Raw genomic sequence first — 71,516 nt, forward strand, 5'->3', positions numbered from 1 at the left:
AAGCACATGCAATAACCTCCTGAAACAAATGGCAGAATCCTTTCTGGAATTTCCCTAACTAGCGAAACATACAGGATTGAGTCTCGGTGCATGGAGTGGGTTTGCAGTTTAACTTAACAGGTAAAAGGTGACTCAAAGCGACTTGGGAACACGACACTGCTATCCCTGCTACTTATTTACCTTCTTCCCAGCCTATAAACCCTTCCTACACACAGAGACAAACCCCCCTGCAGCATGTCCAGTGACAACCAGGGTTTTCACAAAGGTTTTTACAAGGGAGGCTCCTGCTCCCCATCAGGCAGAACAGAAACTGGGATTTGAGTCTCCCTTCTTTTGTAAGACACCCCAGCTATTATTTGCCTATCCCTGGGAGGTACTTCAGGCACATTTTGATCAGAAATTCTGTAACTAGAAGTTGTTTTCCTTTTCAATCCGTTTTTCCCCAGCACATCTGTGGTTTGGACATTGCATGTCAGGCAGAGGCACAAAAACCCCATCAAACACTGTAACAGAATCAAGACAATAATTCGAGATGATCAGAGCTAGAGAGAAAGGATGAAGCTTTTCCATATCAATTCCATATAAACTGAAGAGCAAGCAAAGCAGACAACAAAAAAAGTCACCTTAAAACTACGTCAGAGGAGCCAGACTCAGCCCCTGACTCAGGCAAATGTCCCAGCAGGGATGTCTGTCCTTCCAACCAATAAATGGAACATTTCTTTGTGGAGATGTAAAAGATAAAGTACTCAACACTTCTCTGCTTAGAATAGAATCTATTTTTATTCAACACAGGATGATGAATGGATAAAATTCACAATAATCAGCATTAAAAAACAACAAACCAACCCCGCAGTTCCATTTAAATTTGGCTGTACCTACTGGTCACTCACATTTTTACATACAAAATTTTGTCAGTCTTGCCCAATTCCAGATTAATGGATACAGACACCTGATACTAACAAAACACACAGTTTATTCACTATCTGGGGGACCTTTAGGGTTTCTAAAAGAAGAAAACCAAATCTTTAACCTTTTTGTCCAACAAATTTGTAACTGGGAGGAACTGAAATGCAATCTGTCATTACCCCATACCCGAGTCACTGCAGTGCAAAAGCTATTCAAATAAATAAATAAATAACAGCAGCAGCCCCAACAAGTAAAACCCAAAACACAGTTAAATATCTTTAGAAATACAACCAAAAGCTTTTTAACCTCAGACTTCAGCCAACAGGGAACAACTTCTCAAAATCTGAGCACAGCAGAGTTTGAACTGTTTCAATAAACTAGTATAAGCTCTGTATGTATTTTTGGGGAAAGGGATTGGAATCTTCAGCTAATGTAGTCCTCCATCCATCCCTTCCTCCCCACAGATACACTGAAGTTGTGCCAGGACTGCTGTTTTGGGGTTGCAATGTCATTTTTGCCCCCTGAGGCTGTTTCAGCCTGGCTGAACGAGGAGCAGTTTGACATTCCAGGAGCAGTTTCCCATTCCAGGAGGATGGAAGTCCTTTCAAGTAACATTGCTGCACAATTCTGTCACATATAACCACAGCCCAAGCACAGCACAGATTTTTGAGCTCACTCATATGTTGAGTATCCCCCCTGGTTTACCCAAAATGTGAGGTCAACCTTCCATCCAGCTAAGTGCAGGGACAGGACCCTCCTAGAGCTCCCTGCAAGGATCTGGCACCTTGCCTGAGTCCCTGTGGGTCTGAGGTCATCCCTGCAGCTCTGCTCAGCAAAACAGTTAAAAATGAGCCCGTTCTGACACTGCTCCAGTCAAGCACAAAGCATGTGCTGGATCAAACCAGTGAAGCAACCCAAAGACTGAGCAGGTACAAAACAGCCCTGGAAATTAAGTGTTGTGCCAGCACGTGGAACACAACACCAGCAGCTAATGGGACATTCCTGAATATTTTGCAGGGCTTTTAGAGTGTTTTGCTAATCAAAGTGTAAAGACTACTGCACTGTCTCACAAAACTTAAGAGCAAGACAAAGGCCTAGAGCTTTAATAAATACAGTTAAGGACAACACACAGTTTAAATTACCTAATCTTTGTGATCTAAGTATAAACATCCCATACAAAAGAAGATTTCTTTTCACTTTGTACATCTTAAAAAAAAAAAAAAATCACAGAAACATTCTGTTTGCAAAGCAGACAGCTGTACAAAGAAATGATATGTTCCGAAGACATTAAACCATCTATTTTGCTGGGTAGCACTAGTTACTCAAATGTTCTCTTCTAAACTACCACCCACACAGGTAATTTTTCTTCTCTGATATTTTGGCTCCAAATGTGAAACCCAGAGCCACTTGAAAGTAGCCACTAGAGAGAGATTTCTGGATATTAAGGCCCAGATCTGACGGTGACTTCTATGTGCACACACCAGCACTGAAAGCCAACAGAGATCCCCGAGCCAGTGGGCACCAACGCAGCTCCATGTGCTCAGTCCTGTGGTGCTGAAGCACAGGACAGTTCACAGCTCTCTGCCACCCTGAAGAAACCACCTCTCATGTCAGCCCAGCCTAGCAGAGCAGCACAATTCCGTGACGTTTGCACCACCAGTTTATAATGCCCTGAAAAATCATTAGAGCCCCCACTGGAAATTCTGACTCATGAACTGCTTTTTGTTGCTTAGGACTCCTTTTCTTCTGCACAGTCCTAATGGAGGACTAACATCCATCCAGAGAATCTGTGAAAACTGCTAACTGCAGCACACAGCAAGAGTAAATTCTATTTTATAACCTACCAAAAGGCCAGATGCTGTCCTTGGGAAGTAGTGCTGTAGCTAAAATCTAATAATACAGAGGGGAGATTATTGTCTGAGCAGCTTCAAATACTAATAGCAGCACATCTTAATAACCAGCTGATATTGTCCTCTAGAAAGTGATGCTCTCAGTGTACACAAGATGACATAAAAGACACATCCTTTGCTCACTGACACTGGGACAGTCACTTGCAGACTGTTAAAATTTCAACTTCCTCCTGCTCTAGCTTTCCCTTAATTTTTGGCAAATACACAGTCCACAGTTTTAATTAAAAACATCCTATCAAAAGAAATAAAAAAGGCACTTGGTATTTCTCTTTGGCTCAGTTGAGGTGTGCTGCTGAAACCTTCCCAAAGTCCCCATCTCTTCATCTGATGAACAGGTGCCATCCTGAGGTACTTATTCATGTGCAAAAATCAGAGCTTCAGGGATTTACCAGCTGCATGTCTCACACTGCTCCCAGCAAACGTACAAAGCTCTTCACCACACAGAAACTCAAATACAGGATAAGGTGTCCCATGGAATTTGGTTTTCAGGGAAGAGCTCCAGCCACTGGCACACTCCTTATCCCAGCTCTGGTCTTGTAGCTCAGTGCTCTTTAAACCTGGGGAAGAACAGCAACCAGGCAGGAAAAGCTGAGGTGTGACACCAAAAGGCAGGATCCAGCCCCTGCCACGCATTTTTATATTCTCTCCATTTTACTCCTCTGAAATTCTACAACCAAGGGGCTCAATTTAGATTTTGTGTATTGATTCTGTGGATGTTTTTTGGTTTTTTTTTCACTACAAAACACTGTAAATTCAGAGTCACCCTTTTCTTTAAGGAGAACTTTTGGAAAAAGTTACATTTTGAACCATTATTAAAGACAGGGCAGGCAATTCCCCACCTGCACGATGAAACTGATGCCTTGTTGGGGCTGAGTGAAAACAGAGGCTAGCCAGAATTAAGAGGATAAAAGCAGGTATTCATTGAAGGGCCTTCACTGAGGTACACTATGGGTACAGAGCCCTAGGGCTACACCCAAAATGGACCACTGGTCACCAGTTTTTCATACTTTTTTAAGTTTGGTCCATTTGCATACCAGGGTTAATCTTCCAAATGCAATTTCAGGCAATGATGTCATTACCCCAAATTTGTTCCCCCTTTTTAGAGGCTTAGTTTACATATTTCAGGGCCTGGGACAACAGGGTGTCCTTGAGTCCCAGGCCTAGAGAGGATTTGTTATGTCTAACCAGGATGGGAGAACAGTAGCTAGCAGGCTATGGAGTTTTAGAGTTACATTCTAAAGCAGTACAGGATCTGAAAAATATAAAAGCCAAAATCCTAAGGCATCCAAACCCGTGAGGGTCAAATATTTGGGAAAAAAAACCCACACGAACAAGAGATTGTGACAGAGTTGTGTTTTCAGGTATTTTTTCAAAAGAAGGGAAGTGTCCATGGTTTGAAAACATCAAACTGAGGTTACTCTTTTGAAGCAGAATTAAAACAGACAGAAATGGATATACACAAACCTTAACATATCCAGTCTACATCTAGGTGTTATGGGGCAAAGGTTGGAATTGATCTTGGAGGTCTTCTCCAGCCTTAATGATCACATATGATTATAAATGGAAGGCTTACTAAAGAGCAGCAGCCATGCAAAACACTTACAGGCTGTGATCTGCATGACACTGAAGTTCCTTCTGGATAAGACGGAGTAAGAGCTGCAAAAACAATCACAGAATCTCTGTTAGTATCACACAGATAAACAAGGTAAAAGCCAGAATTATTCATTGTTATTTGGAGTGTTTTTCATTTGAAACATAACCCTGTAATGCTGAACTCAGTTTTAAAAAAAATAAAGATTTACAGATGCTCAGTAATGTTTGGAAGAGAAGCTTTCAAAATAGACAGGCAAGAGGAAAATAATTTCCTTTCTGCATCTGAGAGGTCAATTTCTTCATAAAAACCAGAATGGTTTTCTGGTTATTTTACCAGCAGATGTGTAAAGAAACCAGCAGAGGGACCCCGAGGCTGCAAGAAAACGTGTCAGAAAGGAATTTTGGAGCATAGGAGTATTTTAGCTGCTATGTGCAAGAACAACTGTGTGTGTGAAAAGCTTTAATACCACAATTAGTCAGGGTGAGTACAGACAGTCACGTTTGCTTGTCTGTGCAGCACCAGGGCTTCCAAGTGCACTTTAAAAGGATTACTGAGAGAGTAGCAGGAAAGTGATTTTACAAATATGATTTGATGGTTCTCATGTACGTGAAAGACAGAATTGGAGCTTTCAGGGCTCCTCACTGTTTCAGGTTATGTTATCCTCAGAATCTCACTATTATAAATGTAAGTTTGTTCACTGTTTTAAGTATGAATGTTTTAAGAAGTTAAACCTTATTTTTCAGAGGCACAGAAATGGCCAAGAGTGAGAGAACTGAACACCACGTAAGAGGCTACACCCCTCCAGGTATCCTTGGAGAAATAACATTTGAACACAGGCATCCATATGCTGCACTGCAAAAACCAGGACAAGCAGAACAGTTATGCAAAAAAGGATTTATTACAACTGCAGAGTCAAACCTCTCAAAACCAGAGCTTTGCAAAGGCGTTTTAATTGATTCTGCAAAGAAATGTGGCGTTTTTTCATTTTAATCAATAACTGTAAGAGAAAAACAATGAGAACTTTATCTAGGAAAAATATGACAGCCTCCCAGCCCTCACTCTGCAGCATGAAATACCAAACACTGAAACCAGCACAAACCAGGATTTATAAAGCAGCTGGCTACCAGTGGCAACACACTTCAGCTATTAACTTATCTAATGTATTTATTTAATTTCCAGAGATTAACTCTTAAAACGTGAAAAAATTACATTTGGGGTTCAATTTGAATTTAGAAAAAAAACCCTCCATTGTAACTCAGAGGGTTTCTGATTTTCTTGTGTCAGGAAGGGAATGACACTCAGCTCCTCTGCACGAGCCCAGTGCTCAGTGCTTTGCACCAAGCCACCACCTGTGTGCTCTTTTTTTCCCAAACATCTGCTCCTGGTTACTGTCAAAAGCCAGGATTGCCATTTCTTCATCTAACTTAGTACAGCACTTTCAGGGCCCATCTGGAAAATGTGATGTATTAACTTTCAAAAGCTTCATTATCAGGGTGATTTTGTTGACACAGCAATGTAGGAAAACATTTGTTACAGCTTTGCTAGACTGGCTTTAAAGAAACCAGAAGTGATTCTTCCGTGAGTGGAATCTGAGACAACTTCTAGGTCTAAATATGAAACTTTACTTGCAATTATGCCTGCTCTAAGCTGCTCAGCCAGCAATTAATAGCTGGGTATTTGCTCAGGAATTGAAGTGCAGCAGAACTGATCTGCACTTTTGATTAAAATTAGATGAGAATTTCAAAACAAGCAAATTTGCTGTTAAGACTGAAATCCTCCTACACCACTGGAAGTCTAATACAACACAGAATACTGAAGTGGCAAAAGGACAATTTGCATTTTGGGATCATTTGGCACAAAGGAAATACACAGCAACCAAATAGTGTTTTTACACTTACTAGCAAGGCACATGCATCTGCCACCATGAGCATGTAAAACACGTTGTTCCAACCAGATGGGGAAATAAGGCCAGCCAAGAGAGGCCCCAAAGCTGCACCTAAAATATAATATTGGTATTATATTTTGGTATTTTATATAATATACTGTCAGAACTGTGTAAGATTTACTGTACTGAAATGTAGTTATTCTGAATTAGAGTATCTGGTTTTCCACTATGTTAACTCAGTATTACCTGATGTATTAAAAAGTCCTGGGAAGTGCAAAACATTACTGCTACAGATGGGAAGCCAGTGGGAAACCTAACACAGGGAATCTGGAAAACTGGATGTGTGATAAACATCTGCCTTTGGCTCAACAAAATGCCCATCCAGTACTGAGCTGAATTTTATACTGTTTTCCCTTCCACATGGAGGGCATAAATAAAATATCCCTGATCCCAGAACAGTCCAGTGGCATCTCCTTTTGCTGTCTGTGCCCAGTATCAGTGATCCTCCCTCTTCCTCCCACCCTCAGGTGTGGGACCACTGGAGGTTTCAGGCTAAATTTGTGCTATTCCTCATTTCCCAAACTGTTCTGAGTCCTGGTAAAATGTGACCTGAAGAGCCTAGTTTCTCAAAAATGCTTTGTTTTAACCTGTCACAGGTGAGGCAGGTGGCCTTGGCTTACCCACAGATCCCGTCCCGTCGATGATCGCCGTCACTGTGGACAAGGCTCTGGCGTTCCCTTTCAGGCTTTTATGGGTACCCTGGAGGGACAGAGATGGCTTGGACCCATGCTGAGCTGAGCTCTGAAAAAGCCCTGATAACATCATCTATCTCACACCCCTCCACATCAGATCTGTGTTGCAGAGATGCCCTAAGCACCTTGCAGTGCCAGCCCCTTCAACAAGGCCAAGGATGAAATGGGCATTGCCTGGTGGTCACCTTGGTCTTGCCAACACCTCCAGGCCAAGGACAGGGCTCCAGAGGATGTCTGGAGATTTCTGCCAGATACTCCTTTTCCTGTACTTAGCACATTTGTTAGAGGGCTTTTGCATCTTGCTTAGTGCCTTAAGGAACCAACACATTACAAAGCAAACTTCCAAAGTCTCCCTCATGAGCAGTGTTAATGTTTCCATGTGGCATTTGTTACTTGGCTGAGCTGATCCTGCTGGGCTTTTTATTTTCACATACCTTTACTTCTGTAAAGGTCTGTGCCAGGTACAGCTTTTGCACTGATGGGAATTAAATCACCAGCTCATCTCTCACACAGGTACAGCTCCTCCAATCATTTAAAAATGCAAAGTATAAAAGGGGCAAGGCACCTGTACAGAGGCCTGGCTTTGCTGCAACCTTCAGATTCACTCTGGGCTGTCACCCACAAGATTTGGTCTGTCTTGTGGGTGGTCAAGAATAATTTAGAAGCCTCTCACAGGCATGGCACTCATTCACACTAGAACCACCTCAGTGGCTGAGTTCAGCACTGCCTTTCCAGCTCCTTATTCCTTTGCTTTGGTACAATGCAACCCCTTCCCTGGTGACCCTGAAGATGTCCAAGGGCTCTCTCTGGAGGCCAAATGTCACAGGGGAAGCCAAACTCACCAAGTCAGCAGAGACAGCAGTGGTGATCAGGGCATAAGGGCCATTCACCAGGGCACCACTGATAAGTAGCATCACTGTTCCAAGTTAAAAAAAAAAGGAAAATGTGAGTTGCATGAACAACTGTTTGCTGTAACAACAGGAGACATCACAGCCTATGGTTCCCAAATGGCTTAATCCTTCCTTGGCTCCCCTGACCCAATACAGAATTGGGAAAGGAAGAAAACCAACATCCACTTCTCTCTCTTTTCAATGCTCACTCCATGATGTGAATTCTCAAACATACCAGAAGATGGGGCTAAGACAAAAAGCACTTCCCAGGGTCTTTATCGATCCTGGTAGGTCAGAGAATGGGGAATATTTGACCAAACTGACCATGAGGGCAGGGGTTGCTCACAAGATGCACCCATAAATCCCTTCTCTGCTTACAGAGCACCCTAAAAGCAAACAAGGCCTTTAGGAGGTGAGACATCACTGCCAGCACTTGTGTTTCCATTTCTGGTGTGAGGTAACAGAAAGCCACAGGTGAATTCAGCCTATTCAAGTAAAGTTAACACTGCTGTCAGAAGTACTACAGGCAATCTTTAAACACCTCTGGTATTGGGCACAAGGGATATAAAAAAGTCTGTGCTGACACAAAAAGCTCCATAAAGACTAAGGATATTAACTAAATCTGTTTTCTTGCCACCCCTGACTCATTTCCTACCTCCCCCCTTTACCCTGTAAAAAGCCTGCAAGACCAAATCTAAGGAATTTGATGCCATAGTTCCTCCTCTAAGGGAAAAGATGAAATAGAAAAAAAAACCAAAAAAACAAGGAAGGGGCATCGAAGATCATAAATGCAAAGTTCACAGAAAGCTAGGCAGAATAATTTAAAAATACTCACCTACAGTAGCCTCAAGGCCCATTTTACTGACTGCAGAGAACATGTATAGCTGTAAAGATAATAAATAAGCACTCAGAATACCAACATATGGACTAATCCCGGGTTCCTCATGTTAACTACATGCTATCTTAGCTGGTATTACATGAAAGTTCCAGGTTTTACTAAACCATTTTAGACCACAGCAGAATGATTGTTTGATTGGACACAGGAGGGAGATAAGGGGTAGGATCCCATTCCCCTATGCCCTTTCAGAAGGGTTGTGTTATGAGGCCACTCAGTTTTAAACTCTCCAACTGCAGCTTCAACACAGAACACAGATCATAAAAAGATCAAATAAAAATGTATCTCCCATGTCCATCTGCTGGTTTTCCAACAGTTACAGCTCAGAAATTTTACCCTTTGAGCAGCTAAAATTCTAACAACTGAACATCAAATTTTACAAGGGAGTGAAACTTTCCAAACATTCTGTAAACAAAAATACATTAGACTTGCTTGCTTGTTTAGTAGACAAGCTTGTTAGCTTGTTTAGCCCCAATATCTATACTTGCTCAACTTTTCATGCCAGTTTTTAAACTGGCCTGGACTCTTTACATCCAGGTTAGGAGATGCTGCCTGAAGAACTGTCCAGGGAATGGCATCACAGCCTCAGCCATGGCTGTGAGAGAGGGGCAGGCTCTTACTGTGGGTGCCGCAAGCAGCAACATCATTCCGCAGGTTGATGCCCTCTTCTCCAGCCTGTCTGAAATGAGACCTGCCAAAATCCCACCTGAAAAAACACACAGGGGAGTGAGGAAAACATTCAGTGCGTGCTTTGCACAAAAGACATCAGTTTTATTTAATGAGACACAACCCAATGACTTTTACAGCACAGTTACACATAATTCACACAGCAACATCCTCATTAACCCAACCAGTTTTGACCTGAAGGTAGCAGAAGCAGACAGTTGTTCCTCCTCATTGTTTATTCCAACCAAATGTCCAAAGCAAAAAGCCTTTTCCCAGGTGCCACATGGCCCCACTGCTGCAGCTCTGGAATCCACTCACTGGTCTCTTAAAACCTCACATGCAACAGAAAACTTGGTTCTCTGTCCCTGTCATACTACAACCAGGGGAAATGGGCTATTTTAGATCTTGGGGCAAATGAAATCCTTGGTTTTCTCTCCAGGTACTTAACCCAGGCTCTTGAATTTCCCTCTGCTTCTTGTGTTTTCCAACAACAGAAGAACTGATCTGAGGGTGTGGCTGGAGGGGACTGAAAGGGCTGAGGGAAGGCTCTGTCAAGACTGTATTAAGGGAACTTGCACAAGGAGAAGGAAAGAAAACTCTCTGGATTCTCCAGATTCCTAAATACTGCTGGGCCTGCCCCTCCCTTCCCAGCTGCCCATCTCCAAATTGCTCCCATCCTACTTGAATTTAAATATAAACACCAGACATCCAAGCAGCACTGACACACTGTTCAGCCTGTATTCACAGCAGAATAAGATGCTGCTGGAAGATGTCACCCACCTCTCCAAGGTACTGCTGAGTCTGGCTTTGAGCTCTCTGGGATGAAATAAGCAGAAGTCACACCCAGGAAAAAACAGAACAGTAACTGCAACACACCCTGACACCAACACCTTGAGCTACACAGCTCTTGATCCAGGGAAACGTCTCCATCATGAGCCTTATTTTCCAAAGGACTGATACAGGGCTTATTTCCATAAGGGAAATGGGGGAAGTGGAGAGGGGATGTGTGGTTGGGGTAAGTCAGCTGTGCTTCAGGATGATGATGTTTGCTTTATTATGAGTTCAGCTGTCTGCACTGCATCCAAATTTATTCAATGGTCACCTTACAAATGAGAAAGGAATAGCCTGGTCCTTATTATGATCTCCCAATTTTATCAAGAAAAAAAACCAAACCAAGACACCTGTGGCCATTCACCTTTGTGCCCACAAAGCCCACACAACTGTACAAACTGGGACAGTTCTCTTAAGTTAGAGTGACAAAAGGAAGATATTTTGATGGGTGGTGACCAAGACTCATGGGCCAGAGCTGATGGAGCTGAAAGATTCTGTAATTTGACTCTTCCCATCTGCACTGGACAGTATCACTGGCTGTAAAGATATTTTACTAGATTTTCACTTTTCAACACTGCTCTCAGCTCAGTACCTTTACTGCCACTCTTCTTCAGTGGAAATAATACATACGAACTATAAAATATGTAAGCTGTGTGTACCAGAGCCTTTCATGATTAAGAGTGTGAAATAATATTAAAACTTACCAAAAATCCCACCCACATCAAACAGTGTGGAAAGGTCCCCAGCTCTTTTGGCATCAAGATGCTCTGGTGAGAGAAACAAAACACTTGTTTCATTTCTAGACTATAAAATATGGAAATCTCAGCAGTCTTGTAATGCCAGGGCAAAGGCACCTTACAGCAGAGTTGTTTATTCACCAGAATAAGCCACAGTAAGGTGACACTGTGTAAAAGAAATAAGAACATAAGTAGGCATTCAGCAATGCAGACTTTTGAATGCAATTACTCTCACTGCAAGAGACATTTTACCAGTTTTATAATCACACAATTACAGAATGGTCTGGGTTGGAAGGGATCTTTAAAGGTCATCCAGTCCAACCTGCCATGAGCAGGGACATCTTCAACTAGATCAGGCTGCTCAGAGCTCCATCCAACCTAAGCTTGAATGTTGCCATGAATGGGGCATCCACAGCTTCTCTGGGCAACCTGCTGCAGCATTTCACCACCCTCATTGTGAAAAATTTCTTCTTTATATCTAGTCTAAATCTGCCCTCTTTTAGTTTAAAATCATTGTCCCTTTTCCTATCGCAACAGACCCTAAGAAGTTGGTCCATCTTGCACTCTGAAGCATAAAAAAACCAAAAAAGCAGTCCTGAACAGATAAAGAAGCTCATTTACATTATTTTGTATAGGTTTTAATAGGGCATTTCAATCATGAACAACATTGTTAGTAAGTAAGACTGTTTGATTTGTTTGCAAGAGCCAAAGACAAGGTGTTTATGCCTGGAATTACTGAAGATAAGCCAGACAGTTTTGTTTGTTTTGAAAATGCCCTCTCATAACACTGAATTCATAAACCTGAGAAATATGCTGCTTGGTGACTTATAACTCCCCTGCTACTGCAGCAGAGAAAGCCTCTTTCAGAAGCAGTAATGTTTATTTTCTTATTTATTCTGAGCTCCTATTTGCAGACACTTTGTAGCCATAATTCTGTATCCCTTTCATGTGATACTCACCGACATTTGTGATGTAGAGGGGAAGCCAGAAGAGGAAAGTGTAGCTCACCAGCTTTGCAAACAGGAGACAAAGGGAGAACTCCACAACTCCCTGAGAGAATAAAGAAAACAGGGAGTCAGTATCTTAACAGAGCTATTTGCTTTCACAGACCATTATGAGAATGGTTTCTAGGAAGCATTTAGGCTTTTCTTTTTCTCTCATGATTTACCAAGAAGCATTCTTCCCCTGAGAGCACAAAGCTTGCACTCTGAGCAGACTGTGGTATTTTACTTACATGTTTTCTTTCAATTGTACTGTACTGCATGAAGAGAGAACATTAAAATGGTACTGAATAACCTGAGCAGAGAACACTGAAATGAAATGTGAAGGATTTTATACCGTTTGGGACATCTGCATCACTTATTTCCCTCGAATAAAGTTGTAATACAGCATTATAGCAGGTTTGGAGTGTGTTCCAGAGCAACTGGCATCTTTTTGTGCTCTTTATCTCCTTCCTTCAGATGGGTCCAAGATTTCTCTCTTATTGTTCAGCTCTTTATAAACAGCCACTAAACCAGTCTGACACAGCTCAGATCAGAATGTGGAAAGAGCACACCACAGACTGGGCAATGACCTGTTTAAAGCTCTAACTTGCTCCATCCTCTTTCCTTCTGGGCACATAAAAGTCTACTTACTGCACAGACATGCAACTAAACTGCCAAATTAACCCATCTTCATTCCCCTCACCATCAGATAACTTTTTGTTTCAGACCAGATTTCTTAAATCCCTGGTATGGAGGGCTGCAGTTATCCTGAGGAGCAGCACACACACTCCACACTCAGCCGTGACCCTTCCCAGCAACAAGCAGGACAAATACCACAGGGTTTCAGAGACTCCAGGTGGCAACAGCAGCAATTTTTCACCCACTATTTTCATTTTGCCACAGGAAAAACAGTTGAGGACCAGACTAAACACAATGAGAGGTCGCAGGAATACAGTGGGTGGGTGCAGGATTTTTTTTTTACTCTACACACGGTCCAAATAATCCTACTTCGGCATTTAGGCTTCAGGTTGAGAGGACAATCAAAAATGACAGGTTCTGACCTCAAGGAAACTTCCTTTCCTTTAGCAGCAGCCCAAATTTTTGGGCTGAAAGTCCTGAAACTTCTCAGACAAGAGAATTTAAGACTAAAGCTTTTAAAAATGCTGAGCAATGTAAAAAGGGGAGCCATAGAAGGAAGTTCTGACACAGAGATGTGCTTATGGACTCAGTTTGCTATTCCATCCTTAACACCTACATGTCATCAGGTTCAGTTAACTTTTAGAATGGACTTTAGGATGGAATAAACTGTTTCAGTCAGGACCTACAGCAACCACCCAGTCCAGCTGCCTGACCCCTTCAGGGCTGACACAAGTTGAATGCAACACTCGGATAAAGTCATTATCCAAATGCCTCTTGAACACCGTCAAAGAGAGATCAGCAGCTCTCCCTCCACTTGCCCTCCTCAGGAAGCTGCAGGGAGCAATGAGGTCCCCTCTCAGCCTCCTTTCCTCCAAATAAACCAAGCCCAAAGTCCTCAGCATTCCAAGATTGTGATGCGAAGTTAATACTCTCTACCACTCCACCCAGAACTTCATGGAAATATGAATTCTGAGGCAAAATTTAATTCTTAAGAGCAGCACAGGCACTCACAGGTATCCTCAGGGCCCCAAGGAAGCTAATGGCTGATGTCCCATGCCTTCCTTCCCCAGTGGCCACGGTGCTGGAGCTCAGTGACACGCTGCAGTTCTCACTGTCAGTGAGTAAATGCTGCATCTCTGGATCCTGCAGCGTCCCCCAGCAACAGATGAGAGAGAGAAAAGAACAAAGAAACAAAATATGTATCAAGAAATCAAATAGTTCCAAAATAATTTCTAAAAACAAGCATCTATTTTATCACAGAAAATCATAGCTTTTAAAAACGTCTTGGCTTGGATACCCAGAGTACACAGAGAGAGCAGAGACTATATTCAGAATATCCAGTGATATCTGGTTGTTCTGTCTGAGTGCACAGAGTCTGTAATAGAATCAAGCTTCTGTTCTATTGAGGAACAATTTCAAGTGGCAAAACCCCCACATATTGAGTACATTCAGTGGAATAGAACAGTTTCCAATCTTCCCTCACGCCACTACATAAATGTGGTCTACTTAAAGCTGACAATCAATCTACTGAGTCTTACAACATTGTATACAAGACATTTCTGAAAGAATACATTTCTGTGTAAAACCATGTATTATCTCCTTTCTGTACAAATATTTAGCCCATTTTTCAGACTCTGTAACATCATCTTCCTCACTGATCTAAATACAGGCTATCTTTCCAACTGAATTAAATTATGGACAGTGAGTGCTCTATGTTAAGCAATCACTTACTTTTTCGAATCTGTTCCATTTGAGCATTGCAATCCCTGAATTATAAAAGCCTGGATTTTACCAGCATTGCCTAAGCTGTGAATTCTGAGTTCTCTTCTAGTACTAGGAAGGATCTTATTCCAAGAATTCCACTGGCTGCTAAGAATACTTGTGGAGCAAGTTACCACTCCACAAGAACAAGCCATCCCAGTGTAGCCATGAGGGTTTATGTTATTTTTATTCCTCCACCAGACTGAAATGAACTCTCAGAATAGAGCTGGAAATTTACATCTTACAGCTGCACACAGGAAAAAAAAAATCAGGTAAAAATAGACCTCAGTACTCCTCTTCCAACTTAGAAAAAGGATGGGATGTAGCTATCCTCACTTTCACCTGCCTGCTGAGAGCTTTACCAAGCTGTGTACTTTTCCTACTTACATATTCTGCACACTGTCTTCTTTCTCCTAATTCTTCAGCCTTTGAACAAAGCCTCAGTGAAGAATTAAGCCTCAAATATATATTTGACTGTAGGCTAGAAAGGATGTAACAGCAGGCTGCTCCATTTCCAGTGCTTATTGCAAAGATGAAAACTTTGATTAATATTTGCTAAGCTGATGGAGGAAGGAAAAAAAAATGCTGGAAAAATTCAATTCTGCTATTTTACACTCAGTGATTCTAAATAAGTTCCATTTTTAAAGAACATCATTTAGGAGAGGGCACCAGGGAACCATCTGGACACCTGAGCCCAGACACCCAGCATAGTTTCAGAAGCCACCATGCAGCATCCAAAATGCTAGACATGATTGTTAGATGGGATGCAGGACTTACAGGAGTCCAGTGTCTGGGCTCAGGTGATAAAGCATTAACTAGAAGACAGAAAAAACATCTAGGGACCTTTGACATGGCACTACAAACCTATGTAATAGCCCAGGAGCCACTCCATCATCATAACAAATATTTATCTTCTCAATTACTGGAGCAACTTCAAAACTTGAACTGTTTTAACAGCAGCAATTCAAACCATAAACTACTAAAAATTTTTTAAAAATAAGAGAGGAGAAAAAGAGGAAAAAAATAAGGGGTTAAGCAGTGAAGCTCCCCACTGGATTCTAGATGGTGTCTGAGTATTTCCTGCACAATTAGCACAGCCAACCCAGCCAGGATTGTCTGAGGAAATGCTGCTCATTTCTCAGACAAGCAGCTCCAAATCTGTTTTAAAAGAGTGGATAAATATTGCAGTAGAGGTGACCAAAGCCCAAATAACTTATTTAAAGTCATGCTGGAAACTTTTGTCAATGATATGGGGGTTTTTATGCTGCACATAGCTACAGGATAAATAAAACCAGCAGGCTGTGCTTGGCAGAGATGATGTTGTACAGCCTTGCCAGCTTGTCTCAGAGCATGATTCGGCATATGGCACACTCTTGATCTCTGGGGAAGGATTCATTATCCTACAATTTTGTGTGATTTTTAAGAGGCCAACCTAACACAAGCAGCAATGAAAGCACAAAGGTATTCAGGTCACGCAGCCAAAAACACATTCTGCTTTCAATCATTGCAGATCCTGAGTATTTGCTGCCTTTTTACAGTAACTGCAGAAGTCAATGAAAACCCAGTAAAAGCTGCCATTCCAGTGTGCTTGGAGACCAACTCATAAACACAAAACATCTGCTGTTTGTAGAGGCTCAAAAGCTGACTGTGAAAATCAGCTCCAAATAACTGCAACACAAACCCTGTAAAAAAAGGAAGATGTTCAGCTTGGCTCCAACAGGAAAAAGATGTTCTTCTGTCACTGGCAGAAAATCAGGAAGTCCCAAAGAGTGACCAACAAGGGTTTTTAATGATTTTATTCGTTTCTTTTTAAACCTTGTTAAGACTCTGTATTACAAACATAACCCAGCTGGCAGGGTGGAGAGAGAAGGGGGGGATATTCCCAGGATTATCAGCAAGTGCCCCCAGGTTCATTGTCCATGTCATCCCTCTGTCCTGCTCCCCAGGGACACCAGAGTGGGAGAGGGGTACATTTTCCTCACCCTTTGCTAAGCAGACCCTTCACAGGGTGTCAGTAGAGGCACCAGCAGAGTTAAAAAAGAAATCTCTACTGATTTGCTGATTTATGTACGTTTTTAGCTTTGTCATCATGATTTAGAATCTCAGATTGGTTGGAAAGTACCTAAAGATCATCAAGTTTCACCTCTGCCATGGGCAGGGACACCTTCCACTATCCCAGGTTGCTCAGAGCCCCATCCAGCCTGGCTTTGAACACTTCCAGGGATGGGGCAGCCACAGCTTCTCTGGGCCACTTGCTCCAGTGCCTCACCACCCCTTCTTCCATAAATTTAGATGAATTTCTTCTGTAAATTCCAGCTTGTCTAAAGACACCTGCTGGTATTCTTACATCTCCCCCTACCTTCCAGCTGGTTGTGAAATAACACCAACAAATGGTTTCTGGGCTGGAGACTACTCTTGGGCAGCTCAAAACAAAAATAATAAACTCAGTACAGAGGGGGTTTAAGCTGTATTGGAAGTGTTTCCTTAGCAAAAATTTCAAAACCTTTTTACCAACACTGATTATTCCACCCTGTGAATGCTCATTATTATTCTATGGGCAAAGGATGAAGAGAACAGGAAGTTTCTATTTTCCTGGAAAAGTCTGAAAGAAGTTAAAAAAAAAAAGTTATCCTCTCAGGATACAGCATGCCAAGTGTACTGAATACAAACACAAAATTTCAAATGGAAATTTTCAGTTAATGTCCATCACAAGATAAAACAGCTTTCTGCCCACAAAATGGGCAAGTCCAGAATCCATCTTCTAGTAGGAAATAACATTCCTTATGGTTACAAGTTTTAAGTTAAGATTTTTGTGAATAATTGCTTATATTTAGAACTTTCCATCTCCACATATAATCTTCTAAGTACAGACAGCTTTCAAAAGGAAATGGAGAGAAGTGAGACTGCAAGGATGGGACACAATATACATAATTTAAATATTTGAAGTGGGCTGTCTTTAAAGTATTTTGCAGTGCATTATTTTTGCTGGAATTGTGTCAAGATCACAAAAAAAAGAGCATTGCCAGCTCATTCAGCTCAGTTTGCATTACTTATGGCAGGTAATGCTTAGTTCCCCCATCTGAAGTTACATTTGTGTGGGAAGATGGAAGCAGATTTCAGCATCATGAAAACAGGAGAAATCTTTACAAGCAGTAAATGTTTCATGTGAGCCTTAAGAAGTCTTCTATGCTTTTTTACAGTAGTATTTTATATTTTACCTGAGGTTTGCCATTTTCCTTAGCATTTAAGGCTGGCATCTGGATTCTGCACCGAGAGGCGCCGTTCAGGAAGGTTTTAGAATTCTAAAAAAAGAAAACAAAACAAACTCCATATTTTTGCTGCTTGTTTCTTTTAAGGATTACATTAGTGTCAATCATCTCTCTGGAACAAGGTTTTGTGCATTGTCACATAAACATAACCCCAAATGGAGCATCTTTAATTTGATGACAGTGTGTTTTGAGATTTCTGAGTTCTTACACAGAGCTCTGGCAATGGACATAAAATGCACTCACAAATTGATCTGAAGGTTGTTTTCATACTGGTTTTATATAGAAGCAGCTGAATTCAGAGCACAGTCATACCCCTCTCCACAATTTTAGCTGCTTTTTCCTCTACTGAACTTACTGATTGCAAACTTAGTTTTTGCCCTTAAGCAGATGATTCCACCAGCAACTACAGAAGTTGATTTGTTTCATGAAAACTTTGATTTTTCACTTTCCTAACCCCTTTAAGAGAAAAGTTCATCCCTTTAGCTTATATTCTATAGCACTTTTAACCCAGAAATGCAGTGTGTTCTTGTGGACAGGAGTGTTAATGAGGATCCTGAGCACCGCCAGCAAGTTCCAGAAGAAAACATGAGACAAAAAAAGCTACATTTTAGGCACCAGATGCACTTACTTTTTATCCTTACTTACTAAGAAGTACATTCCTGTGTCAGTTCACACCAAAACTGCCTTCACTGGAAAACACCATTTCAAGATCTTTGGTTTAAAAAGATTTACCAGGGACATTCAGATTTGTCTGCTGAAGTAAATATACAGCTTTAAAGCAGGTGTGCAGTCAGGTATGGACAAACTAAGTCCAAAAGAAGCACTGTGCATTTCCCAGGGATGAGATGTTTAAGTGTCTAATCACACACTGGATGCCACATTAAAAAAAAACCAACCAACCAAAGTAAAACAATAAAAAACCCCCACAAACTCTGTCCCAAATAATAACCCCTTAAGCTCACCACCACAAATAAAAAAAGCATGCAAATGGTCACTGAACAATCCAGCTCAAAAAAATCAATCACTGGGTAGTTCTTTCCCCCTCCCCCAAAAAAATCAAGAGTATGTACTTCAGTATTTTTTAGACAAACTGCCCTTCATCAGTCAAATCCTTCTAAGAAGGCAAAATACTTTTGAAGATAAATTGTAGTATTTCTGCAGCTCAGTACAGAGCTGAGGTACAAGCAGTCTTGGACACGCATTCCTCAAAATAAACCAACAACACTCAGGCCCCCAGGGTCTGATAAAACAGATTTTGAAGTTTCATCTCACAGAAAATCTGTCTCTTGTCAAAAATGTGATTTACAATAATCCACGGGGAAGAAAATCCATTACCTAGAGACAAGTCATCTACATTTTTAATCAGCAGCTCAGCAGAGGAAAAATGAATGACTTTTTCATTTGACTGTCAAAAAATAAGATTTACTGTGGTAAGGAGAAAATGTCTAGGGAAAAGGACTAGACTGAGAGGCTGCACATTTAATACTTGGACTTCTTCCTCCTTTTCAGGAGATAAAAATTGCAGCCTGGTAATTTTTAAATGCACAAGCACTTTGCAACAGGAGTTTAAGGGAGGGAAGTTTTCTGGGAATGCGAAGTCAAGATAAAGGAAGTTTCTAGAGCACAAACACAGGTCTGTATGACCATAATGTAACTATGGAAGAAAAAAAGACAAAGGGAGAAAAGATGAGAAGTAATAAAACCAGTTCAAAATCACATTGCCTGAAGGGAAAAAAAGAGTTAAATCTCCTCTTTAAATTTCATGAAGGAAGTGCAGCAATTCTGAATAAAGCCCACTGACTCCTCACTTGCATTTGTCATAGGTACAGCCCTTCAGAAAGTCAAGATTAAGCCTCCAATGCCAGCATTTAAAAGCACTTTATTGTCCTCAAGTATTTATTTGGAAACAAATTTCAGATGGGTAAAGCAGAGCCAAGATGAACTCAGGCAAATGAAGCACAGCCCAGGAAACCAGAGACAAAGAGAAAGAACCACACGTTCAAGGCCCTGTGCCTGACTCTCCATCTGTGGTTTTGGACAACTCAATGAAATCAGATTACTCACCACTACAAACTCTGTAGAAATATTGGGCTCACGACCACGCTGCAAATAAACAGTAGACCAAATTCATCCAAGACAGTGACACCACACAGAGAGGAACCTGATCTCTGAATCTTAATATAAACCTGAAGTCCTTCCCTCGTGCTGAGCATTTATTTTAGTGGTGCTTAAATTTAACTGCCTTCATTCTTCCACAAGGAGATCTAGTTTTTAGCACCAGCCAGCAGAGCTGCCTGCACCTACCCAGGACATCTGGCCAAAATGACCTGAGCCTTATGAGAACACCAAGTTCAATGCCTTAGAAAAAAAGATTTCTAACTATTTGCAAAAGCACACAAGGTTGTTCAGGTTGTCACTGAAATGACTGAACAAGAAAGGGACAGCAAGCATTTGATGCCTGTCAAATTCTACCCCTGTACAACACAGATGAAATATCTTCTCTCTCTTTTACTACACGAACCTTCCTTCAATTAGCACTCACTTTTCTTTGCAGTAATAAACTGTCATTACCACATCTACATCTGGACATCTTGAACTTCTACTCTTACCTAATTAATTTCCCTAGTTTAGAAACCCACCCTCCTTGCAGCAAACAGAAGCTGTGAGCCCCTTCCACAAGGGTTTAGAATCCTTGCAGACCACTCAGGACTGAAGCATTTGAGCAGTCCCAGTGACAAAGCTCCCGAGGACAAAGCAAATCTCAATCTGAGAAGCGTCCAAGGCAGGTGGAGAAGCCCTGTTATCAACTCCTGCCAGATTTCCAGATGTGAAATGGGAATTGAGAAGGAAGAAGTGATTCCTTTGCTCTGGAGAGGGAGGTTTCCAGGGAAACAGAAGGTCAAGTGCATCCCACACAGTGAGAGTGAGCCTGGAGCAGTGACCTGGCTGCTGCACTAGAGAGGATTAAGGCAAATGCTTGTCCTTTTCTGCAGCTGGGGGAAATAGCTCCTAAAATGCTAAATTTTTGCTAAAAGTATCATGGCAATTAGATCTTCCATGTCAAAATTTTCCACACCAGCTCATTGAGACATATGAGCAACATTCTGTGCATAGCTCTTTAGTTATGCTTTCCAGTTAAAGTGTATTTGAAACAAATAAATACTTACTTCCATAAGGCTTAACTGGATATTCTGAAAAAATGATGCTCTGAACTACCTAAAAGCTAAGGAAATATGGGGCTTCTAACAGCAGGCAATGAGTCACTTAAAATACTCTCACAATTTACAGAAATTACTTCTAAGAAATAAAGAGAAATAAATGAAAAATACAGAGTGCAGTGTGAGCCACCTTGTCTCACAGGAATAAGCTAAGAGTAGGAGTTCCACAGAGCAATAAATGCATTCAGAAGCTTTATCAGAAGTGCTTCATATGAAGATAAAAAAAGCATTAACTGGTAAAGAAGAGAGAACACAGACTAGAAAAGTTGCCTTCAGTCCCTATTCAAGAGCACTTAAAATGCAAAACTCCATCTATCTGAAAATATTCGGTGGTGAAAAAACAGCCATCAACCCTGTACAACCCATGAGATTTGCAAAGAAAAGGCCACAGGAATCCACATGTACAAACAATTTCCATGTGGGATTCCCCTGGGACCCACACCTCTGATTTGCCTTCAGACATGGGAAACCTCATGGCCTGCTCTGCTAATCCCCTCTACTGTCCCAAAAAAATACTTGGAAATGTGGCAGACCTGATTGCCCAGAGGTTCCTGGGAGCCTGGAGCAAGAATTGCTCCAGAGTTTGACTGCAGTAGAGACAAACACAGACCAGAGTCTCATGGAACATGAAACAAGATCAACCTGTGAGCACAGTCCTGAACAAAACTGGGCCAGGAATGACATTCTGTTACGAGAAGTTAAACACAGCTGGTCTTCCTAATGCTCTCTTTGTTCCCCTTCCTTGCTTTTTCCTTCTCTCCAATTCCATTTGGATTGTCTCCCTCCTCTTGGGTCACAGCTACACGAGGCAGGAAAGGAATCATCTTCTCACACAGCAACTCGGGATTTCCAAGGGACGTCTTTCCACCACTGACACAACTTTCTAAAATACTTAATTGTGAGCACATAAAACACCCTAGGAAGGTGCTCAGGAAGACTGAAGAAAAGTAAGAAAACTCAATAAAACACAAAAGAAGATATTTGTTTTGACTTGGTTTACTGTCATAAGATCATTTGTTCCAAAACTTCATTTAAAACAAATTAATTCACCTCTTGATTCACTTGCTTTGAGAGAAAATAAGCTCCTGGTTTACCAGTGAAGCACAGAAGACCAATCCTTGCCTCAAGTACAGGATCAGTTATAACAGCCTGGCACAAAAGGGGCACCCAGACAATCTGATTTCCAGAACTATCCTAATAAATGTGTGTATTAGGAGGCAAAAATCAAAAAAGAAAATGCATTCACTTACACTGGACGGTGTGCAGGAGCAACTGACATCTTTAGGATCTGAAATAAAATACCATACATAGTTTATGGTGAAAACAAGCCTAAGGAAGATCTCTTTTAAAACACTTTCAAATAGTGTAATTTACTGACAATAAACTGACAGTACAGATAAAAAATGCTATTCTGGCAGTCCAGCTCATGACAGAATTATAGTTATATCTGCAGGACTTCTCTTCCTGAGACAGGACAGTCACAGTAAAACATTGACATCCAAATCTGCACAGGGACAGGATGGGGCATTCCTCTTTAATTTCTAAATTAAAGTGTCAAAACCTGCTCATCAGCTGACTCCTGTATTTCATAGCACAGAGGATGGATGGCATGGGTCGAATGGTAGCACAGAATATGCACTGCAGCCAGGTGGGCCGTTCTGCTAAGATACACTGAAATCATTTATCAACACAAGAGCTAATGACAGGGCAGTGGGCTGAGCTCTGGAATGTTATTCTGTCAGGGGTGCTGGGGACCTTCTGGGTAACAGAGCTGGGGAGGGGTCTGGGGCACAAATCAGATGAAGAGCAGCTGAGGGAGGCTGGGGGGCTCATCCTGGAGAAAAGGAGGTTCAGAGGTGTTTTATTTCTCTCCATAATTCCCTGACAGGAGGGGGCAGCCGGGGGGGTCGGGCTCTGCTCCCAGGGAACAGGGACAGGAGGAGAGGGAACGGCCTCAGGCTGGGCCAGGGCAGGCTCAGGGTGGGCATCAGGAAGAGTTTCTCCATGGAAAGGGTGGTCAAGCACTGGAAGGGGCTGCCCAGGGAGGTTTGGAGTCCCCATCCCTGGAGATGTCCAAGGAAGGGCTGGAGGTGGCACTCAGTGCTCTGGGCTGGGGACAAGGTGGGCACCGGGCACAGCTGGGACTTGATAACCTTGGAAGGCTTTTCCAACCTCAGTGATTCTGTGATTCTGACTGTATAAACTCTTTGGAGGTACACAGGCTCTTCTCCATCAAGTGTTCTGGGAAGAAGTTCTCTAAGCATGGGCACAGCTTGAGGAATATGAGCCCTCCATGGTTCTGTCCCACTGAAGCACTCACGTTCAATAAGGAACAGGAAACACACAACCCCCATGACAGCCACGATGACCCCAGGCACCACAAAGGAGAGACCCCAGCACGTGGACACCCAGTAAGCAGCAATCAAGGATCCCAAGATATTCCCCACTGAAGTGTGTGAATTCCAGACTCCCATGATCAAACCTCTCCTGCATTTAAATAAAAAAAAAAAAAAACCACACACAAACATTTATTATAAGCATTGATCTCTTGATAAAAGTGTATCAAAATGGCTGTTCATCTGTGGTGTCACTGAAATATTTGCAGTCTTACAATTCTTTAAGTGATTATTTATGCTACAATCCCCATCTGGCAATTTCAAGGCACCTAAATATTAATAAAACTGTTGTAAATACTCTGTGCATGACAAAATTCATCCTGTACTTACTGCCATTTAAAAACACCACTAGGGCTTGCCTATTTCTGGATAGTTTCTTTGATTAAAACAAGTATGCTCAGGTTGTGTAGCATGTGGACACCAAGTCTGATGCTTTTGGGAATAAAAATCCTCCTGCAAACACATTGCACCAATAATCTGATGCTTGCAGGATGTGTCACACTTATCAAGTAGAAGAAATCAAACTGTACAGGATATGTGGGGCAAATTCAGTATTTTCTGATCCCATTCTGGACTTGCTGGGCTCTGGTAGAAGATGACACCTGCACAAGCTTGGCTAACACACACATCAGGCTCCTGTCTGCCTGGAAATCCCAGATTAGAGCTGCTGTACATCAGCTCCAGCTGAGCTAAGGTAAACCACAAAAATCCCATTGAAATCATGACAGCAGGGATTTTTTTTCCCTTGTAAGTCGTGGGAAAGCTGCCTTGCCCTCAGCAGGATTTTATCTGGAGTAGCCTAACTTGAACAAACCTAAACCTTTTCCACAGTCTGAAGACAAGACCTAAGAGGTCTGCTCATGCTTCATGGGATTTATAGCAGAATGAAACCAGGTCACTGACATTCCAACCACAGCCCTACTCATCAGTCCACTGTGGGGCATCCAAAAAGCAAAGGATGCTGCTTTTGCACAAAGCAAAACCTGAATAAATGTATTTATTTTGCACAAACTCACTGGTTTTGTTCAGTATTGTTACAGTTACCATTCTCTGCATTTCCTAATGGAAAATTAGTTTGAGCCTATATAGTCTTAACTACCCTGTGGTTTATATAAAAATTAAATACCGAATTTCAGTACATCCTTCTCTGGAACTGAGACAATAACACTCTACATATAGAAAGGATGGTACCATAGTAGCATTATTATATGCTACATGCATCAACCATTATCAGAGCCAGTGGATTTGGCATGCAGCTCTTGCAAAATTTATGGAAAATTACTGTATGGTGTGACAAAATAAACATCATGAGTGATCTCTGTAAAGGATTAAGATTAAAAAAAAAGCCCCAAGCAGATGATTTAAAGAAGGTGATAAAAGAAAGGTTAAATCAGGTGCCATATGTATTTTGTCTTTTATATTAAATTTTCAAGTTTATGTAAGTGTGTTAGAAAAAAAGACATTGCACAAAGGTATTTTTTACAGTTCTGCCCTGACAACTGTTTTGAAACACAAATGAAAACACAGGAAATTCCACATTAAAGTGGCATAATAACAGCCTTTACTCAGAGTAGTTTTAGACTGTTTATATTTGCAAGAATTATTCTAATAAAATTCGGAAATAATTCATCTGAAAAAGAGCTACCACAGAACACAGTTTTGACATGAGTGAGACAGTTTCAAACTCATATATAAATTAATCAGCATAACAAAGGAAACGCCTCTCAAAACTCTACCTAACTGCTTGTTTCATCCCAAAAAAAAAACCCCACAGAAGCCAAAGAAAGATATTTCATTTGATTACAATATCACAGCCCAGAATGTATTGATCTGTACTTCCAAAACTTTGGATTATTTATCATTTACCTTCCTTTTCCAAACCAGTTGCCAATACATGTAACGACACTCGGCCAGCCAGTGGTTTGCACCAACCCATTAGCTATCTGAAAGTATATACAAATAATAATAAATAAACATTCCCTGCCATAAATCATGTTCCTACACCATTCCTGCCAAGTGTTGCATTGGGAAAAGGAAGTCTACACAAATGCTTTGAATTTAGAAATTTAGTGGGGGGTTTTGAAGACATTTTTTTTTCCCCAAGAATAAACAAGTTACAAAGTTTTGCAGAGATTCTTTCCTCTACTTACATCTCTATAATTAGTTTATGATTTAATTCACAGAATACTGTAATTCAGTCACATGCTTACCAAAAATCACATTGCTCTGAGCTGAGCAGAGAAGTGAATTCCCCACACTCAAGCAGCAGCACAACACTTATCTCAACTTGAGCATATGGCAAAGCATGTTTGCAATCAAATAAAGCAGAAAAAAAAGGCAACTTTAGGGGAGACTGGATAACTTTAAAATGCTTAACAGACACCTGCAAATAAACAGAGAGGAGGAATTTACTTAATATACTCAGGATGAAGTAAGAACTATTTCAGCCTCCACGTTGCACAGAACTTTAACTCCTCTCAACTCCTAAAAAGCTCCCTCTCTACAAATGCACCATGACACAAATATCACAATGCAAAATCTCACATTTGAACATGCAACAAAACCCAACCTCACTGTACCCAACAAAAACCAATGGGGCTGGTGATGTCACACCACCCTTGGAATTACAGGGCTCACTGACCACATCCCACAGGGCAGAGACAGTCAGCTCAACCCTAAAGCAGGGAGCTCCTGTCCTGGAAAACACCTGATCCAAGAGGGCTGGGGCAGTGACAGATTAATTGGTGACAAGGTTACAGAAGTGCTGTGCCCAGGTTAGTATCTCTGCATGCCACCTTGCTCAGTGCCATGCAGACGTGCCAGAGGTGAGAGTGTTACTGCAACAACACAGAAAGCAGCAGTGCAAGGTGCAGACCGGTCCAAAATGGCCCCAGAGCCAACCCTACCCTGGTCCTGACCTAAATTCCATTGCAGGCCAACAGTAAAAATTCTTGTGACACCTGATCAGAGCTCTGAAAAACCTCAAATAGTGAATCTCGTTACATAAACTGCTTGTTCCCAGCCACACCAGTGTGGGAGCCTGCTCATCATTAGCAGTATAAATGCAATTTTCCTGCAGAGAAAGCCAAGATGTGTCACTCAGGTCTTGGCAGACTGACAGAAGTAAATATGCTTGTTTTAAAACTCGCCCGCATTTAAGCTTGCAAAGATTTGATCACTGATTTGACACAGAGTGAAACACACTAATTTGCTTTCAAAGATTTCTTCCACTAAAACAAAAAAACCCCACCGTTTTTCAAAAATAAATACCTGGGGGTATCCACTCTATCACTTCTGCCTGTCATCAACAACATATTCCAGCATTTACATCCTCCCACCCAACCACTCATCACTGTGTGCAAGTGAAACATCCCCGGTATTACCCTGAACAGCACCACGAGAACTCTGAGTGTCTAAATTAACACTGTGCCTACCTGGGCCATTATGTAAAACCAGAGATTATGTACATTATAGAAATAACCCAATCCAAACATTGCAGTGAAGAGTCCACTGGCAAGCATCCCCCCTGTCAGATAGTACCGGATGGGCAGCCGCTCTCCTATGAGTCCACTTGGAACAGGGAAGGAAATAAAGAGAAAAGCCATAATTAAAAATGAGATCACACCCCAAAAACCTTCACAAATGAAGAATATTTTGTGTTGTTTAATTCTGGTTGAGGAGAAACCGTACTGGTAACTGCTGGTTGCCTTTGCAGTAGCAAAGGAGCAATTTTTAGCACTTGACAGAGAAAAAAAAACCCAACAAAACATTTCAAGTTCATTAATTGCTAAGTTCTGACATCTGCACAACCATCTTTCAAGAAGATACCCATCTGGAGCACATTCAAAGCCATTTACTTACAGAGTCGTTTTCCAAATTATGTGTCTCCAGCCATCTGAAGTGAGACTTGTCTCCCTTGCTAACAATTCTACTCATAAAGGGTCTGGCTTTAGTCAATAAAAAGAAGCATCTCCAAACAGCAGCTAAGACTACACGCTTTAAGATGGGCTTGGTATTATTTTTAGAAGACATCTGCTCCATTCTTTGACTCTAAAGAAAGCCAGGACAATCATTTTAACCCAATCAGTGCAACTGGAAGACTGATTAAGTTTGAGGACAGATATTCCAGTGCATATTCCTTTATATTCTGCATGAAAAAAAGACAGGCTAGACTTCAGCCTGGAAAATATTCCTGCACAAGGCAGTCAAGATTGGTGTATCAAGATTCTATGTATCAGAGATTGAGACACTGGGGCTCAGAATCATGTTGGTCTTTTTCCCCTCAGCAATCAATTTCTCACTCTCTCTCAGAAACTCTGCAGCAGGAAAGCAAAATATCTCAGAAGTCACACAGCCTCATAAATAAACAGTAAAGAGAGTGGGGTTTTACCTTAAATACATTCCAACTGCATATGCACACAAAAATGAGTAATCCAGCGCTCCCAGTAACTGTTTGTAGTTGCTCTTATCTAAGAATAATTTTCAAAACAAATTATCAGTTTAAATGTACTAATTACCTCCCAACCATTTCTATACATGACAAGAAAAATGTCAGTGAACGCGCACTGACATTTAATTTTCAGTAGGCACTTTCAGACTTCAGCAAACATTTTGCCGATGTTTTATTTAACAAAAAAAACCCCTTCTGCCTCTAACATATCAGGAAAGTATTGGTAGACCCATCCTAAATTCTACCTTATTTAAAACAGCATTTTGGAAGAGAAGAAACATCAGTTACTGGCAAGGTGCCCTTTTCTTATGAGGCCTTAGGCAAAAGAAAATCCAAAATCCAATTTAACAGATTTGATTAAAAGTGGAAAGATGAGTTTCAAAAGCATGAGGTCCTAGGAGTCAAAAAGGCTGAAAAAAAATCCATTATAAAGTCTTTCAAAGAATCATCTTAATATTTTTTTTAAATGGTTAAAGCCTCTTGCATTTCATTTTCCAGCTATTCACAAAGCACAGAAAAGTTTTGCTTAAAAAAACCCCAGAGTTCTGCCCTGTAGAACAAACAACCATAATCACACCTAAAAGGGAACTGCAGACAGGATGGAGGGAGCAGAAGGGGCTCCACCCAGATGGAAACACCAAGTCAAGTCTCAAGGGACCTGAGCTCATACCCACATAGACAGTTTGTATATTTATTTGCAATAAATCGCCAGAATTGCCATTGGCTTTGACCATGAAGTCACAGATACTAAAGCATATTCCTTCTTTCAGTGTCACTCCCAGCTTTGCCTGAAAAACAGCTGAAAGAACAAGTCTAGAGTGCCATTCCAAAGGGGCAGCTTGGCAATAATGTCCATGAAAAAAGAAGGACAGTTGGGCTCAGAAGTCTCCATTAAAAAAAGTCAATCAATGTTTCAGACAAACAAACTCAACCCCCCAGCCCAGGGACAAGAAACACTCCCCAAGTTTAACTGCATCCCACCTGGGGGATTAAATTTTTCCAGCAGAGCCTGCAGCAGGCAGTTAATACACTGCATTTTGTCCACAGAAACCCCAGAGCTCAGATCTTTAATTAACTTTGTAGAGAGCAGGACCTTTTTTTAATTGCTAATTAAAGACTTATTGGAATGTATGGTTACACAGACTGGGGTGGACTGGCACCTTGACAGAATGGACTAATCTGTTCCACTGATGTTCCTGGTAGCAATAAAAGTGTCAAGGAATGATTCAAAGTCTCATTTAAAGTCAAATACGATTAAATTAAACTTTAATTGTTCAGTAGGCAAATATTTTTTCTTCTATTCAAGTGAAAGGCCAGGTTCATAAGCTATCCAATAAGTTGTCAAGTCTCTCGTGCAATAAAGTCTCCTCTTTTTCTTCATTAAAACAGAGAGGAAAATATTCTTTCAGGCAGATAAGGACTCTGAAAAGTTCCAATTTAGATAAGCACCAAGTAATTTCACTTAAAAGATTGCTGGACCTTGAATTAAACAAGCAGAAAATGATAATGATTGATTTTATTCTTCACCCTTTTTTCCTTAATAGACATTCTAAAGACAAATCCCATTTTCTGACTGAAAACTGATCTACTGAAACCATCTCATAGCTTTAACAAGTAAAATAATATAATTTAAGTGACTTTAAGTAGCAAAGACATCATAAGGTAAGACACGACTTCACTTTCTGTGGAGAAATGAGTGAGGACATGGAAAACAAAACACCCCTTCCATGCACATCCCCCCATATGTGAAGAAACAGCTAGAAGCAAATAATCTAATTACGAATATCAGCTCATTATTAGGAAAGGAAAACAGAAAACCAAAAAAACCCAAGCCTTACCAAATGGTTCCCAACCACACTGAGAGGCATTAAATGGCTTTTTGACAGGCTGGATCTGGGCAGCATATTCTTTGTAGGAGTCAACCTCAACTTCATGTGAAGCAGCACAATGCTTGTGCAGCTCTCCCTGAAACAGAAAGGACATGTGAAAATGGAAAATTGGGGACTGATAATTCTCCTACAGCAAGAAATTTAACAATTCTAGATTTATAAGTACCCGTGTCAAACCCACCAAAATCAGTGAAATTGTTGGCCATTATTAATTGCTTGGTATTTTGCTGGGTGAAGCCACCATTACATGAAGGAGTAATGGCATGGTTAGAAAAAACATTCTACTGTAACCTGGTGTTTCTGACAGTGACAACTTTGAAATTCTGCAGTAACATCAAGTACTTTCCCCATTGTTACTCATCAGTTTTATACAAGACAGCACTGGGGGATTTGGTTTGTGTTTGGCACAAGCTACAAACACTGAAGATTAAAGTAACAAACCCAAAATTAGAGAGTTTGTGTCATCAGCTTCACTGGGAACAGTCACAAGGGTACAGACAACGATGATTACGATGCTCAACAGTACTGGGAACGCTCTTGGAAATGCCAGTGGAATCTTCAACTCATCAGTTATGAGCAACTTTTCTCAACCATAAGAATGTAAACCTCTCAAATATCTCTAATTAGATTAATTCACATGAATGAAGTGTAGGGACAGCTGTTTCCAGCCCAAAACCCAGACTCTCACGCAATATTCTAGGTGTGGTCTCACTAAAGTTTACCAAGCAAATATCACTGTGTACCAGCTTTATCAGTCTTTCATCTTGAAGGCATTTCAAGCTAAAGTTTAACCCTGCCTTTCACAACAGGAAATACTGAAAAAGACAATGACATCTGTGTCTGACAGGAGCAGGAGGATGTTTAAACAAGGACACCACCTCTCTTACCTTCACTATACTGATAGGTTTCCTTGACAGATGGAAGCTGGCATACAGCAGGAAAGTGAGAGAGAAAATGAAAGCTCTATACCTACGATATAAAAAAAAAAAACAACCTGGAAATTATTTTATTTAGATTTTCTTTTAACCCCAAGTTACACAAAAAACATTACACAAATCATTGATAATATGGAATACTGGAAGACAGCTTTTTTGTGCTCTCCAGCAGACTGAAGAACCACCCTCCCAGTTATGCTCCTTCCCATCTGCTCTGATGAGGCTTTGGGAGGGAGCCTGGTGGCACACGGGAGCAGGCAGGACAACATGGCAGCACCCTGAGCCCACAGAGCTGACCTGCCTTGTTTGCAACCCTCCTTTGGGGGCTATAAAATATCAGTTCAACTTTAAACACACTGATAATCAGACTGCACACCTCCCTGTCTCGCTGGGTTTTGTGGTATTACTAGGACATAAGTGATGGCTCTCTCAATTGTCAGTTTGGATATTGTGGGGTGTTCCTTCTTTTCTTACTGCTTTTAGGATCTTTTGCCTTCCTCTAACAATAGAAATCAGTCATTTCTAGAGATGGACAATGGGACTGACACTGGAGCACATGGAACAGAATTGAGCAGCTTTGGGATTGGGAAGGAATTCTCCTTTGTGCCTCACTGGCATCCTTGGGACTTTCTCTACTGTTCAGCTAAATTAAAAGGGCATCTGAATCTCACTGTCACTGCAAGCATTAAACAAAGACATTAATCTGATTTATTCTATTCTCTACCTGCAATCTCAGATGTTTAAGGAGAGTGTTTTGTGGATTTGTGCTTTTAAAAGTACCCAGAGTGTATCTACTGGCTCCTTCTAGCCTCAATCTTAAAAATAACATCTGTAAATAAAAGTACATATATACACACAAATATCTGATATCACACTGCCTGCTACAGTCCCTGATTTTTAATGAACCTTTTTCAATCATTTTTTGCCTTATGAACTTTTACATAACCAGGGTCTTGTTTTATAGTTCTGGCATATTCACAGGGGCATTAAAAAGAGCCATCCCATGAGCTGAGTTATTCACCCTCACGACTGAAAACATCCTCACAAGGGATAAAACTGAAATTACTTTGTTCCTGCTGCTCAACTAGAGAAAACACATGATAAAATTGCTCAGATGGAAAGTGCTTGGTCTTTCATTTGTTATTTTTTTGTTATTCACACACAATTGACTCAGTATTCTATCTCAGAAAGCACATGCCATAAAGCTTCCAGGATTAGTTTTCCTAAAGCAAGGAGGATTTGATTTTTGTTTGGTTTTGCTGGGGAGTTTTGTTGCTTTTTATTTTTTTAATATTGCAGTAGCAAGTGATGCCTTTTCCTGGTCTTAAAATCAAGAGTCAAACACAGTTAGAAGGAAAAAAGGGATTTTACCTTGGTATTTATTTTAAGGATCCCCAGGTGCACACATCCAGGTCAAATGCACCAAAATGCACACCACAGTGCACAGCCCCAAAAGATCGGGTATAACATTATGGGTTTTACTAATTGCAGATCTATCAAAGATTCCCCAATGAGAGGCTCGAGTGAGCCCCCCTCCCCAAGGAACCTTCCCCTGGGTGGTTCTCTCTTGGTTTACAGAATGTGTTCTGGAGAGGACCTTGGGCTCTGGGGCACACTGATCCCTGGCTACAAAGCTTCTAAAATGTTCAGTCTCCTAGCTGAACAAACAAGTCCAAGAATGTAGGCAAAAAGCACTAAAAATACAGAAGTTGTAAAAAGGTATAACAGGGGTATAAAAGAAAAGGCAAAAATCTTCATGGAATCACAAGAACTAGCACTGTAATTGTACAAGTCTGTATCACACATCAAGTTATTGGGGAGAAAATACACTTCTGGCTAAGAAAAGAAAGCTAATCTTGAGCACTCCTCCCACCTAGGAGCTTGAAAATGCAATTTATCCTTTCAAATACATACCTTGCACAGAAAAGGACAAAAGGCTTTATTCTCCAGCACACTTGACTAGTAAGGGTTTGTCTGGGTTTCCCAACAAAGAACCTCACTTTTTATATGTCAGCAATATTTATTTATTATACAACTGACTGTATGTTCTTCCTGTATGTATTAAGCAATGAAAAAGCAAAAATTCTGAGCAAGACAGCAGATACAAACTCACACTGTCCACAGCAAAGATCACCACCAACACTTCAAGACTTACCACTGATCTCGTGAGAATGAAGTGATGAAACGAATCCCAGGAGGAAGCTGAGCCATCTACACCACAGCTGGCACCAGATTTTAGGTGACACAATGATGTACGTGTGACAGCGTTATTTGTTTCTTCTGGAAGCGTACCAAAGATCCCCCCAAAACCTCTGGATGCCACAAATGTGGAATATCTGCTGCTGAGCTGATCTCCCTGTAGGTTTTTTTTTTCCTTTTACCTTCAGTCACGACGTGGCAAATTCTTCACTCTGCCTTTGTTTACTGCTGATCTTCAAACAAGAGAAGCTGGTAAGTAAATAGTGTGGTCAAGTTATTGGGATATTTTCTAATCATAACATTTGAATCAGCAATTATCTATTTCAGAGGCAAGTAATTAACATCACTAACCTTTACATCAAAAATGCAGTGGAGAATTTTAAGCCTATACAAATTGCAGCCTTCTCTGGTTTTTATAATTTATAATTTATTTTGAGAGCTTGGCATAGTACAAAGCAGTGGAGACACAAAGGGAAGATGTACTCAAAACTTGATCCAAAGCCAGCTTACATCAAAACACTCCACTTTTGTCCCTGAATGACTACAAATAAGCAATTCCCAGCTCACAGAGATCTGTTTGAGCACATCAGAAACATTCATGAGCTTGCAATTTGTTCAAAAATGGCTGTAGTGTTTCCAGCCTGGAATGAGAGACTCCTCCAGCTTGAGAGTGGGTGCTGCTGAACAATGCTGCCAGCAAGGCTTGACCAGCACTCCCTCTTCCACCCCATTTCCCTGACCCAGTATCAGCACTGCACAAAGCTCTACATAGCCAGAAAACTTGGAAAAGGAAAAAAACCAAGTTTTTTTACCACTTAAGCTCCCTACACCAGCAGAAGGGAGAAGGCAGGACCATGTGTGTCCTTAACACACGGGGAAGAACAAGACTGTGGCAGTTTGGTTTAAAGCATCACAGAGCTCCTCCTGTTTGTTCCAACGTGGGCTGAAGCCCCTCGACAATAAAAAACCCCACACTTTATTACAGGTACTGCAACAGGAACTGGCTGCACTGTGACCTGGCAGCAGCTCAGGCAGCTGCTGAGTCAGGTGGCAAAAGGAGCTGTATGCAAAAGGTGTGACCACAACTCACACATACAAACCGAGCTACCCCAGCAGGATGCCAGGGGACACTCCAGGGTCTGCAACAACCCCGCCACCCTCCTGGCAGCCCTGGTTAATGTCAGCACCAGCCACTGCCGTGCTCCTGACAGGAAGCTGGCAGGATTCAGGATCAGCTCTCCTGGTAAACAACGGGAGGTGAGCCAAAGCAAGAAAGCACAACTGCCAAACCCACGGTTGGTGCTCACCTGAGAATTTTAGGGGCTGCCACAGGGCAGGCAAAGGTGTGAGACTCTCTCCTCTCATCTTCACTGCCCCATCTTACTACAGAAATCCAAACTGCTCCTCCTCAGCCAGGTAAGTGACAACACCGAACAGGATCTGCTATGTCCAAGCTGGCAACTTGAAAGCTTCACCACCCACACAGGCCTTCTCCCCAGGGATGGAGGAACACTACCCCCTCTTTACATAACAGAGTATCCCACCAGAAGATCAAGGCTCTGCTCCTTTATGCTAACACATTTTTGTCATACCTCTATTTTTTCTACAGTGTCCTGGTTCAGCTTGCCACCTCCCTACCCTAAGAGTGATTTGACTTGCTAATCTCGTTTGGCATGTTCCACCCCCTCCCTGGTCCTGAATCAGATTGTGCAATTAGTCAAACCCCATAATCATTCCTATCCAACAGGAGTTTTCTACCTCCTCTCTGAGGTTGAGGAGGTTAGGGAAAGTGCAACCCCACCCCCTGCTCTCCCAACTCCAGATACAGATCCCTGCCTGTTGTGTCAGACCTTGTAGTCCTACAGCCATGGTTCAGGTGCCTGATCCATCAGAAATCCTGCCCTGAAATACAGCTGATCCAATAGAGAATATTAACTCATTCTGTGGTCACAAAATTGCCATGTAGGATGAATCCAAGGCAGCAGAAGCATAAAGACAAGGACTAAAAGGTGAGATTGCCCCTTACAGCCACAGCTGGTTAGTTAGATTTCAAAATTTCCATTTCAAAACAACAATTTCTCATCAGTAATCCGTGTTTGATTGAAATGAGCTGCAGATAGCTCCAAGTGGGAGAAAAAAGGGAAAGAGAAAAAGAGGTTGGCATAGGTAGCTCACACCAGGAGTGAATTTTTCTTCCAGCAGTAACAGATCAATTTCAGGATGACCTCAAACCCCTTTTCTCATCTCTCTCAGTATTCCCAAACACCAAAATGATTTCACTGATCATACCAAGTGAGGTGACAAAAATATCTAGTGGAAAAAAACGTGAGAGGCCAGCAAAGAACAACACCTGAGGTCAAACACCTCCTTAAACAGCTCTCTTAAAATATAATGGGACAGGGCAATTATCATTATAGCAAAGCAATTGTTTAGCAGGTTACTATTTAACAGCTCTAGTGCAAGCAGGAAAAGACTTCACACATCTTACAAAAGGTTTCAGTGCTCAGTGGTCACGCCAGGTTGCACATCTGTGCACTTGCTGCACAGATCATACACCACCTCCCAGCAGTGTATCCTTACCATAAATCCCATCACAAGGATCCCAGTCACTCCCCAGCACAGATGACTGGACTATCAGCAGCACAGAGAGAACTGCAGCCTAACTCTATCTGACAGGGGTTGATTTCATTTTATGTACCACAGGCAGAAACACCTGAGTTCTCATTTACCTGTCAACAACTTATCTCTGTCTCCACACATCCTTAAGTTCCTCCGACATTCATGTGCATTTTAATAAACATAAAAAACATCCTCCCCATAAGCAAAGAAATTTGTGGCAATAAAACTTGTAATAACAGTTTGTAAAGATCATCTTTTACTGTAGATTAAAGCAGATTTAAAAATCAAGCTACACTTCAGAAATTACACTAATAGGCTACAACATATAACCAGTAGTTTACCAACACATTTTCTGTATTTCAGATTTACTGATGAAGCCCAAGGAAAACACCCCATTCAATCACACAAACTTTTTTAATGTTCTTTCATTTTCAGCAAGTATTTCTGTCGACAGTGAAACCAACCCTCCACTTCCTCCTTGCTGCACTGCAATGTACAAAGCCATATTCCGGTATTTACTTTGAAACCGTATTTACCTTTCAAACTTGGTATTGTGCCTTTGCTGCAGTGGCTGAAGCATACCTTCCTCCCTATTTCAGGAAAACAGTCACTGGTGAGCGGCTCTTCCCCCCTGCAAACACGGCAAACCCTGGATCAGCTGTGCTGGAGAGGCAGCGGGAAGGTCCTGCCCAGCCACAGAGCAGCTCCCCGGGGCTGAGATTAATTCTGTGTCTGCAGACACTGGGTAACCAAACCCTCCCCGGGGTGTCCTTAAGGGCTCAAAACGCCTCCGCACACACGCGCATCAAATGCACATTGTGCTTAATACCCGGCAGCTCTGCACCTGAACCAGAATCTGCCAAATCCATCGCTCTGGGGCCTTATACAGCCGCGTTCTCTCTATTTAATACAGGGGGGAAAAGGGTTCACCGTGCCTTAGCCACATAGGACTACAGCCCCTGTGAGCGCACGGTGAGCTGGTGCTCTGGGACCCGCAGGACAGACCAGAGCGGCTCCAGCCATCCCAAAGGTCAAGGGCAGCGGAAGCCCAGCCGGGGAAGGGGCAGCACCGCCTTCCTCGGGGACCCACAGCCAGGGCAGGTGTCGAGCAGGGCAGGGCCGGGCTCTGTCTCGGGTCCCGCCGGCAGCCCCGCGCCCCCGGGGCACCAACCTGCGGTGCCACCCACCTGCGGTGCCACCCCCGAAACCGAGGAGCGCCTCCCAAACGACCCTCCCCGTCCGGCAGGATGGGGGGCTCCGGGCAGCGCCCGCCCGTGGAAAAATAAACGGGAGAAAATGAGACAAAAGGCGGCGGAGCGCTGGCGGCCGGCAGCGTGACTGAGCTCCGCGGCCGCCGCTCCCCAACACCCCCGGCCGGCCCGGCCCAGCCGCCGCTCCCGAGCGGCCCCGCGGCCGAGGAGCCGCCCCCGCTCCGCCCCCGCCGGGGGCTCGGCAGGTGCGCGGCCGCCCCCGCCCGCACAGCCTACCCTGGGCTGCTGTTCCCAGCGCTGCTGCTCCCTCCTTCCACCTTCTCCTCTTCCTGCCAGCTTGCCGAGCCGAGCGGCCGGGCCGGGTGCTGCTGCGGATCGCCGCCCGCCGCCGGAGCTGCGCGGCGGGACCCGGCGGCCTCGGCCCCTCCCCGCCGCGGAGGAGGAGCCTGCCGTGAGAACCCTTTGCCTTAGGAGGAGCAGTGCCAACAGGTCAGGGAGGTGATCCTGTTCCTCTGTTTAGGCCAGGTGAGGCACATCTGGGGTGCTGTGTCCAGGTCTCCTCAGGACAAGAGAGATGTGGAACTCCTGGAACTGGTCCAGTGGAGGCTACGAAGATGAAAGGACTGGAGCATCTCTCTGATGAGGAAAGGCTGAGGGAGCTGGGGCTGTTCAGCCTCGAGAGGAGACAACTGAGAGAGCACCTCATTAGTGTGTATAATTATCTGAAGAAGGGTGCCAAGAGGATGGATCCAGGCTCTTCAGCAGGACAAGAGGCAACGGGCAGGAACTGATGCCCAGAAAGTTCCACCTGAGCATGAAGAACTTCTTCACTGTGCAGTGACCGAGCACTGAACAGATTGTCTAGAGAGGGTATGGAGTCTCCTTCACTGGAGATATTCCAGAACCGTCTGGACACAATCCTGTTCTCTGGGCTCTGGGATGGCCCTGCTGGAGCAGGTTTGTTGGACCTGGTGACCCACTGTGGTCCCTTCCAGCCTGACCGTTCTGTGATTGTGAACTGCTGCTCCTGGCCTCTGGCAGGGCCCCAGTTCACCCCTGTCCTGCCAGAGAGGGAAAAGCTGCTCCCTTGTGCCTGCTATCCCCATCTGTCACCCCGGCAGCCTCTTCCTCTCCAGGTGTTTCAGAGTGGTGGCCCAACCTCTCTGCACTGCCCAGCAGTGGGATCCCCAGGCAGGCAGCCCCTGGCCTGGGGAGGTGTGCACACGTGTTTCCCTGCAGCACTGTCAGACATACATGAAGGTATTTCTGGTGCCAGATGTTCACAGATCATACAGCAGATCATCTGAAAGCCGAGGGAAATATTCAGCAGGACTTCATTAAAGAAGAAAGAATGTATTTTAGTTGTCTCCTGGTTTCCTGATCCTGCAGTGTTTCAGAAACCATGTATCAAAGCTCAGTTTATTTAAATAAATGCACACTTCCTGCTGCAGCTGTATTTCTTCATCATGGCCACCTCACCAGTGCAAAAAACCCTGCCCTATTTACTTCATCCAAGACTAAATAGCTGCTAAAGTTACCTCATGCAGGTTTAAGTTTATCTGTGTAAGTCTGTCCCTTGTAGAGCACCACGTGCCTGACGCTGAAGTGTCCAATTTTTTTCTGTTTTCCCTCTCATCTTGCACTGCCTGTGGTGGGAATACCAATAAAAGAAACTCTTTGACTCCCAGTGTGATGTTACTTAGGCCCCAAGTGTTAAACACTTAGACACATGCTCAGCTTTGCTCCATGATCCCAGGGCATCTTTCCTTCACCTTCTCCCAGTCAGTAAAGGAACCCTTCACCCTTATTTTCACATTTGCAAGGGTCTCAGAGTTGCACCCAGATCATTGCAAGCGCAGGCTGGTGCAGTAAAATCTGCTGCTTTAAAGCTCGTTGGTGGCACATGTTGATTCTATCTTTCTTGCTGAGATTTTTAAGTAGTGAATCAGAGGTTAAAAAAACCCATTTCCCCAAATGCTACAAATGTCCTAATTGGAAAGCTAATGCACTGCTCTTGATTATCACCAATCTTACCTTCTGAGGAGATGATTTGCATGAACCATGTGGCTGCACTTTTGCACCAGCACCAGAGGGAACCCAGGCACTGTCTATTCTGACTGGTGCACAGACACACACACAAGAAAAAATGTGTCTTTTTACAGCAGAAAAGGTCAGACCCATCACAGTGGATTTGTATACATGGTTAGCCATCCCAAATTATCACAACAACTATTTATCATCATGTGAAATTCTCTTTTTTTTTTTTAATTGCTGTCACCTTGGCCCTTTTTAAATTCCTTAAAGATCTTGACCTTGCTTAATTATCTTACTATTCTCAGTTACAAGCAGCTTGCAAAAAGCAGGAGCCAAAGAGCCACAGAAAACCCTGATATTTTTCATACTTAAAGCAGAAACTGCATCTCCCATTCAAATAAATGTTTCCTGTTATCCATTCCCCTGGCATCACTGAAACCTGCTGGCTGCCACACTTGGCACAGCTGCTGTCTCTGCTATGCCAGTGTGGGTCACCAGCAGCTACAATTGCCAGAAGCCATCAAATAAGTAGGAATACAGGGAGAGAGAGCAGCAGGAGCTCGTGCTGCTGGTTGCACAACAGCCTGCTGGTGCAGGGGGCCAGAGGTCAGGAAGAGATTAAAAGGAGATCTACATGGTTAAAAAAACAGAACACACACACACATTTTAAAATAATGTGTAATCTAGAACCTCACAGAAAAACAAACAGAAATCACACTTTGCCAGTTGCTTTCCAAAAGGAAGCACAAATTAAGGATTTCATCCAGGAAATTGTTGTGGTGGGTAGAAAGTGTGGCAGTGGTTTGGGTTTTTAAGCCCTTGGCAATGTTCATACCAGAGGAAATAGAAAAGGACGAGTTCTTGTCTGCAAAGGCAAACAGAAGTAAAGATGTATGAGTTGGCAGATGCTTTCATGTGTTTGTGATGGTGCTTCTCTCAGAAGAGATAATCTAATTTCCCAGTTGACAGTTAAATTTTACTTTCACAAGTAGTGCTCTTAACTCCTCAAGTCCACACAAAGCAAAACACTTTGAAGTCAGTGGATGTCAGCATCATCTTTCCTACACTGAATAGGTGATGCTGGCTGAGCAGAGGTCTGGATAACAACTATTGCATCCCTTAGCTGATTAAAATATTTATTTTCTTTCCAGTAAATTGCATAAAAAAGTATCTTTTATGATTCATAATTGCACAGATGGAAAAGACTAATCTGTTTGGCCACGGAGTGATCGCTTTGTCTTAGGGGAACAGAAAATTCAAAACTTATTTACATAATAATGGGTTGTTAAATAGTATTTGACTATCTAAAAATCTATATTTACTTAGACTTCATTCCCCACAAGTAGCAGGATTCTCAGGACTGATATAATCATGGCTTTTGTTGCCTTTATTAGTTTTACATGCTTTGTTTTCCCAACAGAGCAGCTGGAATATTGAATATGCAATTCACATCAGCACTGGGTGCAATCCAAATATAACCTGCCATCGAGCTTTGGCAGACAAAATATATATATATATATATCTAAAAGAGCCAAAAAAAAGAGAGGCTTTGAAGTTTGTGCCTGTATGTTTGGGAGTAGATTGGCACTTGGAGGGGCTGGAAGCTGTCGAGCTGAGTTAGCACATTATGTCCTTCCTGTTGAGGAGAAATTTTAGTGCTGGCTCAGTGCCACACTAGTATGACCACAGAATTTCTACACTGGTGCTTTCATTGCATCTATCTTGCCAGAAAGCCAGTGAGAATCACCAGCTGGTAGCTTTAGGAAAAGACACCAGCAGACAAAACCACTGGGCCAGCACAGGCTTTTATTCAGGCAGAGCAGGGCAATACCCGAGTACTAAAGGGAACTTATGAAGAAAACACCCTGTAACATGTGGAACTCTATAAAGATACCTACATAAAGATAGATATTGGTTAGCCTGGAGGAGACAAATAGAAATAACAGCATTTATTTGAAACCTGTGAGTTGTCTATTGGACTCTGCCTGCTCTGGCTCTTCCCAAGGCTTTCCAGAGGGCTGGAGAGTGGGATGGTTAAATCACCTCATACTATCTAAAGAAGTATCTGTTAAAAAAGTGGCTATAGCAGCAGTGGTGTTTTCTGGGGTGGGATCTGCTGAAGGGAGTCCTGGGCAGAGCTGCTGCACAGGACCTGTTGGTCCTGGGGTCAGTGGCTCCCATAGCAGGGATGGAGGTTCCCTGGACCAGCTCTCATACCTTCAGCCACCTGCTCACAGAAAAATGAACAAGACTGTTCTGAGAATGCAGAATTAAAAAAAAAAATCCAGACAACAAAAACATGTAGACCATCGTTCATTACAAAATACAAATCTATTTTGAGGAACTTATCTCGAGGAATTAATTCTGCTTCCTGCAGGAAATGGGATCGTTTCTCTTGTTATTTTGCCCTTATTTCTACTCTTAAATTTCCTGGAGATTTGGGTGGAGGTGCAAGATATGGCTACAGAAACAATTGCTGAGGAATAAACAGAGTGAATCCGGCAGGTAGGCTGCCAGCAGATTTCCTTTTTCCTTGCTTGCAGACTTGGTCACTGAAGGGTAGTTGTATGAGAAGGGAGCACTGAGGCATAGTATAGTAGAAATCAAATACCAGAACCATGGTAAAATAGAAAGCAGACCAGAACAGAGAGCTTACACTGAAGCAATTGCCTTGCAAGTCATGAATAAGAAGAGGAAGTATGAAGGTATTTGAGCTGACAGGAATGAGGAGACAGCAAATTAGTCCCATCTACCTCAATCATTTCATTATTGTCTATTGAATTAATTCTGAATTACCAGGTTAGGACTTCAGGGGGTATAGACAAAAAGATTGGGCTGCTTGAGCTTTATGTCATTACAAGCTCTGCCTGAATAAAGAAGCTTAGGCTTGGGGTTTTATTTAATGAAAAAAAAACCCAACCAAAAACACTTCCAGAGAAAAATAGAGAAAATTGTAATATTGATGCTGCTCTATTCTTATACTGACCATAAGATTTTTTTTTAATCTCATGAATGCCAACTGCTTTCTTGGTATCACTAGTAATGTTGACTGTCATCAAAGTCTTGAGAAGAGATAGCAGCAACAACTTCCTAAATGGAACCAAAGTGACCTCTGTATGTCCCTACTGCACCTCAGTGGAAAGGGAGACCCCTTAGGTAAAAGGAAAATCCTGACAACTTTCCCAGATGTCTGAAGAATGGAATGCAGTCTGTACTTCAAATTGAGCACTGAGGTCAGAGAAATGGGAGGCAGGATATAAACACAGCAGAACACTTTCCCTAGGACAATCTGCAGGAGGGAAATGAAAGATCATATTTAGCCAAGAGACAAAAAAAGCATTATCTGTATTTCAAGAATGGATTTCACACAAACTTAGCGTTTTGAATCATCCTGCCTTCAGGCTATACAATGTTAATTGTACTTGGAATAGGCAGTTGTAAACTGAGTGGCTAGAAAGGTCATTTGCTTGTTTTTCTGACTTAGTTATGAGCACAGAAAGAAGTTATCTTTACTTGGTATACACACAGAGTAAGCAGATTTCATTTTGCCAGTAAAGAGCTTAAAAAGGGCTGTGCGGAGAGAAGTTCCCATTTTGCAAAGGATTTTGACATTTCAGAATCTTGCTTAATTCCGAGTTGGATGGAAAAAAAACAGTATATGGAAGTTAGTGACAGTAAATTCCACTTTGTCCACCGTTTGTTCCCATAACCTAAGAAAATATGTTGAATTCTTTGAGTGTGTCTGATAGTATATATTGCAGAATAATAAAAAGACCTGAAATGTATATTCCCAAGCAAGAACTCCCCTTAGGATATGATTTCAATTCCCTAATCCCACATTTTTCCTCCAAAAGGCTGTTGAAAACAATCTGGTTTATATTTAAATTTCAGGAGGAACAGAACTGATTTCATTAAGTTTTTCCTGACAGCTCCTGTTTACACTTTGCTAGTGTCTGTTACCAGCCATGAATTACATTTTTATAAGGAGAAAGATGTAAATTACTGTCTTCTAAGAGATAAAAAATATATTTCCTCGCAGATTTCTGTTCTTTAAAGTCTTGTCAAAAGACGTAATCCTGCCCAGATCTGCCCTACCAAAAGCAGTGAAGGATCACTTCCATCTCTAATCGAGCCCAGAGCAAAACTCAAACTGACTTGAGTGCCAAGGACTGGCCCTCCCAGAGCAACCAACTCTGTCAGGAATGATTGAGTAATGTGTGAAGTGAGGAAACCAACCTGTGAGTCAGGCAAATTATCTCCACTCATCATGTTAATTTTGATGGCAGAAGATGAAAAGGCCACACTGCTGGCAGGGTGGAGAAAAGCTGGCTCACAGAGGCAGTGGCCCTGGAAGAAGGATGTATGGTAGAACAGGGGCAGAGAGCAGCGAGCTCCTGGAGGGCAGGAATTCCAAAGTGCACTGAGTGGGAATTAAGCAGGATGCTGCATTTACCATCTCAGAGGCTGTGTGTGCACCCTGCTGTATTTTAATCACCCCTTTGAAGCAAGACACTGATTGACACGTAGAGGTCAACAAACAGTCCTGTCGTTTCTAATGTTCATTGTGCGATGTGTGTTCTCAGAGCTTGGTCAGTGCTGGAAGGAAGCCTTCAGGTTGTTTCACAGGTGTGCCACAGCAACATTTTCCCTGCAAAACCCCTGCACTGCTGAAAGTCTTCCCCTCCCAACAGAGGGTAAAGTCCAAGGAGAAACAGGAGCATAACTGGCCTTAAAAATGCTTTTTGGCCATTTCTCTCTGCAGAGGAGCTCTCTGGTTAAAATCAAAGTGAGGACCTGCAAGGCAGGATAAAAGGACATCTGGGGCTGTCCTCTTCCACAGGAGGCACCTTCTGGGGTCATGTTTCCAGCAGCCTTCTCCATCCCTGTGTCATTGTCTTTGTTTTTAAGCACCTCTGGCAGAAGTGGCTTTGGGTTTCAGGGGAGCTCTGGCTCCCTATGGGGCTTCTGTCAGGCTCAAACCAGGAGCTTTCCCAGGGCCACTCACAGCTGTAGCAGCTTCTGCTGTCCCTGCCAGGGTGACTGGCAGTCAGTGCAGGCAGCTGCCAGCTCAGCCAGCAGCAAGGGGAGAGCAGATAATCAGCACAAATCACCCTCTCAGGACTTTGGACAAATGAAATTTGTATACAAGATCAGCAGGACCTTAAGAATATCGGTCCTTTGACAGAAAAGGGAAAAGAACAGGAAAATAAGGATGATAGCAGCCCTCCTTTCAAAAGTGACATACCTGAAGCTTAACTTTAATCTGACATTGAAATACACCCAAATTCAATGGGAAGACAAGAAACTACAAGATAAATTCTTCTTGTCATTAATGATACATATCCTTATAAGTTGTAGTTGTTCTCACAAGACAGTTTCTAGGTATAGAAAACTTTACCTGATGCCTCCCTTATTTAAGTGAAATGATCCTGTCATAAATACATTTGTTCCTTCTGCCACTTCTGGGTGCTAAGCAGTTTAACTTTTATAAAGAAAGAGTTAGCTGTTTCCCAAGAAAACTGAGCTCCTTCAGACCCTTTTCTTCTTTCAGAACTCTGAAACAATAAGCAAGAGCTGTTAATGATCATTATTAGTGGTCATCCTGGGGAGTGACTCTGATATCTTGTCGCTGCTTCCTGTTTGTGTCACAGCTGTTCCCTGGGCCACATCACCTTCCAGGCCAAAAGACACATCTGGTTACTTTTGTTTAACAGGGAGCACCTCCCTATGCATTCCAAACATAAATTCCCTTATCACTCTGAACTGTAGTGTCTGCTTAGAATGAATACGCCATGCACAGACCAAGTGAGCACTTTTATAATTAGAGACATTACCTTATTGTAGATAAAAGAATTTAGCCAGTCTTGGGTGCAAGGGAGAAACAGAGGCATCATCAAGAGTCAGAAAGAAGGAACTGCACAGATTGTGTTTCAGATAATGTGCACTCATGTCAGCTCTGCAGGAGCTCAGCAGAGCAGTAGCTTGCATATTCTCCAATTGCTTATTAACAGTACATTATGCAAATTAGGCTTCCCTAGTCAAATGCTGGGAATGTGCAGGAAAGAGAAATAACCATACAGTTTGGAGTCAATGAATGTATAGCTTCTTAGCGCTCTACCAGCTAACAAAATTTAATTTCAGTGTTCTTAACTGTTTCAAAGGGAAGGTGCTCTCAAATGAGTAACTGGACGTTAACTCAGAAGCTGGTTCCTATGAACACAGAGGTATTTAGCAATAGTCTCCTCTTTTTGCATCTTTACCCAGCTGAAGACAAAAAGACACTTGCCACAGAAGTGACACCTTATTAGTATTCATTCATTATCTAAATACTGGCTATTTAGATTCCTACCTCTGAAAACTCACCTGAATATGGTGTATCCTTGTGTAGCGATGACCCTGTTTTTCTTCTGGTTTGGGTGGAGAAGCTTTGATCTAGGGCATAAGGTGACCCCCACCACATTTTCCAACCACTTGCCAATCCTGCCTTCCTCAGAAGTGTCACCTGCTCTGCCCAGTGCTTGTCTAGCTCACTGCTTTTCACAAAGCATATCCTTGCCTTGTGAATCCTTGGCCATTAAATTACTGTGCAAAGTGATGGTGAGGTGATTCGCCAGACTCCTGTAAGAGAGAAAACAGGAAGTGGACTGGTATTTCTGAACATCAATAAACTGCCCAAAAATAAAAGAATCTAGCTGAAGGATGAGGTTTAAAATCTAAAATGTTGTTTTCAGGCCAGACCAGCTTAACTACTGGGAGCTCTCGGAAGGCTGAGGGGTCTCAGGTCACATCCAAGACATCACCAGTTTCAACACACAAAAGGCACTTGGTGGGAAAAGCTGAGGGGAAGAGGCAGAGGGTTGGAGTGACTTCGGGAAATCACCCAGTCCAACGCCCTGCCAAGGCAGGGCCACCCGGAGCAGGTGACACAGGAACACGTCCAGGTGGGTTTGGAATGTCTCCAGAGAGGGAGACTCCACAACCTCCCTGGGCAGCTGTTCCAGAGCTCTGCCACCCTCAATGTGAAGAGGTTCTTCTTCATGTTGAGGTGGAACATCTTGTGTTTCATTTTATGGCCATTGCTCCTCATCCTGATGCTGGGCACCACTGAACAGAGTCTGGCACTGTTTTAAAAGGAGCCTGTGCAGCAGTGGGGGGAAAATGTTGAGAAGAGACTTTATCAGTGAAATAGTTAACAGCTGATGGGCAAGCTCTGGGTGATGTCCACGTGTTAGAAAAACCAATTAAAAGTTTAGGGCTTGACATACTTTAGTGCTCTCAGACCTGGAGAAGGAAGTTAGCAGAGCCTGTGAAGGGAATTTATTGTTGAGAACTGAACAGAATTTATAAACCACATTAGATAAAGCCGAGGTGCCCTATCTGGGAGAAAGATAATAAAAACACTGAAAAACGCGGACTAATTAGCATGAGAAGCGAGAAATCAATAACGAATAGAAGGCAGAACACTAATTAATGAAGACAATTATGTAAATTGTAAGCCAATGAACACTAATCTCTTTGCTGAAATGTATAAATAGGAAAAAGTTTTGGCGACTGACACGCATGTTCTGGGGAGCTATCCCCATGTTCCTTCAGGACGGAATCATTAGTGCCGACTATCTAACAAACAGGTCGGAGAGTTTATTTCCGTGTGCTCGGGGGCCGGGCCCGGGCCCAGGCCGCGCTGAGGGGCGGCCCCGCCGCGGCCTCGCTCGGTTGTCACAGCGACGGCGACGCCGCGGCCATGTCGGACCTGGGCTCTGAGGAGGGCGACGAGTCCGGGGAGGCCGGGGCGGACATCGGGGTGCGCGGGGGCCCGGGAGGAGCGGGCGGGCAGCGGGGAAGGCACAGGGAAAGGGAACATCCCCGGGGATGAGGCGCTCAGTGCCCGCCGGGCCGAGGAGAGGTCCCGAGGGGCAGCTCCCCGGGCAGGGGGTTTCGGGAGAGCGGCTGTGTCCTTCCAGGTGCGACCTGCCCCGCTTTTTCCATGGGTTTGAAACCCCGCATCCACGCTTTTCAGTTGTGCGGCGAGAAGGCTTGGGGTGCCGGGGTCTGACTGAAGCCGAGCTGGAGCAGCTTTCCACAAACACCTGAGTCCCTCTGTGTGATGAGGTTGGATTCAGTCAGGCCCAGCCCTTTAACCATTTTCCCTCCGCGTTTATCAGGAATATGAAGGCGATCGCAATTCCGAAGGGGAGCGGCATGGATTTGGGAAGGCACGGCTGCCCAATGGTGACACCTACGAAGGGGAATACAAGCATGGTTTGAGGAGTGGACGTGTAAGACACCGACCCTGGTTGTGGTTCTGCTTCTGCAGTTGTGTTATTTGGGCACTGTATTGAACCAAGGGTGAGAGCTGACAGGTATTTCGTCTGTACCAAATGTGTTTCAGGGGACCTACAGGTTTAAAAACGGTGCTCTCTACACTGGGGACTACCTTGAAAACAAGAAGCATGGAAAAGGTGTATTTTTTTATCCAGATGGATCAAAATATGCAGGTAAAACACTGAACACAGTTGCAAGGATTTCCGTAGCCAAAAGGACACGTTCCCCTCTCACTCCTCCTCCGCCACAAATGAAAAGAGATAGTGAATTGGAGAATGTCTTATTTTAAGAAGATACATTTGCTACAAGATACTGTCCTCTTATTCCCTTTCTAGTAGTAGTTCTGAGAAGCTTGGGGTTTATTTATGGGGATTTAGTTTAGGGCATTTATTAGATCTGTCGTTAAAAAAATTGGCTGCTTATCAGAGTCCTTATTTAGGGATTGGGACACCTCTGAAGTTTGGAGAAGTTGAAATTCACAGTTTCCCTGCTTGCTGGAGAGTACCTGAAATACTCAGAATATCAGTTAAGTTTCAAGGGACAATATTTCCCCCCTCCTTTCTTAGCTAGGAAAAAAAAGACATTCACATTGTGAGGGCTAAAAGCTGAGAGCAAAAAGCACAGCCTGATCTTGCCGTGCAGGAACATAAGCACTGTGATTTTTTTTTTTTTTTAACTACTTTATAGCTTGATTAGAAGAATAATTAAGACACACCATCTAGCATCCTTCTGAATATATGTGCCCCATGACTGACAGGACAACTTCAGCAAATAAGTCAAAGTAGTTCCTCTTTAAATTTATGTGGAAAAGTCACATTATCTAATGCAGCTGTAATACATTACCCCATTTAAAGATAGGACTGGGTTGTTATGTGTTCATAATGGTAATAGAAAGTGAGACAGATAATGATGGAAAAATGGAGAGGGAGGTCAGGCAGCAGCATAAATACATGTGGAGAGGAACAGACTGATGAAAAAAGAGCAAGGGACTCTAGAGTAAGGAATAGTGAGGAATTCCAACAGTATCATAGCTTTCTTTTCCTTCTCTGGTACTTGTATGATAATGTTACAAACTGGCCACTGTATCAGACAAAGAAATAAACCAGGTCTCACACTGCTTTTATCCTTTTGTCCTTGAAGGAGACTGGATGCATGACCAGAGACAGGGCTATGGAGAGTATCTGTATGCAAATGGGGACACTTATACTGGAGAATGGGCTGACAACAAGAGGTTTGTTTCATTCTCACAGGGATGTTTCAAGTCACCCAGTGGTATTAAAATGCAAAGATTATTTTCAGAGCATGTCTGACTGCAGCAAATGACATCCAGGGGTGACCTTGGCAATTTAGTCCAGCTTGAGTAGTTTCAGCTGCTTAATTAATACTGGTTTTATACCTTAATGATAACAACATCCTAAATTCTTAATACTCACTGGTATAAAACAAAATAATTTTCTCCTTAGGCATGGGCAAGGCACATATGTCTATAAAGACACAGGATCTAAGTATGTCGGTGCTTGGGTAAATGGAATCCAGGAAGGACCAGCTGAACTTATCCACCTAAACCATAGATTTAAGGGCAGGTTTCTCAATGGTAAGGTAAGTGTGCAGGAACACTTTCTATTCATCTGAACAGTTAGCATGGAATTGCCTTAATATGACCTATTTCCTCTTAAAATAAGAAGCTAGGCTTCTGATCTTTTGTAGTATTTCTTGTACCTTAAGTGTGACACATGAAACTGAATTAATCATTAGGACACAATGCCAAGTTTCTTTGCAACATCACTTGCAAACTGTAGTGTTACTGACTATTGCATGGAATTTTTAGTAAAGGATATTTTACATTTCTGTGTTTAGAATGGATTAACTGTTCAGTTCTGCTGATGGTTTTATGTCTTTATGCAGCCTTTAGGTCCTGGCAAATTCATCTTTGATATGGGATGTGAGCAGCATGGTGAATACATAGAACCAGAGCAGGTAAAAGAAATAGTGCAAGTTGTAGTGAATATCAGAGAACTCAGTAAATCAAATCTATTGTTGAGGAATATATAAAATGCCTTACAGACAGTGATGTTAAAGTAGATCTTATGAGTAAAAAAGGGTGGAAACTTGTGCATTCGTAAGAACTAAATGAGATTTCATTTTGCCTTTTTTTTTTAATGTTCTCTACTGTGTAAGCTTTGAAAACTACAAGGTGTGATTTTGCACTGCTTGCAGATATGAATCCTTTCTGCTTAAAAAGAATCAGAACCTTCCCAAAACATTTGAAGTTTCAAATCACAGGGGAATACAGATATATTTGTCTGCATATTTAGCCTCTGTGACATTTTCTTCTGAACACCAGAAAATAATGAACAATATTTCTTGTATTTCTGAACTGCTTGGTGCTATGCATACAAATGGTAATTTCCAGTAGATTCATGTTTGGGAAATATATCCTATTGTTGTCCTGGTCCTGTTAGGAACTTAATATCCACGGCTTCTAATAGTTGTAGGGAGTATCAAAGTGGTGTCAAAGTGTGTTTTCCCTTCTCCTTTATGCATTAATGTTTTGAAACATTCCTGATTAATATGATGCAAAAATAGCTACAGAAGTAAGAAATATATTTTAATATTACTGTTTGATTTCAAGAAAAAATGCCACATTTTAGCTTAGAGTTTGCTACCTCTTACGTGACATTAGTTGCCATTACACATCATAAAATTCTCTGATGCAGCAATCATTTCTGAAGGATAAAATAAAAATCATCAAAATCCTGTCACTTGTGATAGAGATTTGCAAAGCTTGGAGACTGTTTTGCTTTTTTCAGGCTAAAAGCAAGAGATCCTCAAATTAAGTATCAGGTTGATAGGAGTATCCAAAGTAATGTGTATTTCCTTAGTTCAGCTGGGAATTCTTGGATGAGCTTTGTAAAGCAAGGGACAGTGCTGTCACTAAAGTAAGATTAAATTTTGCCCTTTTGGTTTAGTTGAAGTAATTGCAGAACAAAGCCCATAAAAAAAAAGAGAAAAGATTAGCTGATAATACAGACAATGATTCAATTATTGACTCCTTCATATTTGTAGAAAAAGCATGATTTTTTCAAATTTAAAAAAATATCTTCACATTTCAAAACCATAAGCTTTGTGCACTACCTTACTGCTTCCTAGATCCTTTCAAAGGCAAAGATTTAGGCAGAAACAACTGGTTTTTCAGTCTGTTTCTCTGTGAGACAGTGCAGCATCTACCAGGCAGAGCATGAGGTATCAATCATCAGTAATTGTCAACTGAACTTCATCAAGGTTCAAAGTGTAGTTTTTGTCCAAGATTTGCAGCTGCTGAAGTTCCTCCACCTGTAAATACTTCCCAGTCATTGCCATTTTGATCCCAGATAAGGTTTTAGTAGACTAACCCATCATCTTAGTTACTGTCTGTAGCAATGAGATACTGGATTTCATGAATTCTCTTCCAGGAAAAAGAGGAGAAAGAAGAGGATGAAGCACCATTACCTGTTGAACCAAAATGGAAAGCATCAGAAATTACCAAATTAACACCCTGGTCTCCCCATGAGGAAGAACCAGCCCCCAGAGAAGCAGAAGGAGCAGTAACTGAAGAGGACAAAATTCCTTCAGTTACAGGTTTGTTCTGGAAACATCTGGAAACTCCATGCTTTCACTATGGTGACCATTGTTTTACAGGTTTAATAGCAAGTGATGTGAGAGAGGTTTTGTGTTTTATTTTGTTTTTCCTATGATTTTCCATGTATTGAATGTTTGGAACTTCCAAGTCCATTCATAAACTGCACAATATGTATGTATGAATCTGTTTTATTTCACATAGCATGAGATACAACTGTCTTGGGAAGCCTGTGAGCTATTTTACTCTACATCATGGCTTATTATACAAACTTGGTAATAAACAGAGACGATTTTGTGGGATTTCTCATGTGAACAACAACTGCAGCCTTCAGTAGGAGTTGGCTGGTATTACATGAAAACAAAGGCTGAGTGCAGATTTGTAAAGTTGATTTTCTTTGGTATTTCTAATTTCTCATATTGCAGTCACTGCAGAGGGTGGGGGTCATGAGCCCTCCAGTGAGGATTTTAACCCAGCAAGCAATGGAGGGGAAGGTGAGGGAAGAGAGGAAGAAGTAAACCAAGGTCAGTAGGATCAAGGTAAGAAATGGGGCATGTGTGCTCATTCTTTAATTAGTAGTCAGGGTTTGAAATTATGGCTGTCAATCAGCTGAAGCCGTGCTGCTGCTGGGAGACCATGGGAATCTGTACCTTTCATAAGGAGGGCAGTTCTCTGGAGAGGTGAACTGTGAGAAGCAGAATTCACATGCTGCAACAGTACAAATTAAAAGTGACACTTTAGTGCATATACACTTGACAACACTTGCAGAGCTGAATTTGTAAGAGATTGCATTTCCAAACTGTGTTTTGGTTTTTTTTTTTTACAAAAATGAGAGAGAATATGTCAGATCCTGAGAAGTTTAGGCAGTTTCAAGCACTTCACTTTTCTGTAATGAATGCAACTGTATGTTCTTAATTCTCTCAACTGTAGTTCAAAAGCAGGCTAAACAAATACAAAGAAACAAATTTTAGGTGTTATTATGCATTATGGTTTGAATAGCCTCTGGTTGGTTTGTTTCTCCTACAAACCAAAGAGGTTTGAATTCAGATGCTCAGGTTTTCTTCCAGGTTGTTCAGAAGCCTGTTTTAAATTCACAATTACAAGAAGCAACAGGGATGCCTCCATGTTTACTCATATTTAGCTTATAGGCCTCCACCCAATTGTGTTGTTTGTATTTATTCTTAAAATTTACAAGCTTGGCTATCTGATGTATGAAAATATCAGATAAATTTATCCATTTGTAGTCAGTCCATTTTGCAATAAATCCAAGCAAACCACTGTCTTTAGGGATCAGAAAATCTCTTAAACCATATGAAAATGCCTGGAGGTATGCACTAAACATTTAGGTCAGCTCTTGCAGTCTCTCAATTTTCTCCTCTGAAGGTGCTCTCTAGCTTCAGGGCAGAGCAGGCAGCTGGCTGACCTGGTGTGTAGGACTGACATCTTACAGGATCTCTGGGCTTGGGTCAAATCCAGCAGAAATCTCAGCAGGTTATAGCACTGCTTTGGATTTGGCAAAAGTGCATTGAGCCTGCTTTGTCTCAAAGACCTTTGGACTCAAATAACCATTTGGACTGAACTTGATTCTAATAAATTTTCTGGCCCACTGCAACAAAGCAGTTCTGGTTTCCCAGTGGCTTTTGTAGGGTGTTTTTGAGAACAAATGATCCCAGGTGTCTGTCAGATATGGCACAGAGGCAGATGAAAACATAGCAAAGTGATAGATGTTCTCAAAGTTCCTTCCAACACTTTTTTTCCAGAATCAAGGAGTTGGATGATTTTAAACATTTTTCAGCACAGGTTGCCAGCCATAATTAATGAGGCAACATATTGTTCCCTTTGTCTTTATGTTTAGCAGGATTAAGTTATACTAAAAAGGAATGATTTGAAGAAAATACACATCCTGTGAAGACCAGATGTAACAAAACCTATTTCCTTGCAGCCTGGTCTTCCCTGCCCCTTTACCATCATTTTTTTTTTCACAGAGATTCCCTCCTCCTTGTTTTGCATTCCTTATGATACCATCTAAGCAGGAGACATTCTTTGGCTGTTCCAGAGTTACACATGGGCTGGCTGGCAGTCAGTGTGTGTGTACTGAGTCTGTCTGCCAGCTGACAAATGACGTAAACAACTTAAATTCAAGTATTGCCATTGAAAGGCAGTGGGTGAGGAGGGCTGAGGTGGACAGCAGAATCTTAGAGTTATGTTTCAGATTACTGGGATTACTTTCCAGTGTTTTATAATAAAATGCCTCTCTTTGCCCTGTTTTTCCTTCTAATCCACAGAAATTACTGATTTAGGAGGATGAACCAGAGGAAACAGAGGAATTGGGTACAACTAAAGGAAAAGACCCCAAAACTGAAATTTTGGAATAGATGACTTAGTGTGGTAAGCCTGCAATATTTTTGTTTGTAAAAGGATGTGTTAAGATGCTTTGAAAAACATTTCTGTCACTGTTCTGTCTGGAATGTGTATCTTTGGACCCTTTATAATCTCCGAGTCTCACAGCAACTTCCTTTATTCCATGTAGCCTGTAATCAGGTGTTGAATTCAGTGCTAAAATGTATAAATAGTGAAAAAGTTTTGATAGTTGCTGTGCTGGCTTTTTATCTCTGTACCTTCCCTTTCTTGGTAAATAAAATCCATATGTTGTCCTCATATGGTCTCCTTTGCACTTTCATTTGGGCAGAGGCATCTCTCCCTCATGGGATCCTAACACCTGTGCAGGGTCCCTTCCAGCCACAAGCATTCCCAGATTCTGCCAGCTCCTCGCTTCCCTTTTCTTCTTCCCTCTGCTTCGAGCTGGGGCTGTGCTTGGGAATGTCCAGCAAAGAAGCCTTTGCTGTTTGCTCTGGGAGCCCACTCAGCTTCGGGACCTTGTCACCTGCACCTGCACAGCTCCCCTGCGAGGCACGGCAGAAACAGCGCCCTGGAAGCCTCGGGAATTGCCCTCTGTGCTCCATGGCACACACTGCACTGGTCTGGAATTCCAGTTTCCAGCAAGGAAAAGAAGTTCCTGCTCTTTAGACAAAGCTCTGAAGGGGCTGAAAGCCAAGTGGAGCAAGGTCTTACAATGACATTTCACGACCAGCCTTCATAACTTAGTCAAGGGTTGTTTTAGCACGTGGATTGAGAAAAAAATCAGGGGAGGGTCTTTGGCTGGGAGGTGCCACAGATACACAGACAGACACTATGAAAGAAACAGAGCAGGCAAAGAAAGTCAGAAGAGAAGGGAGGACACAAATAGCACTAAGCTGAGAAGGTGGCACTCTGAAAAGCAAAGTGGAACTTCCTGAAAAGGAATGGGACAGAAATAAAGAATTCTGAAACTTTTATTTACTATCCAATTTCCTTCCTTTATCACAAACCTCCTGATAACAACAGTCATCCAGCATGGTTTTCAGAAAGTACTTAGTTCTGAACTGATATTGCAGGCTGCAGACACAATGAAACACAGAATGGGCTGTCTCCTCCTGCTTACTTTGCCATCCTCAGGAGAGGAGGCAGCAGGAAGAGAAGGGCAGCTTGCATTCACCCTTCACTGTGAAGCTGGGGTGGGGGAAAAGGTCTTGTGATCTTTGTAGCTGTTCCCACAGGGACATGAAGGCTGATGCCAGAGCCCCAAGGGTGACATTAAGGGGTGCCTTCATGCAATGCTCACTTGGTATTGAGGGGAAGTGTGGCAATTTTGTTCACTGGGCTTTGTAATTCTGCCACAAGGCAGGTAAGTAGGCCTTGGCCTCCTGGACACAAAGATTCAGTGATCTTTCTTGTCTGGGGGAGAAAGCCGGGCCCATTGGTAGCCAAAGCCCAGTGCCCACAAGGGGAATTAAAAGGGTTCTTTATTGCATTAAATGATGTGCAGGGCTGTTCACGTAACTCTTTGCAATTGTTGCTTCGTGTGCAAACAGCATCACTCAGTAACACCAAGGAAAGGGGAAACTTTTGTTGTATGAAAACCAGCAAAACCCCTGAGTTTGACACTGGTGTCATTGGTGGGCCACTGAATGCCTCTCCTGGGCCACTGTCCCTAAGGAAAGCCCCCTCACAAGGGCCTGGGCACATCAGGGGCTACAAGTGCCCAAGTCCGGGGCTGCTCCATGCCACTTCAGTGGGGTCAGCTGTTGTTGGGTTGCCGGGGTGGCCCTTTGTGACACAGGCAGGTTGTGTCAGGGCCCTTGGTGATGCGGGACATGGTGGTGCCCAGAAGCCATTGTGACATGGTACAGCCCTGCCCTGCCAGAGGGGTATCTAAGGGGCACAGAGCCCAGCCCTGGGGTGCCCAGTCCCAGGAGAGCCTCTCTGTCACGAGGAAGCAGCTCCCCTGAGAGCCTCTGTGGCAGTGCGTGATGGAGATGCTCACGGAGGAGGTGAACCCCAACTGCCCCCCTGCCATGGAGTAGCCAGGCCTGTGGATGAGGCCACAGGTGATGGCCAGCCCCGGAGGGAGAGGGGAAAGAGGGAGCTGGGATGGGGCCAGAGGCAGCTCCCTTGGGGCCAGGGCTGGGCAGGTGGCTGTGCCAAGGCAGTCGCCTCCTTCCCCCCCAGCCGAGGCACAGAGCCAGGGCCGTGCCCTGCACTGCCCCTGCTGCCCCCGCAGCCTCTGCCCTGGGGGGCTGGAAGCCCTCGGGGAGCAGTGGGAGGGGGCAGTGGGGGGGACAGAGCTGCCAGGGCCACAGACTGTGGGGTGGGACTTGGCCAGGGAGGAGAGAGAGTGGGAACCCTACATGGGCCAGGAACTGCCCCAGTGGGGAAATGAGAGTGTCCAAGAGCTGGAGCAGTGGGAAGATGAGAAATATCAGGAGCCTTCCCAGTGGGGAAATGAGAATGTCCAAGAGCTGGAGCAGTGGGAAGATGAGAAATATCAGGAGCCTTCGCAGCGGGGAAATGAGAATGTCCAAGAGCTGGAGCAGTGGGAAGATGAGAAATACCAAGATCTGTCCCAATGGGAAGTGGAGAAAGACCAAGAGCTGTCCCACGGGAGAGATGTGAGGTGCCAGGAGCCTTCCCAAAGGGGAGATGTGAATGTCCAAAAGCTGTACAAACGGGAAGACAAAAGAGACCTGTGGCGATCAGAAGGTGAGATAGACCCACAGCTGTACCACTGGGAATTTGAGAGACACCAAGAGTTGCTCAAGTGGCTGGACATGGGAATCCAAGAGCTGTCCCAAGAAGAAAATGACAGTGACAAAGTGCTTCCCCAATGGGAACACTCAATTGACCAAGAGCTGTCCGAAGGCGAAGTCGGACGAGACCCAGAGCTGTCCCAAAGGGGACACAAGAGAGACACAGCGGTGTCACAGGAGGACTGGGAACAGATCGCCATCCACACCATCTGGGTCAACCCCAAGTACCCACAGCTGCTGCAGGACCCCGACGCTGCTCCCCAGGACTCGGCCAAGGCAGCGGCTTCTCCGGCCTCGGCTGAGCAGGGGAAGGCAGCAGGGGCACAGAGCCAGGGCCCTGCCCCGCACAGCCCCTGCTGCCCCCCAGGCCCCTCAGCTCCCCAGCCGGGAGCCCTCGGGCAGCGGCCGGCGGCCCCCAAGAATCGCCCGTCCCGCTTCAGGCGGGCGCTGCGGGCGCTGCGGGCGCTGCTCCGCTGCCCCTGCCTGAGGCCACGGCCGGACAATCAGTGACCGCTGCCCACGCCAGGCCGGGCCCCGCAGGTGGCGGCCGGCCCGGAGCCTGCCCGGTGTCCTGAGGGAGCCACACGGGCTGCCTTTGATGTCCAGGCGTCAGGGACATCAGTTCCTTGTCGGGAGAATCTCCTGGCTGAGGCTTAGGGCTTGACAGGCACCAGTGGTGTCAGAGCTAAGGGCAGGTGCCCAAAGCCTGGGGAGAAGGAGCTCCTGCTCAGAGGGGACACCAAGGATGCAGGAGGGACAGGCCACAAGGACATTCGGCAGAACTTCCCAGATGAGGAAGAAACTCATAAAGCCAACTCAGCAGCTGTGCTGAAATCGGCTCTGACCGGGCATAAAAGTGCTTCAGGCACGGGGAGACGGCGACCACTGACTCCAGCTCAGTGACCCCAGAAACCCAGCGAGAACAAAGGAAACTCTTCAAAAGAAGAGACAGACCGAGCACAGAGAAGGACTAGTTAGCATAAGGAGCAAGGAAATCTTTTAACCAGTACAAGAAAAATATTAAGATATTAATGTCAAGATACTAATATTAATTATTAATAAGTTATTGCTAATCAATATTAGTCAATAATATGATAAAAGATTATATTAATATTTAATACATACCAAAACAAAACACTATTAAAATACAAATGTAAATACTGTGTATTATTTAATATTTATAATGTCAATATATAATAAATATTGAGAAATAATATATTATGAATATCATAAGATAATATCATATCTGTATGTAATATATTATATGGAGCATTACAGATTACATATACTATAAATGTAACATCTAAATGTTTAGACAAGATACTATAAAAATATAATTTTAAAAAGAAATACTATATTAAATTAATAAGAGAGCCCCATAATTGGTAGCCAATGAACATGAATCCCGTTTTTGCTAAAATGTATAAATAGTGAAAAGTTTGATAGTTGCCGTGCTAGCTTTGCGCATTTGCCACCCAGCACCTCTTTCTGTGCAGAACAGTAAATAAAGGAAATACTTGAACTCTGTGTGGGGATTGGCTTCTTGCACACTGGGTGAAAGAATCCTTTTTGGGACAACAGCTTTGCCATGGACACATTAATAAAAGATGCTGCTTTTCCAGCCATGCTCACCTGTGCCTGGCCCATCTCGGGAGCCAGACGGGCGCAGGCAAAGCAGCAGAGATCTGAAACCCGGCGGCTGCTGTGGCCAAGACAATCCCACGTCAGCCACGAGAGCCTCTCTGGGAACGAGCAACAAATCACAGGGGGCCCCTGTCCGAGCCGGCTCCTCGAGTCCCTGTACCAAGAGGTTGTCGTCCAGGTGTTTGGGGAACCTCCTGGAGCTGTTTGGACCAGCTGTGGGGTGTTCCCAGTGAACAGCCAGCAAGTGGAATTCCCTCCCAAGGATAAGGGCGGATGGTTTGGAGGTGTCCCTTGGTTCCTTAAAGAATCATTTGTCGGTGCCGTCGTCCTGGCTGGGTGGCCAAGAGCAGCCTCCCACAATGATAATGCACAATATTCTCTAACAGATGTCCAGAAGCACAGTCACTTTAGGTAAAGAAATGTCACTTTTGGATGAAGTAATTTTGATGCAATATTCCATGCTGAACTGGCATATGGGACATGTTATATACTTTACTTTCTCTTCATCATCTCTAGAATATCCATTATTTTAAAGGCTCAGGATGTTAGATTTACTACAGATAAAAATCCCAACTGAGAAACCAGGTGGGCTTTCTTCTTCACAACCAGACATGGGCCCAGCTCAGCTATGGAGAGGGCACACGGTCCTATGGCTGCCCTTATTTCTGTGATCGTGAGAGGCAGCACTACAGAACACACCGCAACTTCCTCCCTTTCTCCTTTCTCTTCTTGCTGTCCTCCCACCCACTCCTGGAATGGATTGTTTTAGATGATATTAGAACCTCTATCATCTCTGTTGAGGGATGCTCTTAACTTCTGGTATGAACACAACATCCATCTACTGGATGTGATTACATGGAACAGTTGAATCTTCAGGGCAGGAGCACCTTTACATTTCCTGCTTTCTGTACAAGGTCACTGACTTTTTGAACAACCCAAAAACCTGAACTCATGACCATAGCATTTGCCATGTAAATATCTGTAGTTTGATGCAATTCTCCAGTCTGTGTTGTAAAGCTGTCAGATGTGCAAACTGAATTGCTGACTGCTAGGGGGTTAATTAAAATTCTGCTTGTGAAGTCTGCGATTCTGCTTCATTTGTTTGTCCTTCAGTCCTTCCCCAGTTACTCTTTGGTGCCATCACCAGCAGCAGCTCTGGACATTCCCGCACCTCCAGTACACCCAAAGCTCCCAGCAGTGTCCTGCACACTCACACGTAGCCCTGCATGCTGACACACTGTGCACTTAGGTCTGAGCAGGGACGAGGAACATTACTGCTGCTGTCAGAAATCATGAACTTCAGCAACTCCCCTCAAGGGTGTCCTCCACTGCTCCACCCAGCACAGCCCTGACATCCCTCCACCTCAGGTTCAGGCTCTCACCTCTGAGGAGTTCCAGCTGATATCCCATTGTCCCTCCTGAACAGGGAATAATCTGCACACCTCCTCCTTCCATGGACATGGCACTTGGACCTCCACACACCTCCCACTGCCCACAGCCCTGGGAGAGGCTCGGACACAACATCCCCCTGGCCAAGCCCTGTCTAGGCTGTCACCACCGTCATGCCAAGGGAAATTTCTCCAGGGTGCTGGAGGTCAGGCCCAGTGGTTCATCAGCCTTGGTGTTGCACAGCCCCACTGCTTGGAGGAGAGTTTCTGCCATTTCCCAGCACCCACAGAAATTACCAAAAGCTCTGTTTGCTCTGCTCCCATCTCCCAGTGGAAGAAGCATCCTTACAGAGCAGACAAACCCGGTCCAGCACCCCCCATCAGCAGGCACATAATTACTGAACATGCAGCTACTTTGAAATCAAACACCTGTCAATCAGGAAGTGGCTGGCAGGACACAGCAGCTGCAGAACCCTCCTAGAAGCTTCCAGAATCAATTGGAAGGATGTAAACAGTAAATTAAAAGTACAGAGCAAGGCAGAGCTGTACAAAGTGTTGTACAAGCTCTAAATGCCACTGACAGGTCTTTTTCTCTCTTTCTGCAGGTGAATAAAGCTGCTCTGAAACTTTTCTTCCCTGATAATTTGAAAGCAATACCTTGATTATTACATATATGTGTCGGGTTTTAATTGGCTCTCTCCTACTGTGGGAATTTTAGTATGAATATTGATGGGCCTGGAGCCTGAGGCAGAGAATTGCTAGCCAGTAGCAGTTTGCTGTTGAAGTAAAACAACCAGTTTGGGCCCATTTGGGATGAGATATTGTACTGATATTGCTGAAACAGGATATACATTTCCTAATTCTTCACCTCAGAGCAGGAAATCAGTTATTAAAATTTCAGTTTAGCAGAAAGAGGAAAAACATTTTAGCAATTTCATTTTCTCTACAACTCAGGACTCCAGCAAAAATATATCCAAAAATTTGAAAGTTAGTGATAAAAATGGATCAAGAGAGAGTGGAGATAAGGAAATAAGTAATATGAAATAAACAGAGTTTATTACTTCTTCCTTGCAAATTTTCTGCTATCAGAAATATCATAATGAGAAAACTCCCATGTAGTTTTTCCTCTCCTATCTTATACTTTGTTTGCAATTTCTTGTCAAGGGATGTGACCCCAGTGAGCATTTTTAAATGGGTTCTCTTTTCCTCTTTTTGCTTTTTCTGACAGAGTTGTGCTGCATTTCTATTATTACTGTAGCTAGATCAAAGCTAACATTAGTTTGCTAACGTTGTGAGGGTTTTTTTTTTTGGTCTTTTTATAAGAAAATTAAGATAATTGGTTTATTTGCTACTTTTATTATAGTCTACTGTAAATTTGAGGAATATCTGCACCACATATTTCCAAACTCACTTCCATTTTAAGGTCACCTTCAAGTCAAGCTGAGTTCATTCTTGGTTGCTTTAACTTACTTTTTTTCCCTGCAGCACTGTTTGTTAGTACATGAGTGACCTCCAGTGGCATTCCTGAAAAAATAAAAACCCTCCTGTCTGGAATACAATCAAGGAAAGCTAAGAACATCAGGAAATGTCTAATGTGTTACAGGTTGCTCCTGAGAACAGGACTTGCTCCTTTTGGAGACCCCCAGTGTTTTTGTTGGAGAAGTCAAAAAATCCACTCAGCTGTTTTATTCCTCACCTGTGACTTAAAATTGTGCGAAGAATAGAAATATCTACTTCTTTGAGTCAGCAGAACTGTGCATATTCCTTGCACCAGTATTAGTGCTGGCACAAGGAAAAAGCTTTGGAAAAATCAGGATCACAACATTCATAACCTGTTTTATATCACTTTTCAGAAGAAATTGACTCAAGTGTCTCTCCAAGCTCCTTTACCTAAAAGTAGTCCCAAACATTATAAGTTTTGATGTTAATATCCTTCCAAAGGGTATGGAGGAAGCATGATAGTTAAAAAAAAATTGCTGCTCTTCCTCCTCATCCCTCAATCACACCAGATCTGATTTAGCCATGTTAGCCTGAGGCTGTGTTTTCCCACAAGGGGTCACCACAGATTAGCTTCACTGCAGGTCTTCATCAAAAGAATTTATGTTCTCACTTTTTAAGATATAAAGAAAACATTCCTATTCTCAAGGCAGTACTAAAAGCATCTATTGAGTACATAACTTTGTAATGAAATGGATCCAGTCAAAGAAAACTGCAATGGAGTAAAGCAACAACTAATTTTAGAAGTTGCATAAAAAACCAACAAAACAAGATACTGGAAAAGGATTTCCTATTTCTTTTGCTTACTACAAAAACAGCTTGGAAGCTTCTAAGGACATTTTCTTCATTTCACCTGTGTTTAGTGATTAGTCTCATGCTGTGTAAACACCACATTAGGAATTCCCTCTCTCCTAAGTACCAGGCTGTACAACCAAGAAACCTTGTATGTCCAAGACATCATTTCAGCTCTGGTCTTAAAAAGTGTTTAGAGGTGAATCTGTGCTCATGTGGTCCCAGGAAAGCCAAAAGCAGGGTCCTTATGAATAGAAGAGCTTGTCCTTGCCCTTCCATTATTAAGACCAAGATAGTTTTAATGGGTTCCTGTGTGTGCTGCCTGTTCCTTCTGTTCATGTTCTTTCTGTACAGTTGAATCAAACAGCAGACATGGAGAAGTCTTTATAACATTAATACAGTATTTTGTGACTAAGCATTTGTCCTCACCTGCTTAGCACTGCGGTGTCTGGATTAGAAACCACCCCAAGAGAAAACTTAAGTCCCCAAACCCTCTTTTAAACATGCTCTGAAGTTTAATTCATTGCTTTCACTGAACTGAAATTCATTGGAGTGCATCTGTATTGAGGATAAAAGAAAAACACAGTGGGATTTTGGTTCAAGTTAGGAATTTGATTCATTTTAGGAATCTGCCATTGAGTATATTTAGCTTGTCAATAGTGCTGTCCATGCCCTGTGGGCATCTGATTAGATGCCAAGATCGGGTGGAGCAGTTAAATCCTTCCTCTATAAGAGACAGACAGACAGACACTTCCCCCAGCCGTGTCTTTCTCCCCTCCTGTCACCTGCCTCTTGGGAGCTGCACACACTCATTAAGGATAGGAGCTAGATGGACAATAAGAGATCAGAGTGCCATTAACTGGCTTTTAGCAACATTATTTCTGCAGACCAGAAGGACTGAAAAGCAAAGAGAAGTATTTCATTGCTATGTTGTATGCCGTGGCAGCAGCATAGGAAAGCTGCTAAAGAAAGGAGGTGTTGCTGTTCTTACAGGTTATTTTTCACAACAGACCCACCTTGACAAATATATCTGATGCCATTGGGTGAAGGGAGATATCTCACTTGGTATTTTATTTTGGTATTTTAAAGGAAGACACAGATTCTTAACCCAAACTGGTTGTTTGCAGCACAGTCTAGGATTAACGTGTAAGAGCATTATTGGGAAAAAATTACGTTATTTCTGAAAAGGTAGAGGAAAATTTGTAATGAAATTTTATATCCCTAATGCTTTAAAAATGACCAGTCTTTTAAGTGGCTTTGCTGATTTTTTTGTATCATACAGCCCTTTCTCAGCCAGACCTGTGAGTCAGTGCCCTCCCTGCTGACCTGCCTGGCCTGAGCTCAGAGCAAAATCATCCCTCACCACAGCTGCCTCTCCTGGCTGACAGCAAGTGTGTGCTGGGGTGAGATGTGGAGAAGGAGCCAAGCTGCAGTGCTCTCAGCGCTGCAGTGGCATCCTGCTTCCCCTGATTAAGAAAAGGTTGTGGTGACATTTGGTGGTTTTATCTTTTTCTGGGACTGCAGCTGTAGCCACCTGTCTCTTGAGCTTGAGTCCTATGTCCTTGCTCGTTAAAGAGCTCCTGTCTTGGCCCTGGGGCATTTGACTTCCACTGTAAAATTGCATCACTGTCAGAAAACTGAGAGCTCAAACAACTCCACCATAGCTGGAAAGTCAGAATGAATCATTGCAGCTGCACAACTGAGATAACAAAATCTCTACACCCACAGATAAAGGTGCTTGTCAACCCCAAAGCTGGAATGTTGGATGGGCTCCGCTGCATGGCCCAGTGGCTAATGGCATGCAGGGAGATGTCACATAGGAGCAGGTAGTGAGGAATGAAAATGAAAACATTTTTAGTCATGCACTGAGAGAAACATTTTCATTTTTTCCTTTCATTGAAAGAAACACTTGTACTTTCCTGGAGGTAGTTATCTGATAACCAGGAAGGAAAAGAGGAAGAAAGACTGTGCAAAGGCATGTTCCTGTTTCTGCATAAAATTTCAGGGCTACATTCCCTTAATTAAACACATCACCTAGAGAAGAGCTACAGAAACCTTTCAGGTGACCCACTGGGAAGGTGGGTCACCATTAATAAATTTGGCACAAACCAGCACAAAGCAAAGCTGTTGAACTGCAAGGGCCATCTCGTGAAGGGTTCAGAGTTAGAGTTGCTCATGTCACAGTTTTGTCACCAGTACAGTAACACAGGGCATCTTTCTTTGTCCCAGGAACAGTAAATCAATCACTTCAGATTCCTTCAAAAAGGAATAATTTAGACCCTTTTGCAATATGCATCACTTGAGAATTGCTGGATGAGGAGCTGGTGTGACAGAAAATGGACTCCCTTCGTAGAAGAGGTAAATAAAGAGTCAGTGTGGTATTTGCTCTCACAGAACTGATGGAGTGAACAGGAAACACAGTGGCTTTAGCTAGAGCTGGTCCCCTCTTCAGGTAGGAGTTGACTTCTTTCAGTCCCAGTTTTTCTGTTGTCTGAAAATATCCAAGTGACTGAAGAAAAAAAAAAGGAATTCTTGCTGGATGTAGTCCGGTCTTAAAAATACAACATTATCTACTTCAGTGCCTCTTGGAGTGAAGTTTATAATCAGGTAGTTACATCCCTGTTTATTAAACATTAGCACTCTCAGAAAATGTTAGAAGGTACTTTCCTCACCACCACCAGAAGTGTTATTTCTCACTTAAACACCAGTTCATGAGTTCTTTCTTCTCAGTCACCAAAATAAAATCAAAATTCAGGCACCAAACTCTGAAGTGTTTTTCGGCGCATTTCCCACCCTCTGCGTGTCTTCGGGACGAATCACTGGACTGTGATGAACCATAACCTGCCTTTGGCTCCTTTTTGACAACTGCAAAGGCAGAGATGACCTTTTAATCTTCCATGATAGTATTTCTCCAGTTAAATGCTGCATTTGCTCCGTGAGTTAATGTCTTCACTGGTGGGTTGACCATCTGCCATTTGTTCTCCTCTTTCAGTTCTTCACAGAAACACATGCCCAGGGAAGGGATCTGGGAAGGAAGTTACCAGCAGGGTCATTGCTTTGACATGAAGCGGGGGCTTTGCTACAGAAAAGAGCAGCCCCTGATATTCTGTCACTTCTGAAATGAACTAAAACCAGGCTCGAGGCCTGAGGGGTGAAAGCTGAACTTGTGTCATCACTCCACGTCCATACCTGGGCAACCTGTTCCTGTGCCTCACCCTCCCTGACAGTAAAGAATTTCTTCCTAATATCCAATCTAAACCTACTCTCTGTCAGTTTGAAGCCATTTCCCCTTGTCCTGTAACTCCAGGCTCTTGTACAGTGTCTCTCTATCTTTCTTGTAGGCTCCCTTCAAGCACTGCAAGGCTGCAATTAGGTCACCCCAAAGCCTTCTCTTTTCCACTTTGAAAGGAAGGAGACTAGCTCCAAGTGGAGAGATTTCCAAATGTGCCTCGTGTCTGTAGGCATTACATGGCATTGGCTTTCCAGATGAAAACCTTCTTCAAAGATTTAGCTGCTAGTCACATACAATGCTCCCAGAATAAAATCCTTCTCTTTACCTCCAGCACTTTGCTAAAACTGCATGAGATTCCCTTTGGAATGAGAAGGTTGATGTCATTGGTGTTGGCATGCTGTTACACACGTGCTTGCTGCATGATCAGTCTCCTTATTAAAAGTATAATGAAACAACCCAAAAGCTTCCTGATGAAATAAAATCCTCTTACCTTCCGTACCATCTGGGCAAGGTCTCTGCTGTCTCTGTTGGGGAGCCCTGTGAGCGCTCGGGTGAGAGGTGCCAAGGAGGAGCCGTGGCCCACGATGAGGATGACACCTGGCACACCAGGAAAAGCAAAGAATGGTGGTGAGGGAGCTACAGCACTGCCACATTCCCCCCCAGCAGATGGGGGGGGGCTGTCCATCTTTGCAGACCTTTTTGATAATGTGGCAAAGCATGTTGTGATGGGCAGAAAGTATCTGGTGAGTTGAGCTTGCCAGCTAGTGAGAGAAGGCATTTGCGAGGGAAAGAGAAAAAAGTTTTCCAGGAAAACATATTATCTTTTGCTGAACTACACCCTGATGGAGAAAGACCAAGAAAAGCATATACTTTTTCAATTTAGTACTCTACTGTCTCAGTTCTATATTACTTTTTTCATTTCTGTCCCATAAATTGCATGTGTGTTACTTCAGTGTATCCCAGGACAAGCACTGAGTCTGCCTTAAGCTCTGTGCAGTGCCAACAGCACATTAAATGTGCTTCTGTTGGCAAGTCTCTGACAGTTCCTGTTACTGCAACTGTCTGACAGAATATACAAAGACCTGAAACCTTTACCTTTGCTGGGGCAGGCAGTGATGATCTGTTTTATAACCGCAGAGCTTCTGCTGACATAGTCTTCATAACTTTCCGATGGCACCAGAGAAGAGAGTGGGAAGTTACCCCTGACAATAAAATCACAACTGTGTGTTAATCTAGGTGAATACTGGGACACTCTTAGCACCATTGAATGACTACACCAGAGAAAAGGCAGCTAGTTAAAAGGTTTATCTACTGATTTGGCTGGCACACTCTTACCTCTGCTTCTCTGGAGCATTAGCTTCTCTCTGAGTAATTTCCATTAAATCTCATGGCTAAGTCTCACAGCTCATAAAGCACCAGATGCAGGCAAAACCAGGTTCAGTAAAACTTATAGTTTACAGTGGAGATTATTTAAAGCAGGATTTATGCCTAAGGAAAGCTTTGAGCAATTCTGCCGGTAGGGACCACTGCCCAGACACAGGCAGCAGAGCTGCCTGGGTCTTCCAATCCTGACTGAGTTCAAACAAAGGAGAGACACTGATGACATGAATGTTTGCAAGATTTGGTCCCTCAGCATTAATCTCCTCAATATACCAAGTGAAAAAATGTACAACAAATGAGGCTTATCTGCATTGTTGGTCAAATGGATAGTAAAGACTGTCACTGCTAGAGTTCAAAAAAAGGTGTTTCCAGGGATAGTAATCACAATGCATCACTCTGATGATTTAGCACTTCTGCTGAGACCAGGCTTTCTTCTTTCTTTTATATACCAGGGCCTTTCAGGCACCCAAAAAAACGAAGAGCCAGACCTTCACACTGTTGTAAATCAGGGCAGCCTCAAAGCTCTGGTGGGCTTTGAGGGCTGGACAACATGCCCCCATTTGCAGTGGGTGAATATGGTAAAACCAGACCCTGGTATGGTGGTGCATCCTTCCCCCCCACCCTTTTCAGGCCACACTATGATCTGTGAAATGCTCATTAAGCCTCAGCCTTGATGAGCAGCCCCTGGGCTCAGCTCCTCTGGAGTTTATCAGAAATAATCTGCTAGTCTGCTCCCAGGCACTGCTGCTGTCCAACGAGCTCCTGTTTTTTTTTTTTATGAGCAGCCTTGGAATTTTTTTTTTTTTCCCTGAATGGCATGATGTTCTTGTTCTCACACTTTCAAAGAAAGTGCCAAGCCGAAGTGGGACCAGGATGAAACCTTGGTATGACTAAAGCCCATTTTCTTGGGGCCCTATAAACAGCAGCCCAAAATGAGACCCTTGGAGTTTTCCTGGACCACAGCAGTGACCAGAACTTCCCTGTGAGCGGGACCTCTCCAAGCTGGGAATCTCTCTCCCATTTGCTGCACTCGTAGGATCCCCAAACAATGATGGATCCTGGGCTGATCCCCCCACTCCTCGAGGCTCATGTCCTCTGTGAGGACATGCAAAGACATCCAAAGTGAGTATTTCACTGCTTTTGAGAGGAATTTTTCACAGGTACCTTGCACTGACTCTGTCTGCGTGTCCACACATGTGCATGTGCTACAGCAAATACACCAGCAATGCTGCTGTCTTAGATGTTCAGGCACTTTAGATATCTAAGTCAGGCCTGTAAGTAAGCTTAATTAAAGTTGTAAGCTAAGGTAAACGCTGCTAAATGTTGTTCCTTTTGACACACACACACACAGAGCTCTTGTTTTATTTCTGTTTGGATTGACTGACTGCATTTTGTTTGTTGTTTTTTTTTCCCTTGGTGTGCCTTAACCATCTAGTCAGTAGCAGAGTGAACATTGCCAATGAATTTTGTCGTGCTGGCACTTAATATTATATCTGATTTTTACTGACACTCTTGCCAGTGATTCTCTAAGTGATCTCAAACACACGTTTGTAACACCTGGCACCCAAGGATTTTTTAGCCCTGAATATGATGAGAAGAAACTGGCATTCTATGTGCAAATTTATAGTTCATCCACCCTATTTTTGCCTGGACCTGAGTGAGCTGTGAGGGGCCTGAACACTGTAGTTAACATTGCCTTACAGCCTCCTCTCTGAACTTCTCACTGCTGTGCATTTGCAGTTTCTTTTGAGGCAAGTGATTTTGTACCAAAAAACCCTAGAGAAAGCAGTCTGTTAGTGAAAAACACACCAGAAAGCTCTGCACTCCAGAAAAAGAAGGATTTTGGAGACTTTATGCAGTCTCAAACAAAGATACTTCCTTGGCTGTAAGGAAACCATTAATACATGAGATGTTTCCTTCCCCCCTTTCTTGAATATGTGGGAAATCCCAGAGACAGCTGAGTAATTTCCTGGATCTGGCTGAGCACTGCAAACACTGAGCAGCCTGCTTTGAGAGCAAAGATGAGGAGCTAGATTGAATTGGAGGCTTTTCATTTCCTGCTGGGCTGTGGTTTGCAAGTGCTCAGAAAAGGCATCACCCCTCACCCCACCAAGTTATGAGGGCTCCAAAAAGTCCTTGCTGAGCACAGTAGTAATCTTTGAGCAACTTAAAATGATGCCACAATCATCAATTAAAGTGAAGTGCTCTTATCTTGCCTGTCCCCAAAACCTCTTGCTGGTGCCCTGCGGATCCTCAGCCAAGGGCTGGCCGACCTTATCTAACGTCACATTTCTTTGTCACTGAAAATCAGGTTATTCCTCACATTCCCAAAGTGTTTTCACATGAACCAAAGATAAAAGCAAAGCTCCTGGCACCTGGCATTAATGCCCATAATGCAGCTGTGATGGTACATGTCCAGCTGTGGGCCTGAGCCAGCAGCTCTCAAGGCAACACCAGAGCAGGGCTGGTCCCATGCACAAGAGGTTTGTGTGAGTGCACCCATGTGTTGGTGACAGCATATCTTATTTTGATTTGACTTTGATCAGAATCACCCCATCTCTGCAGTGTTTTTAATGATTTATGACACATAAAAGGATAAGATACCTCAGGGAAAAACCCCATAGCTTTATCAGCCAGACGCAGAGCCATTACCTATAACTTGTGTCTATGTCGTAAGATGCCTCTACCAGTTCTGCCACAGTCATGAAGTTAGGGATTGCTCTGCTTGCTTCCCACTTGGTCCATTCAAACAACCCTGGTTCCACCCTGATTTTGACTTTTTGATTTAATTTAAGCCCTGAAAGAACAAGAAACAGATCTTAGGGGAAAGGTACACTCGAAGTGCTGCATTCAGGCTATACATTCTGCCTTGTTTGCTGTTGTACTTTCATTACTGAAAATTAATTACTTATTGTCAATTGATTAAAGGAAGCCACCATCATATTCTTGTCTGACTAGTGTAAAGGGACTGCAACTTATTATCATCATTATTATCATAATATTTGAAGCTCTCTTGTGATGCTCTGCTAGAAGGAAAAACCTCAGTAATGTTGCAATCTGAATAAACTTCAGACAGGAAATGCTTTTACCATTTTTATACAGCATTTTGCTCAGTGTTCATCAGTGGGGCAGTAAATTGTCCAAACTGTCCAATATTAGAAATGGAATTCTCTTGTCAAAAGAAACATTATTTTTTGAGTGTTTTCAAGAGAGAGCTTACTGACTGGCAGTGAATGCATTCTAATGTAAACATGATAATGAACTGTGAACCTGCTGAAGGGGACAGGAGGTGAAAAAAGAAAAGAGGGAGAGGAAAGGAAGGGAAAGAGGTTCTGCAATATGAAGGATTAAAGTAGTTCAGCTTGCAAAGGAAAACATGAAAGCAGTCATCCATGATTCACATTCAGATCCTTCAGAGCTCTGGAAATAGCTGATTTTTGCCTCAAAATATTTTCTGGAAGAGATGGCAGTGGTGATTTGGTGAACATCTACTAATGCTGAACTCAAGCAGATGTGAAACACGTTTGTTTCATGTAACATTAGATTCTACTTTAGCTATCAAGGACTAGTGTTAATGTCATCCTATCCCACAGACTGTACACACACCAGCAGGTTTGTTGCTGCCTGCATTACCAGCTAATCAAAACCACCTCATCTTCCCTGCTTAAAGAGAACCACAAATAACCACAAAGCTGTACATCTTCTTAATTGCTCATGTCAGAGACTTCACAGAAGTTTGATGATGCTTCCAGTGTGGCAGAAGCAGCTGGCAGGTGTTGCTGCCTTACCCCGCAGCACGTGCTGAGCTGTCTGCATGCAGCGGAGGGCAGGGGACGAGTACGCGGAGCTGACTGTCACCTCCTGGTCCAGCAGAGCTTCCCCTGGATGGCAACAGCAAAGTGTGACAGATGAGAAACAACTACAAAATACTTCCTGCAAAAAACCAGCTCAGAGCTTTGCAATTTTATCAACATGGGATACACTGACAGTCCCTTTCTATTCATTTTTTTCACACTGTCTGCTGATTGGGCTCATTAGAAAGCTCATTCTGGTGGAAACATCAATTCTAAAATGAGTGTTGGAAGGATAATTACAGAAGAGTCACTCCAAATCTGCAAACAGCAGTTAGGCATTTGGCTGTCTCCATATATCTGAACCATCAGAGACAAGCATTTGCAGCAGACCAGCACTGTCACAGTCATGCATCTTGCTCAGGGAGCACAAACAACTTCATCTGGTGAGTGAATTGAGTCAGCCTAACCCACACCACCCATCCTCCTGCAGCGAGGTGACCACACTCTGCTGACCATGGAGCTGCTTCTTCTGGCCAGCCCCTTCACTCCTCACTGCCCATTCAGGGACAACTGCGTAAGACATTAATCCCTTGCAGACAAGCAGCAGGGCACAGGTAGTATTCTGGCTTCTTCCTTTTGGCTTTCTCTGCCAGGAACTGGCAGAGTTGGTTTCAAAGACAAGTAAACAGCTGTGTTCTCTATTTTGCTATTTAAGAAGATCTTGCAGTGGTTGCCCACGGAGAATTGTGGCCAACATTGAGTGCTGGTAGGAAATTTTTCTGTTATAAAGCCAGCATGAGCTTTGGCAGATGATGACAGCCGGCTTCCCAAACCCTTACATTTGCAGGAGGATAATATCCAGCTTACCTATAAGCCTTGACTGGAAAATACCACAGCAAGATAAAGGAGGATCACATTCAAACTGCTTCATGCTGTCTTTCCGCCTTGGCAGGGAGGAGGGGAAGTTCAGATCCGCTCTGTAGTATTTTCCTGAAACAAAGCAGGACATTTTTCTGTGGCACAAGGGAGGCAGCAGCTGTGTTATGTTCATGTTACAGACAGTCAGTGTCACTGATGAAAAACAACCAGTGCTATTACCTTGAAGGGGTCACATTTTAAGGTCACAACACTGGCTTGGGAAATCACCTGTCCTAACAGAATAGCACCTCTTCTGTAAGCTCAGAAGGAGCAAATGGGGAGGAGGAGAGAAAGAAGAGGAAATCATGAGAATTTGGCTTTGTGGGGCTCCAGAAAAACAAAAATCTACTCCCTATCTTTACTCTTTTACTATTGCCAAAATGATCAAAAAAACCATTTCCACTGAATCAAAATGAAACCAATGCATTGATTATGCAGCCAGAAGGTACCACTTTCCTTATCTGGTGTGAATCTCACATACTGAACATGGGGAATCTCCAGCATAGCAAGGCAGACTTTCAGCATAAAGCTCTCACTTGTGTGTCAGGAGGAAGCAAGGGAACAAGAAGGTAGCAGTTCACATTTCCCTGATTTGGGTCAGTTTTCTTCACCTAAAATCATACTTTTTCCTTTTTTCTTTTTTTTTTTTTTTTGAGAGAGAGAGGAAATTCAGATTTTAATTTAGGTCAGTGCTGACGTTTCATTTCCACCACAGATTGCCCAGGTTGGACTAGTGACATAGTGTGCCTCTGATCAACAGCCCATGATTCTGACTCAGGCACAGAAAGGTGGAGGGGTCTGACAACCACCACCTTGCATAATGAGAGGTGATGAGTGTGCTCCTGTGATTTTTGTTCATGTATCAGCGAGACAGTATTCCTCAGTAGCACAAGAGTTTTGTTTATCTGCAGAGTTTGCACTGAATCTCTTCTACCCATTACTGGGATTAATTTGGTTTGGTCCTGGTTTTTGCAGGTCCTCCAATTACCTTACTCACCATCTGCAGTCAGGCACTGCTGAAGCCAAGATTTGCCAAAGACCTGATCCACTGTTTCCCCGTGGCGCATCACCAGCACCCCTCTCCGCAGGGAGGTGTTCTGAGACAGCTGGGAAAAAGGAGGTTTCATGAGAATGTTAT

General features: G+C 43.0%; 3 protein-coding genes across 8 annotated transcripts in view; 1 reads left to right on the plus strand and 2 right to left on the minus strand.

Moving 5' to 3' along the window:
• Positions 1-761: 761 nt before the first annotated feature.
• Positions 762-37,050, minus strand: SLC37A1 (solute carrier family 37 member 1). 6 transcript variants are annotated; one of them, XM_082278588.1, is made up of 21 exons: positions 36,912-37,050; positions 36,007-36,055; positions 32,762-33,033; positions 30,559-30,640; positions 29,621-29,747; positions 27,723-27,801; positions 26,767-26,902; positions 25,199-25,275; positions 23,257-23,423; positions 22,187-22,224; positions 17,668-17,751; positions 13,700-13,831; positions 12,026-12,116; positions 11,034-11,096; positions 9,453-9,538; positions 8,773-8,821; positions 7,890-7,963; positions 6,976-7,054; positions 6,309-6,406; positions 4,420-4,472; positions 762-3,373 (listed from the first exon to the last, which is right to left on the minus strand). In XM_082278588.1, exons 3-21 carry the CDS (start codon positions 32,815-32,817, stop codon positions 3,358-3,360), a joined length of 1,587 nt encoding a protein of 528 aa, XP_082134714.1. In that variant the 5' UTR covers positions 32,818-33,033; positions 36,007-36,055; positions 36,912-37,050; the 3' UTR covers positions 762-3,357. The 6 variants fall into 6 exon arrangements, with proteins under 6 accessions (XP_082134714.1, XP_082134712.1, XP_082134710.1 ...); XM_082278586.1 differs by having other exon boundaries at positions 35,961-36,055; XM_082278584.1 differs by having other exon boundaries at positions 32,762-33,038; positions 35,961-36,055.
• Positions 37,051-46,410: 9,360 nt separating this feature from the next.
• Positions 46,411-51,139, plus strand: RSPH1 (radial spoke head component 1; the record flags this gene model as incomplete). The annotated part of the gene is made up of 8 exons (XM_082277857.1): positions 46,411-46,470; positions 46,832-46,945; positions 47,059-47,164; positions 48,132-48,222; positions 48,455-48,590; positions 48,897-48,968; positions 50,444-50,575; positions 51,029-51,139. 8 exons carry the CDS (start codon positions 46,411-46,413, stop codon positions 51,137-51,139), a joined length of 822 nt encoding a protein of 273 aa, XP_082133983.1.
• Positions 51,140-63,941: 12,802 nt separating this feature from the next.
• Positions 63,942-71,516, minus strand: part of UBASH3A (ubiquitin associated and SH3 domain containing A) — a gene marked incomplete at both ends in the record, with an annotated part of 19,358 nt that continues 11,783 nt past the window's right edge. The window contains 7 exons of the mRNA XM_082278035.1: positions 63,942-64,079; positions 64,777-64,883; positions 65,382-65,488; positions 68,319-68,463; positions 69,455-69,547; positions 70,328-70,450; positions 71,376-71,484. Coding sequence (XP_082134161.1) covers positions 63,942-64,079; positions 64,777-64,883; positions 65,382-65,488; positions 68,319-68,463; positions 69,455-69,547; positions 70,328-70,450; positions 71,376-71,484 — 822 coding nt within the window. The remainder of the gene's footprint in view (positions 64,080-64,776; positions 64,884-65,381; positions 65,489-68,318; positions 68,464-69,454; positions 69,548-70,327; positions 70,451-71,375; positions 71,485-71,516) is intronic.

The sequence above is a fragment of the Coloeus monedula genome, assembly GCF_965178545.1.
Source record: "Coloeus monedula genome assembly, chromosome: 3".
Lineage (NCBI taxonomy): Eukaryota > Metazoa > Chordata > Aves > Passeriformes > Corvidae > Coloeus > Coloeus monedula.

Bases quoted from the DNA above. Each gene is read 5' to 3' on its own strand.
- SLC37A1 (XM_082278588.1), bottom strand. From the start codon at position 32,817: ATGGCTCAGCTTCCTCCTGGGATTCGTTTCATCACTTCATTCTCACGA. The intron at 29,748-30,558 runs GTAAGAGAGGTG...TTTCTGTTTCAG, and splicing joins AACCTATCAGTATAGTGAAG to GGAGAGCTGCACAAGCATTG. The intron at 22,225-23,256 runs GTGAGTGCTTCA...ATTTTATTTCAG, and splicing joins TTTCCTGTTCCTTATTGAAC to ATCCTAAAGATGTCAGTTGC.